Here is a 63,723-nt window from a genome sequence, read left to right on the forward strand (position 1 = left end):
GACCGATTTTGAAACCGCTCACCTCTAATATACATGATTGGGGTAACTTAATTAAGTTTTTGGATATTTTTTTTAAAATTCAGATATAGCACGTCGTACTCTCCAGTGCTCTCCTAGTTTCTGTCAAAACCCTAATTTCGACCGCACGATTAAAAAAAAAGAAAAAAAGAAAAGGTTGATGCTATTTTGACGAAAACTCTCGTGTATCAGGGGGACGGGGCAGGATCTTCGGGGGGGAGATGAGCGGTCGCGATCGGGTGGGGAGGTGGAGGTGGGGTCCGACCGGGTTTGATTGCGCAGGAGATTCGCGGGCCCCGCCGGTTTTATGGGATGTCCCCCCCACCCATCCCGCGACCGTTGCTGGGTTGCCGTCTGAACCGAACCGAACCGCCGGTTGCAATCGAGTGCCTCCACCTTCCCGATTGAACGGTTAGGATCGGGCCGTTGATGGATGGCCCATGGGCCTCGTGCGTCACTTGACGGCCCAATCCCGACGGGCTTCGTTTGTGGATTCCCTGGGCTTTCGATGCTCTCGGAATAGTGGGACCCACGAGACATTCTCGTCTACTCGAGTCAATCATCGCGTGCTTAGAGTTATGAGGTTTGATTATTTTTTATTTTTTATTTTTTTTTTGAACTTTCAATTCTTATGTTTTGGGGCCATATTTTCTCGAACGCCCTCCGACCACGACTCTGATTGGTGAATTAACTCTGCTCGAATTTAATTCTGGCTAGTTTCGCTTACGGTCGATGTTCGTGATTTCTAAACCACCAATCGGAGGTATGGGTTGAGGAATATATTTCCAATTTTATGTTCTTTGGAGATGATAACACTCTGCTTGCGGCGGTGATTCGACTGGGCAAAAGGGCTATATATCTTCCTCCATCGCTGGTTGGAGGGTGCTTTTGATTGGTGGGATGCATATTTTTACGCACCATCCGCACCAAACTTAACTAAATGTAATCGTGAGTGATGTTCATAGTTCGTAACCCAATAATCAAGAGATGTTGGTGGAGGATTTCTCCAAAGTGGAGGATAACGCCTTCCTTGGACAACCTATCCAAAACATGAGATGGACACAACAAATTCATTGTTCTTTGTTTGATCATCATCTTAGATTCTAGCCCAAAGAAATTAAAATAATACGTTCGTCTAACATTAAATTAAGTAGCATTACCTTCACTAACAAAAAGATTTTAATTATTAGATGAAACTACGGCTCACTATTTATAAAACCTAACATGGTGTACCATATAAAGCAAAAAAAGAGAGGAAGAGGCAGCACCAAGGCCCGTTCGTTTAAAAAAAATGTTTTCGCAATTTGTTTTTTGACTCTCTAGTATTTGGACGACGGAAAGTTAATCGATCGATGGAAAACGTTTTCATGAACCGAAAACGACAAGCTTAGATTGGGGGAAAATGACTTCCTCTCCTAATAAGAAAGAATTCACTTTTCCCTAAACCACCAAAAAGAATGAAATTTAAGCATTTTCCTCAAAAATGATTTTCATGGAAAATGTTATCCTTCATCTTGCAATTCTCAGCGAAACAAATGCACCCTAAGCATCTTTTTTCGCTTCTGTCGGCATAAACCCTAACGCAGCGAAAACGATATCGGGCAACAATACAATCGCGACACTAAGGAAAATTTTGTTGCTCAAGAGTGCTTATGTAAACGCTAATATAATGTGTTACCTGAGCGGCGGTCTAAGGCAACCAAGACGCAAATGTTGCATTAGGCGATGTCATTACTCATTAGACGACACAACCAAGGCCGCGTTCGTAGGTATGGTAAGTGACAAATACTATAATTTCATTACCTATAAAAAAGTAACGAAGAAAATATTGATAGAATTGTTTCGAACGAGGCTCAAAGATTCGATTGGTTAATATTAAGGCTCCCGGTTTCCTTCTTTTTTATATTCGTGATTAGAAATTGTAAAATTGGATGAAAAGGAAAATCATTGGCCTAGTGATTAGTCATGCTAGTCATTCAATCTCGTAGTCGACACCTTCTCTATGCTTTAATGGTAAAAGTTTAGACACCACTCTATGGAGCGTTGCCTAAAAATTGTGGCACCAATGCTTAAATTTGTCTGTCTTACATTGACAAAGCGGTAATTGAAGATACTATGCAGCGCTAATTTCAAGTGCTGCTGTTAAAACAAGCGTCGCCTAATGTCGACGAAGGGTTGCCCTGTCTTTAGGCAATTTTCCCGACATGATATGGACATGGTTGAGAAGTAGCTTTCATGCGAGGAATCACAATGAACGAAACATCGTACGTCGCTCTATGTGCGAAAGCAAAGAAGCATATACCTATGTTCAATCTAAGCATATAAAGGAATTAAATGGAATATCCATTGAAATTCCATACTCGAGCTTCTTGTTCTCCCCCCCTCCACTTCGGTTTAAACGCCCCTCCATCCGAAAAGACCACGAAGTCCCACGTCGGCCACTTCAATACACATCCTATATAACAAAGCCAACTCTACATAGACAGGAACCAAAAGCACACCATCCTTCGCAAACCCTAATAGAGAGAGCCATCATCCATGGCGAGCAAGCTCGCGGTGATCCGTGCTCTCGACAATACTCGCACGCAATTGTATCACTTCACGGCGATTGCCATCGCGGGGATGGGGTTCTTCACCGATGCCTACGACCTCTTTTGCATCACCGCCATTACGAAGCTCTTGGGCCGTATCTATTACCCCGGTATAAACGGTGCGCCGGGTAAGCTCCCCCACTATATCACCAACGCGGTCACCGGCGTGGCCCTGGTCGGGACCCTGATGGGCCAGCTCTTCTTCGGGTACCTTGGCGACAAGCTTGGCCGGAAGCGGGTGTACGGTTTAACCCTAATCCTCATGGCCCTCTGCGCCATCTGCTCCGGCCTCTCCTTTGGCTCGTCGACCAAGTCCGTCATCACGACCCTGTGCTTTTTCCGGTTCTGGCTTGGCTTCGGCATCGGCGGGGACTACCCCTTGTCGGCGACTATCATGTCGGAGTACGCGAACAAGAAGACCCGCGGCGCTTTCATAGCGGCGGTCTTTGCCATGCAGGGCGTGGGGATCATCTTCGCGGGCCTCGTCTCCATGACCCTGTCGGGGCTCTTCCTCTGGTGGTTTAGAGGCGATCCGCACGACAAGCCCCCATTTTTCGTCGCTCAGCCCGAGGCAGATTTCCTATGGCGGATCGTGCTCATGATCGGCGCCTTGCCTGCTCTTCTCACCTTTTACTGGCGGATGAAGATGCCTGAGACCGGCCGTTATACGGCCCTCATCGAGGGGAACGCCAAGAAGGCCGCAGTAGACATGGGTCGAGTCCTCGAAATTGAACTTGAAGAGGAACAAGAAAAGGTGGCGCAAATCAAGGCGGCTAACGAATACAAAATATTCTCGAAGACCTTTTGGGAGAAGCACGGTCATCACCTAATAGGCACAATGAGCACTTGGTTCTTACTAGACATCGCCTTCTACAGCCAAAACTTGGCCCAAAAGGACATTTTCCCAGCAATGGGTCTCATAAAAAAGGCCAATACAATGGGTGCTCTTCGTGAAGTCTTCGTGACCTCGCGAGCCATGTTCCTGATCGCGCTGCTAGGCACATTTCCGGGTTACTGGTTCACTGTATTTTACATAGAGAAACTCGGGCGGTTCAAGATCCAGCTCATCGGTTTCTTCATGATGTCCGTCTTCATGCTCGCAATCGGGGTCAAATACAAGGAACTCAGGGACCCGAACCAGCACGAGGGATGGCTGTTCGCTATCTTGTACGGGTTGACCTTCTTCTTCGCAAACTTTGGACCGAACAGCACGACCTTCGTCTTGCCCGCGGAGCTGTTCCCCACCCGGGTGAGGTCCACATGCCATGCGATGAGCGCGGCGGCAGGGAAGGCGGGCGCTCTAGTTGGCGCCTTCGGGGTCCAGACATATACTCTGGACCAGTCGACGAACAAGATCCGCGCCGCGATGATGTTCATGGCGTTCACAAACATGCTAGGGTTTTGCTGCACGTTCTTGGTGACGGAGACCAAAGGGCGGTCCTTGGAGGAGATATCGGGCGAAGACGACGGAGAGGACCAGCCAGAGGAGGGGCATGACTACAAATAAGACGTGCAACAGCACGAGAACGCATGTTGATAAAGGGTTTGGTGTAAGAAGAGATCGATACGCATGAACCAATGCTTGGGAGGACAGCCAATAAAAGTAGCACGTATGTAAAATGGGTCTGGTCTTGTCTTATGCCGTCCTTCATGTACCCACTTCTCTATACATACACGTAATAAGAAACTCGAATGTATGGCCGTTTTGTTTGCTATGAGAGCTCAAGAAAAAGAGTGTTTTTGTCAATTTGCATCGCATCTTATTCTAGTTAGGGTTTCTTGTTTCCTCGTTTTTAACGGGTGTCGCCAGTTTTTTTAATACAAGAATAACTCACGTACGCAAGTAGTGGGCGAATTGACGCATTTGGGTCCGTCGTTGTTTTCCTTTTGGCCACCGCACGGGCTGCATGGCAACTTGTCCTACATTGTAATTGAGATAAACGTGACTCTTGGTCGTTCATGGTGATTTACGATGATCCCACAAAAAGTTGTGCGTCCATTGCTTATTGTATCCGCCCGCCTCCTATATTAGCTGTTATAGACCAGATGTAGTATACGTGCGAGTCCCTCATTTGGTCCGAGGTTCAGGACTATGGTCGGAACTCCTACGGATTTTAAGTTGTGATAGATCCATCACTTGACCAATTTCGATCACGACAGCGTCTGCAATACATCTCGCGAAGAGCTAGCAACGCGATGATCACATGATTTTCAGTCTTGTCTATGTTTTTGACAGTAAAATATGAGTGTAGTAACTCTCGAACTGTTGCCGTATGATTTTGCTTTCCTTTATATGGTTTTCAGAATACGGGCTTATTAGGTCTGTCCAATGGCAACTATTAGCCATCGGGCCTCACATGGCCTATCTTCATTTCTTCAAGCTTAGCTCAAGAAAATGAAAGTCTATATAGTCTTTGGTCCAATACTGCTCTTCTTCGTAAATGAACTGGGCCGCTCCATTAAGTCAATTTCATCTGTCGCCCATCGTCTGACTTCAGATTGGACAGACAATGTCGAAATTACAGGTGTGTAAAAGAAACCGGCCGGAGAAACCACCCAGACCAGACCGGCTAGTTCTGGGCGGTTCCGAGGCACCACTTTCATAAAATTGGAATCAATGAATTTCGGTCCGATTCCCGGCTTCTGGTGTGGAACAGCCTACCAAGACTAGACCGATTTTTTTTTAATTTTCGAATTATTTTATTTCTTAAAAATCTGTAAAAAAAAAACACTAATCTATCTCCCATTTCACAAATGGAGGCTCTTCAAGGCTGGAGCGACTAGATTTACTTATACACGTGAGTAAGATGACAAGAACAAATCAAAACACAACAGTAGTTGCTCATTCCAACTAAATTTTGCCACAAATTTTACACGTAACTCACGTATTCAAGAAACGCATTGATTATCAAGAACATCTTCGACTAATAAAAACAAAACTAAACATTACACCGATTCCATTGGCCTACTCGAGAACCTAACTAGCCCAATCGGTCGATCCGATCCAGTTCCGGGGGCACCGGTCCAGTTTCTAGGCAGGAAACCGAACCGTATAGGAACCGATCACCCCTAGATGAAACCATGAAATTGCACACCCTACACAAGCATGAATAATCAAAGTAAAATTTCTTGGCGAATCAAACTTACACTACATCACTTTTTTTTAATAAAATCTTGCCATAACTTGCACGATACCACCTTATCCACTATATGAAACGTTTGAACAATCCCAAAAGATTGATGTTACTATCATGCCGGAGGACTATGTAAACATATATGTATCGTGTGTATTGTTCGACTACTTTTACCATGCAGTTCAATCTGTCCCAATAAATTATTATGTGAAATAGATTCATTCATCTTCCCAGGCTTCAGTTGTTGTTGGAGTTGGTAGAGCCAACATTGATTCAACGAGCGACTTTTCTGCATGGCGGGACCATGGCCGATGACTCCCTCCAGATGGACAACGAGCACAGCTCACCATAGTTCCACGAAATTTAAGAAAAATATTCTGTATTCCCTAAACAAATTGCTTAATGTTTGTTTTACACAGATTATCGAATTGAATATATATATCCTATTATTCAATATTTTGGCTTAGAATCTCTCTTTGTTTTCTCCTCGCATGCATTACCCTCTTCAAGGTCATCTTTTTTCGAGCTTTGCTAGTATAACAGTTTTTGGCCTACTGTTAGAATAACAACATGTTGTAAGCCATAAATTTTTGAAGAAGTAGACCTTGCAGCAAGTTTTAATTAGTTGTTATTTATTTTTTGTGGCTTAAAAGAGGCTGTTATATTCATAGTAAATTCAGGACGATCACATAAGCATTTTCTCTTTTTTTCCTTTAATCACATCTTTCTATGTTATAATTCCTCGAGCTGATTTAGGGCCGACTTTGAGAAAATCTCGGAAACGAATTTTGGCACTTTCAAACTCCTTTTTGATCGAAAAATTATATTACGGCCAAACCATTCTAAAGCTCTTGAAATCCAAATCCCGTCTTTTTCACTCGAAAGCTTAGAGTTGCTCGGGGCAAAACCTTCGACACTCAGCTCTTCGCAAATTGCAAAATCCAGTTTATCATGCAGTATCATTGACGAGTTTAAAGATTAATAAAAGTCTTCTGGATTAACGAAGAGGATTAATGATTATGGACGACATTGATTTCTAGTAAAATCGAAGTCATCCTTAGGACACTTCTACGTCGTATCCAATCAATGAAGAAGCCCCAGTCTTTTAAAAAAGGTCAAAAAAAGAAAGAAAAAAAGAAAAGCGGGGTGCGAAAAAAGAAGCCGCCTCTCCCAAGAGCACCGTGGGCCCCCATCACCTGCAGCGTCGGTGCGCCCAAGGATGATGGACTCGCGGGCCCCCGAGCGGGGCCCACCCGCCATCATCCGTCGTCCATCGTTGTCAACGTGGAAGGTGGAGCTCCGATTGGGCGGGGTGCACCATACGCTCCCTCACGTGCTGCCCCACCTGATCGGGCCCCACCCACCCGCCCGGAGCCCAAGAAGAAAAAGGTCTTCGCATCATGCGGGAGGGCGTTGATTAGTCTTCCCCCGCCCAAAGGCCGATCCTGTGGGCCCCTCCCGGGATTCGACGGCTACCGTCTTCTTCTGGACGACGGCCCGCCGTTTGATTAGTCAACGCTCGACCGAAGTCGCTTTCGGGCTATATTAAAACATTGTTAACAATGATCGCCATTGATTAAGCATGATTTATGTGGAGCATAATACGCCTGATCTTGGGTTTGGATCCTGGGTCCCGTGACGATCTTTCCGTCCTAGCTCGATAACAAAATTGAATTTGAGTTGTCTAATTCTAGGAATCAATTGCGCGGCCACTGCTAAATGATTAATTTGGCCTAACTTTTTTTAAGAAATTTACCCAAAATATATTATAGCAAGAATCGGTTAACGGGTATTTTCCTACCGTGCCGGTTCTTTTTTTAAAAAAGAAAATCTCCGGAATTGCTTTTCATTCGCCCAAAAAGAAGGTGAGAATCGACCTTGCTGGCCCTAGCCTCTTTCCGGTCACTGGACCGGCCAAGGGAAGAAAGAAAGGAAAAAAATAAATAATTAAAAGAGAAAGAGAAAGGAAAAAAAATAAAAATAAAAAATAAAAAATTCGAAAAAAAAAAAAAAAATATTTAAAAAATTATCACGTCAACGTCGACTGGACGGCTAGCCAAAATTAGCCGGATGGATTGAACTGGCATAAATGTAAAAGGTTTAGGACTGAATTGATCAAAAAAAAATTTAAGACTGAATTATCACAACTGTAATAGGTTTAAAACTGTATTGGTAATTTTCCGCACAAATATATATAGAGATATATTTACATAAAGTTCGTGACACCTCATCGACATTTCGTCAAAAACCTAGCGGCAGAGCTTCCTAGCTTCTCGTTGCACTTGGCTCCGTCCCATGACGATTAGAGTAGTTATCGATTGCCATTGTTTCATTAGTTCCTTACCATAGTTGGAAGAAACGAACTTCAATCATCAATCAATGTACATAATGACTGCCCATGAGGAGAAGGTCGCTCGTTCCTCCTTTACGTTGAAAAAGAGGGAATTGGAGGGCTATTCCACCATAGCTAGCATTCACACATCGAGCTAGAGAGATCTAAATCGATCGACAGACTGCTGCGCAATCAATGGGTTGTCTTCCATAACACCATCAAAGTGGAAGATAACACTAGACCGAAACTGGTAAAAGCCACCGACATGGCATGGCAACATTATGGGGGGCCTCTCCCTTGTATCATCATCATCATTATTGTCCTCCTTTTGCTTTGCCGTGTCACCCAACATAGGCCGAGTTATGCACACCCCCTTTGGAATTATGATTGCTCTTGAAGGACCATTGGGTAAGAACGACATAACAGCAGCCACATCCTATAACTTAAGGAAGCCCTAAACAAAGTCGTGCTAAAGAATTCATCTTGGGTTTTGAAGTATCATGGTTGCTTATCAACACACAAATTAAATACATAAGATATATATGATTCAATTGACCCCATCAAGAATTGTGAGCAGATTTCGAAATGACAGGAGATGGCGAGTCCATACATAATATCATTATGCTATCTCTTTTCCCAAGTTTGCACGAATGTTGTCGCCTCCCATGACACGCTCGCCCATGTGTAGTGCAGTTTTGGTTTTTCTATTGTGCACCCATGTATCATGCCTTGATGTGGTAGATGATCAACCTAAAATCAGATTTGACATGTTGATTAGTATGAGTTAAGGTGTTAATCGCATTTTAGATTAGTGTGCCACGACAAGGTCATCTGGATCTATACAAGGCTTGGAACTAATTGTTAATTGCGTGACATAAAGGCGAATGAACTTTGTGTGCAGTGCATTTTAAGTTAGCTCAATCTTGGGTGATTAGCACATGGATGTAAGTACATGAGATATTTCCCGGCTTCATAGGTTTGACACTTGCTATGCAAATTATTCATTGCAAAGCATTGTAAATCACCGCCTTGCCAAATCACCACGTTAAATCAAAAACCAACTCAAGTCTTTTCACCCCCATATCAATTTACATCTTCAATTTTCAGAACCCGCAATTTGCACTTCCAGACAAAATCTAAAATTTAAAAGACTCATTTGCCCCTATTCCAATGGAAAACCACAAGAAAACACTACCCAGCACCACCTAACTAATCCAAGCTCCAGTGTACCCAAATCCAAAATTTAGCCACCATATTCGCGGCCACCCACCACCTAACAACGGGGGTGGAGGGCATTGTGCAAGGATGAGCCACTGGAGATGACGACTGGAACTAAGGAAGCACCCCGCAATGGCGGCTGAGTTGGGCGGCTGCGGCTGAGATAGTGGGGGGGAGAGAGAGGAGGAGGAGGAGGAGGAAAGAGGAAGAGATTTTAGAGTTAGGGTTTTCTCACAGGGAAGGGAGTGATGAGGGCAATTTGGGAAGGAAAATGACAGTTTGGTACGCAAGTGGAAAGTTAAAATCTAATAATAAAGCACAAGATACAAAATGCAGTTTTTCAAAAGTTAGGATGCAAATTAATACAAGGTATAAAAGTGAAGATGATAATTGATATTTTCCCATAAAAAATTATTGGTTACATAAAAAAAATATACAATCATCACTACATTGTACGACAAAAAGACATTAGTTTCGTGGTACATGACTGATGACTACATAAAGTTTGGTTTAATAATCACTATGAAAACCCTTGCTTCTGTTGATACTCCTCATTTGTATACCCTAAGCCCGAGCTCACGGGGGACCTTATTCAAACCTTCGAAAGAATGGTGCTTAAACACGTTCGAGCATTCGCACCCGGACGCGTTGAAACTTCATGCATGGACAGACTCGACGAAACCATAACGGGACTTCCCAAATAATCCCGAGACGAAATAAAAACACCAAGAAATCGTCGAGAAACCAAACTTCCCTTAAATGGTGGGGGACCAAGGACATCGAAAAACTGAAAAAAAGGAAGTAAAAAAAGGGGGGGAAAGCTGCTTCAAAGCGTAAAGAAAAAGGCGAATAAAAATAGCAGAACAACGAGAGACCAGTGTTGTCGTTGATCATTAAATTTGCATTGCCCCAAGAGGGTGAGCCCCAGTTTGCAGAAAATGCAAGAGGGCTCACATTTTGAGTCGTTTTCTGCAGATTTTCTTCTTCCCGATTTAACCTACTCTAAAAGCCTGCAGAACCTAGATAGGCCTCTTATGGCCGCATATACATAGCTTCAACTGAAGTTTGGCGTCTCCTTCATCCCTACAAAGCTGCGACATCTCACCGGCAAACTAAGTTTTTTAGGGCTCTATGCTTTCCGGGCGCTCGACGACTCGTGTGCAGGAGGCGCCTGTTGTAAATTCAATGACCTGCGCAACTTGCAAACTGACTATAGATACACTGTGCGCAGCTCATATAATTTGCAGGATTTGATAAGATAGATTACGGTACTTTTATCATGGCTAGGTAAAAACTAGTTTCACTAGGATCTAGCAGGTGTAATTCATTTGTTTTTAAGTCTCAGAAAAAAGTTAGGATGGAAATGAATAACGGTCACGCTCGTTGATGAAAAGGTTAAGATAAAATGAGTTATATAGTGAGATATCGTTAATACACCGATATTCCTACACATAACAAAAGGCCCGAGCAACATATTAGGAGCTTAGATATCTAATGTTCTTAAATGATAAAAAGATAGATAAATTTTTATTATGTCTAATGTCAGTGGACAAAGCTGTTTCCGCATGCCATATCAAAAGATCCGATGTCGCTCAATAATTGAATTATGTTTAAAGAATGGTCAAATTGCAAAGTGAACAGAAAAAATATGCAAAAAACAGGATGGTTTAAGTGAGTACTTGAATGTGAATATTCATTCTTCTCCGTTCCCGATTGGCACAGTAAAAGCAATTTGATCAAACAAGGCTAGCTACATCAATATAAATGATTTAGCATTGATCAGTCAGTATGAAACTTTTGCAATGAATCTCTGTGTATGTGTGCCTATACAGACGTACATACATACGTACATAGATACAAACTCGTTTGAGTGAAGCAGTTCTTTCTTATTGGAAGCTTGGAGAGACAAAGAGTGTCTGTGTCCCATGGCCTCAACGTGGTATGCGACCACAAATTTTGTGCGCTCATATCCTCCAACATGCAGACTACTAAACAAAGCTTTGCTTCGCATTCCCTACTCGCGACACACGAGACTACAATCCATGCGGCGTCCCTGTTTCGTCTTCTTCATTTTAAAGCCATTCATGTCTGTCTATGTATCCGCCAAAAAAAGGGTTTGATAAGTCCTATGGATGTAGCAGATACAAAAGGTCGTTTGAGGTCTGAGAGCGACACATGATGGGATTTGCTGTTTCAACGATCTGATCTCTCACGACTTGCTCTTATTGTCTGGGATACATGCATGTGACCTCGGAAACTTATTACGTGCCCTTTCACTCGCCAGAGAAGGGATGTAATCGGCCATTAGCAACTTGCAGTGTCGACCAGCTGTGCGCTGCGGCTCTTGGCCTTTATTCTCCGGTTCTGTGCAAGAGAAGTGAAGCAGGACAGATGATCCGTTTCCACTTTTTCATAAATGCGATTAATAAAAGATTTTTATAAGAAACACCACGGCTCGGCAAGTGTGAAATACATTTGACACAAATAATAATCGAATGAAAGATTTCATCTACTAATAGGATGAATAGGGTTATCACATTTAACCGAAAGTGTGTTTTGGGTTTGTGTATTATCGGTGTAGCCATATTGGAAAATGTTCTATAGCTCATACAATATGGGAAAATTATTCAAAAAATCATAAACCTATTGTACTTCGGGAAAATTGTCAAATCAGTCCTAAATCTATTGTACGGCAGCCAATTTAGTCCTAAACCTTTTAAGTTTGCCAATTTAGTCCTAAACCTTTTAAATTCTTGCCAATTGAGTCCTTTCGGCCAATTTTGGCCGACCGTCCGATCAACGCTGACGTGGCAATTTTTAATTATTTTTTTTATAATTTTTTAATCTTTTTTTCTTTTTCTTCTTTTTTTTCTAGTTTCTCCCCTCTGGCCGGTCCGGCGACCGGCGGCCGACCAGAGGGGAGGGCCGGCGAGGCCTCTGGCGAAGCTCGCCCCACCGGCCCCTGGCTGGGCGAGGCGAGGTCGAGCCTCGCCGTCGCCTGGGTCGCGACGGCGAGGCGAGGTCGAGCCTCGCCGGATCCGGGCGAGGCTCAACCTCGCCGTCGCGACCCGGGCGACGGCGAGGTCGAGACCTCGCCTTTGCGACCCGGGCGACGGCGAGGCTCGGCGAGGCGAGGTCGAGCCTCGTTGTCGCCCGGGTCGCGACGGCGAGGCTCGATGAGGCGAGGTCGAGCCTCGCCGTCGCGATGGCGACGGCGAGGCTCAACCTCGCCGAGCCGAGCCGAGCCCTCGCCGTCGCGACCCAGCGACGGCGAGGCTCGACCTCGCCGAGCCGAGCCTCACCCGGCCCGGGCCGGAGAAGGCCTCGCCGGTGGCCGGCGGGGCGAGCTTCGCCAGAGGCCTCGCCGGCCCTCCCCTCTGGCCGGCCGCCGGTGGCCGGACCAGCCAAAGGGGAGAAACCAGAAAAAAAAAAAAAGAAGAAAAAGATTAAAAAAGATTAAAAAATTGAAAAAAAATAATTAAAAATTACCACGTCAGCTTTGACCGGACGGCCGGCGCCGGCCGACGGCCACGTCAGCGCTGGCTGGCCAAAATTGGCCGGAATGACCCAATTGGCAAGAATTTAAAAGGTTTAGGACTGAATTGACAAACTTAAAAGGTTTAGGACTGAATTGGCTGCCGTACAATAGGTTTAGGACTGATTTGACAATTTTCCCATTGTACTTCTATCAATTCAGTCTTAAACATTTTAATTATGCTAATTGAATTCTAAACATTTTCACATTTTGCCAATTGAGTCAATTCGGCCATTTTGGGCTAAAAATTGCTGATGTGAACACCGGTTGTCTTACGTGGCACAACCGGCGCTGACAAACAATTTTTAATAGTATTTTTTGAAATTTTTATTAATTTTTTGTTTTTCCCTTTTTTTTTCCTTCTTTACTTTTTTCTATTTTTCATTTTCGCTTCTTTTCTTTTCTTTTTTATTTTACCCTCTACCGGTCTCGCTGGCCTGGCAAGGGCGGCCCTCGCCTGAGGCCAGCTCGACAGCCATTGACAAGGCTCGGCGACGGCCAGCGGAGGGAAAATGGGAAAAAAGGAAAACGAAAAGGAAAAAGAAAAAAGTAAAGAAGGAAAAGAGAAGAACAGAAAAAATAAAAATAAAAAATTCGAAAAAAAATAAAATATTATTAAAAATGTACACGTCAGAGCCGGTTGTGTCACGTAGGACGTTCGGTGTCAACGTTAGCAATTTTCAATCAATAATTGACAAAACGTGAAAAGGTTTTGGATTCAATCAGCACGATTAAAGAATTATGACTGAATTGACAAAAGTGCAATAAGTATAGGGTTTTTTGGACAACTTTCCAAAACACCTGATTAAAAGATGTATACAATGCGATAGCACCCTTTTTCCAATCGCATAGTGTTAATAGATGACTAATGCGAATGTCACGAGGTTCCTCGAGCGCGATTTGGGCAGGTGATGATCACGTGGAGACTAAATGAAAAGTGCGATGTTTAGTATGCCTTACATGTTCGTTCACTCGACCAAGATCAACATGCGATGGAAAAAGATGACAAGGGGTCCGACCAAGTGAAGATGTACTAGTCCAAATGCAAGTGCTCGGTTTGAAATTTATCCTTTTGATTATACACGTGGAGCGCAAACACGGAGAGAAAGTGGAGGTTCATCAAATTTGCAAGAAAATAGGAGTGGTTGCCGAAGAAAGTGCATTTAGTGGGATTTAGCAGCAATAACCGCGACACTTCTGGCTAAGATCGCGGGCTAATTTTCTTTGAAAAAAACCCCTCAACCTTAATTAACTTTCATTCTAGTCTCAAATCTGCCTACGCATTCAAAAATCGTTACTGATTTCTTCAAAACTAATTTCCTCAAAATTATCTACATCAAGTGGCTACCGCTAATATACATTTATATATATATATATATATATTAATCCTTTTTATTAGGAAAATGATGAGCCAACAGACCGTTAATCTTCAAAAACAAACGGTGGCTTCTCCACCCAATTTCCTTGAAAAAATTGAAATTGGCAAGTATCACTTGGTGGGATTTTCCCAAATCCCTCTCCCACTATAGTGAGATTCCTTAAATATGGAGAAAGAAAAAACAGTCTAAGGAAATATGAAATTCTAGAGCAAATCAAATACGAAATATTAATAATTACAAGTAGCAAAATATCATCACTAGCAAAAAAGAAAAACTTTGTTAATGTCATTAGAGAGATCCATTAAATTTCAAGGATATTTACTTTACCTTTTCAATTATTCATTTTTTTATGAATGGCTATCAATTGTTTATGAATCATTATTTTTTAAATTCAAATTATTTTTTTCCTAAAAAAACGGAATTTGTTTCCTTAAATATACACTCTAATTAGATATAATAAAACAAAACATTTTTATAGCGATAAAGATGACCACCAGCGAAGTCTTTCTCTGATTTTACACTCTCACCGATTGCCCTTTCCATGCAAAACGAAAACGTGGCTCCTGTTGCACCGTTTTATGAAAGTAACGGAACGGTTATGCTAGCAAACTCCTTTTCTATTACACTTGGAAGAGCACGCTGAATAGTATAGCATATGCTGGTTCAATGTTCCCCTTACATGACAAGGTCTTGTTACACTTTAGCTATAGTATGACTATCCGTCCTCTTTGTCTAAAACAACCCCACCCCCCGCCAAAAAAAAAAAAATGGTGGTCTGGTGAGCATACTTGTAGTATACTTTTTAATAAGACATATCTTTAGACTTCCAAAGAAACTTGAAAAGGCGCTTTGACCAACTTTAGGAAGAACAAGGGAAAAATTATGCGATACTAACTCAATCTTGAACTTCTTGATTTTGTCAGTTTAGTCCTAAATCTTTACGCGAATTTCCAGTGCAATCCTTCCGGCCAATTTTCGCCGAAAACCACTGACATGGCGACGTGCTACATAGGATAGCCGGTGATGACTGGACCGCCACGTCGGCGGGTTTCCGATGAAAATTGATCGGAATGACTACATTGAAAAGTTCATGACTGAATTGGCTCTAGTGCAATAAATTTACCGCTGATGGGACAATTTCCTCGAGGAAAAAACCGTGAGTGGACACTACGCAGCTCCAAATTTCACAACCGTTATCTTATCACACAAATTGAGAGATAATTCACGAATCAAATCCAAAAGCACTAAACAAAAAATATAAATAAATAAACGAATGAATATGGATGATGGCTCTTTGTGGCATCCATTATTGGATAGATGGTTACTTGTCATCGGTCGTGGTGGGAGATTTTTCCACGGATCGAGACGGTTTAGCATCAGTGGATTGGAGGAAGGGGGGTGATTGAAAAGAATTGAAAGCATGATGTTCATGTTTCGCAAGCAAACACCGATGGAGGCGGCTTCCTTTGTTCCTACTCGTTTCGTAAGTGGCGGGTCAACCGGTGATGCAACCGATCGATGACGTGCTGCTGCTTGGCCCCCCGATCGATCACGGCCGTCGCTTTTCCTTTTTTTTTATTCGTTCGTGATTATCGCGGCCACAGTAACACTAATGTTGATAATGTTAGCATTACCCTATTTGTTATTGTTGGTGCTGTTGTTCCCGTTGACCATGCTGCTCGGCTACTAGGGACACCCAAATAAAATATGGCCGAAAGGTATGTGTTGACCAGTTCGAAAGAGGCGTTTGACTCTGCGAAACAGCGATCATATTAAGCAAGATATCGATGCCGAGTAAATTGTGATCGGTATAGGTCCAATGCACGTGGCGAAGTAGTTAGCATGACTACCAAATTTGTTACCAAAAAACCGATACCGGACCGTGGGAGACAAGTCCAAAAATGTAGAACTTGTTGAGCATGTGGGGAATAAGTCTTGGAGCATGGAAGTAAGATCCTAAAAGCTCATAACTATAGGAAGAACTAATTGTGAGGAAAGAAGAAGAACATGCACACTTCTTCTCAAGGTTTTACTTACTTTGTGTGAGTTTTTGTTCCCGTGTATTGTATTTTGCAAACCCGCGTTCTTGTGCACTTATTCTGAGGTTGTGCTGTCGGTGTTCAATTTCGAGACACTCGTAAGTTTAGTTCATGTGCCTTTCTAGGCTGTAAATCATCTAATCAATAACACAAGGATTACGCACGTCACACATTCGTCATACATATATACATACATACATACATACATACATATTATGGCGTATTGCTTGCTTTCGAATTTAGGTAGCTCATCAAACCACAGGGAGGGACGAGAATACACGTTGACCCTACAAGAGATACATACATACACAGTTCGGCAAGAAAACGTGGCACGAATAAACAAATACACAGGATGAGCAAAGCTGGAAAGCAAGCATGGGGCCGCATGCTTTAGCGTATTCGCCATGCCGTATTTGCGTCCAGCAAAGACACCAATACGCACAGTGTCGCGTTCGGCGCGCAGTCACGTGGTCAACCTTGCTGCATTTACTAGTCAACACTCTTTGTCCCCAATAAACCTTAAAAATATATCAACGCACTTCAACCGTTCGATATCTTCTCTCCGGCCGGCCTTGTCCTTAGATCTTAGTATCAAGAGCAACAACGACGCCAGCCCTTTGAATCACGGGACCATCCAAATTCGATGAATCTTGGGCTGTTTTAGTTTCTCATCTTTGTCGTTTTCCGGGCTTAATTCCCTAAAAACCCTTCCACTTTAGGTTCAATCCCAACTTTTTCTTGTCCAAACAAAAAAAATCACAAACTTTCACTGTTGTCTCGAATCCGCCTCCACGTCCCAAAACTCGACACGGGTCTCTTCAAAATTATCTACATCACAGCCCGTTGGAGATTCGTTATCAGAACCTCCGTCTTCACCGGCATCCTCACCTTCGCATAGAACAATGCAGCCTCCTAATGTTGATGATTTTGAAGAAACGAGGATCGAATTTTTGACGAGGGGCAGATTTGGAACTACAGTGAAAGCTCGTGATTTTTTTATAAACAAAAGCAAAAGTCCCGGGCAGAACAGAACCAGAAGCTGAGGGATATTTAGGGAATTAGGTCGTTCTTTATACAGGTGAAACGGGAGGGCTTTTAATTCTTCTATGATTAGTCGTCGAAAATTAAAGTGATTGCGGCTCGGAAGCAACTGTCATTCCTCTAATCCCCACTTAATTCGTGTCTCAATCACAACTGCACGCTCATCGGCGACCATTTCCAAGTGTCATTCTTCCAAATGCGCCAAAATTGACTAAACCTCCCACAAAGCTGACCCATCTGCAATTTGCCGCACCAAATGCCCACGACCCAAACAGCAAATTAGCCTCCCTAATCACCTGCTAAACTCCAATTACGTGGCCGGGAGGGGTGCGCGCGTGTGCGCACAAAATCATCCCCCTTTTCCCACATCCCCGTCGCCTCCATCATCTCCTCTTTCCCCCCCTCAATTCAAGCCCCTAAGATAATAAAAACAAAAGCCGGAAAAGAAACTTCCTGTCTGACTTCAGACACCATCATGGGGTCGCTTTCAGTTGGCACAATTCAAACTTCTGGTTGGAGTAATAGTCAAGCAAGAAGCAGTGGCCGGTCTACCCACAGTCTCTCCCACGAGCTCTAATTATAATTTTATCTGCACAAATTCTATAATCAATCCGACCGCAGGGGAAAAAAAAGCGGGGGGCCCTTTTTAAAAAAAAAAAACATTCTTGACCCTCTCCCGGATGCTTGCTTTAGACATAAAGGGCATCGGTTTAATCATATACTTGAATGGCCAACGAAAGTGAGACTCTTTAACAACTCCATGCAAGATAAAAGCCCCCTCTGTCCAGTGGTCATCTCCAAGGACAGAAAAGTGGTACCGGTTTCGATTCATCGGCATGTCGCATTTTGCTGGCAAGAGATGGACCCTGGAAATATTTGGTAGGTTGAATTTCGTTCGGAGACCAATCATCACAATGCCCTTTAATTGCATCTGCAAGAACAAGTTGAAAGTAAGGATTTTTAGGGGCGTTATTAGTAAGTTCTTGATGATGGGAGACTTCAAATCGCCTCAATCATCATCATCATCACTACCTTGACATCTCCTAATTTCAGCTATGCAACCGTCTGGATTCTGGACTTTGTGATATGTAGTTAAAACTCTACTGACAAAAAGGTATTGCTTTTAGATCTTGTGAGCGGAAGATCTGAGAGAAATTCAAGAGATGCTAGGGCGAGAGGAGATGGGGAAGGATGGGTATGGTCAAAGGAGGAAGAACTTGTGAAAGACACTGAGAAATGAGAATTGGGGGGGGCAGATATGAGTGTGGAGAATGAATCCTAGGCAGAGATGTTTCATTTGACTTGCCCAACACCAAGTGGGCGGAGACGACAATGTGATGTTCCCATCCAATCCGGCAAGAATAGATGTTCTCTTTTTGAAAATTCTTTGGGCAAAAAGAAAAAAAGATAATCGAAAACAACAATATCAATAGTCCCATTATTTGTACCGGAAGCTCGGCCAACTGGTTAGGGATTTGCCTAGCGTTCGATCCCGCTCAAGCCCGGTCGAGAACTAGGCAGTCGTGTTCGGGTTCCGATCGCCCCCCTGAGGGAGTACTAATGTGGACGGGTCTTGAGATTGGAGGGCAAAAGTTTGAAATCGAATCGAGTGGCCAGAGGGAGGCCTTGGAGAGAGGGCGACCAAAGTCAATAATGTTGCACGACAATGAATTCCGTCCTGTGGCTTGTGGGCACAACCACATTTCTGATTCCGTCGACTTTTTTTTCAAGTTGGCGGCACCAGAGTCTTCCGTAACAGCGCCACCCACGGACGGCGAAAGGGTGTGGGCCAAAACTAAAAGATTTGCTGTCATCCACCCCTCCACTCCACCAAAGAGATGATTACTTTCTTTTGCCTGCTGAAATATAGTAGAGCGTCCCACTTGACCCGCCTATGGCGGGTGGAATCGAGCTCGGGTTTTTTCGATCGGCTTTGACGCCGAGCTCGAGAACGGGCAATGCTTGATTGAGTAATGGACACGAGCACAACCTAGCATTTTACGGGCTCGGCTTAACTCGAACTAGGGGTGAGCAAGACGGATCGACGGAATCGAGAACCCTCGGGACCAGATCGAACTGGCCGGTTTGGTCCGGTCCTCGAAAGTGTCGATCCGGTTTTCAATTCCTAAAAGTGGAACTGGTATCCGGGCTGACCGAACTGACTATATATAATATATATATATTTTTTAATTTCTTCAATTAAGTAAAGTAAAGTGAAATCCTAAGTGAATTTCAATCCTCCTCCCTTGATACTTTCTAAAAGTTATATCATCTTTAATAGTAGCACAAACAAATTTAACTCGTCTGGAAGCTATTCTCTACTAGAAAGAAGTACTACAAAATTACAAAATTGAACACAAATTACAATAATTATTGTAAATTATGTACAATAAGTGATCCGGTTTCATTAGACCGGAACTGAAATTGGACTGGGAACCGATCATTCCTAACTCGAGCGACCGATTGAGAGGGGAAACAGCAAGTGTGGACTCTACGAAGGAAGAGGAGAAAATGAGAGGGGCCTTTCGAGAAAACGGGACGCCGTTTCATACGGAGTCGCACCGACTGGGACCCGATCAAAAAGCTCGGCTACGACCGCTAATCGCGCCTCTGAAGAAAAAAAGGTCGGGGGAGGAATGCCACCGTGTGCGATTGAACGTGGACACGAAATGGGACTTCCTCATTCGCCACGTAGATAATTACGCCGAATAAAATAAATGGATTAAAATAAAACGGAACGCGCCACGTGGGAAAGGAGGACACCAACGAAAGTAATTTGCGTCGCTTCTGTCTGCCCATTGCTCCGTCGGCGTCAACGGTTGGACACACTTTTCTTTTTTTTTTTTTGGGTCGAAAGTTGGGCACACTTAACAAGGCCAACATACACTTATGATTTTTTTATTATTATTCTCGGGGAAAATAGTACACAATCAAAATCTCGGCAAATACCAAGAAAAAAAAAAAAACCAGCTCAGATGTCTCTCTCTCTCTCTCCTCCGTTAACTTTGACGGAGGTTTTCAAAAACAAATAAATAATTAAACACTGATTTACTGCTGCTAAATACTAAAACGAACTCGCCGGGGATTTCCTCGCCGCCGGTGCAAAATCTGCCAGAATCCGGCAAGTCAACGGCGGCTATGCTCACTCCAGAACAAACACTGTTCAATCTCTCTCTCTCTCTCTTTCACACTCTCGCACACTCAAAGTACGGCGAGAGGGTCCGACGAGAACCAGTCGCCGATCTCTCCGAAGTAGTCGTCGACCTGGCATATGTCCATCGGCAGCGACCCGAAGTCGTCCGACGACGTCGTGTCGAGGAACACGTCGCTCAGGTCCTCGCTCAGGCTCAGCATGCTGTTCTCCGGGAGAGCCGCGGTGTGCGTGTCCTCGAACAGCGACGACTCCATCGGAGAGTCGAAGTTGTTGTAGAAGTCGTCGAGGAACGGCAAGTCCAGCCGCAAGTACTCGCTCGAATCGGCCAAGCTCGTCTCGCCCTCACACTCCAGATAGTCGAGGGCTTCATCGGCCGGATCCTGAGCCGGCGGTCCGGCCGGGTCCTGACTGAACTCAGCCTCAGCGCTGTTGTTGGAGCGAGTCCGGAAGTGGAGGACGGAAGTCGGGGACGAGAGGTTGTGAGACTCCTCTCCGGAGTCGTAGCTGGAGACGGAGGAGGCCGCCAGGATCTCGTTCTCCGGCGAGGGGTCCTTGCTCAGCGACGGTGTGGAGAAGTTGGTCAAGGCGCCGGGGCCACGGAGCTTGAGCGCGGCGTTGTCGTAGACCATGGCGGCCTCCTCCGCCGTGTCGTAGGTGCCCAGCCACAGCCGCACGCGGCGCGTGGGGTCACGAATCTCCGCAGCCCACTTCCCCCACGGCCGCTGCCGCACGCCGCGGAACTTCTTCCCGCCCGCTGCCGCCGACGAGACCTTCAGCGAGGGCCGCGTCCTCAGATCAGCCGGGGCCGGTTCGCCGCCGGAGCAGCTCTTCCTGCGGCCGCCACCGCTCGAGCCCACGCCGTTCCTGGAGGCAGCTTCGAATTTGATCTCGCTGACGTAGCGCTTCACGCGCTGGCAGCGGAGGAACGACTCGGCGTCCCCCTCGTCCTCGTCGTCGCTGGACGAGTCCGTGGCGTACGGGTCGGTCACCGATATCCGTACGGTCCGGGGTGGATTGGGGACGTCGTTCTTGGGGTGCTTGGAGAGGAGTTTCCTGGTGAGGCTTCGGTGCTCGGTGTACTTGATGGGGCATAGGATGCTCTGGTCCATTTTCGGTTATTGATTCTCTCTCTGTGCTCGCATCAAACTAAGCAAAACCCAAAAAAGGAGAGATCAAGAAGAACGAATATCGGCAAGTTTCGGAATAAAGAGAGCCCAAAGAGATGATGGGTGGTCGAAAAAACGTAGAGAGAGAGCAGTGAAACGGAAGCTCTCAAGAACCTCGAGGAATATAACGAGAGAGAGACACAGCTAAACCTGGCAAAGGATCTCTCTCCCTCTCGCTGAGGTTTCTGAACAGATGGAGAAAACGAAACGAGGGAAAGGAGGGGGCGAGAAAGAGACCCTTTTATTACGGGGCGAGAGAAGCGTTCCTGTGCGTGGAAAGTTCGCAAAGGAGGAGGTCTCGAGATTTTCCGAGATAGCGGCAGATACTATTCCTATTGCATATATTATAACAATAATAGGGCAAAACGAGGCAAGAGCGTCTTGCGCAGATGACTTTGACGCACCACTTGACGGGGGGAAAAAAAAGGGAAAGAACCCCTCAAAACCACACCTTTGTTCTTCTTCTCGGTCGGCAAAACTCTCCGCGAGACGGAAAGAGCTTCCGGGAGCGACACGCGCGCGACACAACAGTAAGTACCAGGAGGAGGAAGAAGAAGAAGAAGATGATGACGATGAAGACGACGATGATGACTCAGAGGGACAAGAGTTTGTAATTCGTGATGGCTTTAAACGGTGGGAGACTGGAAAATGCACTGAAATCGCTGTTATATAGCAATCCCAACAGCCGAAACAAGGCGACACCCCCCCCTCTCCCCGCCCCATCATTTAATTTATTTTATTAACGAGTTTCTTTTTTCGCCATGATAAATTAATACGGGTGCGACCTTCCTCGGATTTTTTCGCGCAAGTTTGGTGAGAAAATTAGGGGCGAGTCACGTCCGGGGGGTCCGGTCCGGCCCAACCGCCCGGGTCTCGGCAACGACCCTGATCGATCCCGAGTCCTCCCCCGCCGCATCCCGGCGATCCCTCCCGATCGCGACGCGTGGCAGCCCCACCCCCGCGTGGGGCCCGCGGGGGGGCGAACGGGTCGCCAATGGGAGCGATTCAAATGGGCGGTGAGTCAGCAATCCCCGGGGGACTGCTGTCTCGGACACCGTGATGGCAGTCACGTGAGGCCCAAGATACCCGGCCCTGTCCACTCCCACTCCTCCCAAAAAAAAAAAAAAACATGAGTCGGTCAAATCGTTTTTGGTTAGTGCCACGTCACTGCTTTGACCGCCACAGGGACTCAGTGAGCAGTTTCACTCCCCTTAATTACTCTTTTTCTTCTTCCCCATTTCAGACCCTTTGATCATGGCCAAATACGGTCTCGGCGCGAGGTCAAACCGGTAAAATTCCATTGAGTTTAAACACTCCAGCTTGAGCTGGCGAGCGTGGGGTTAAAATTTCACCGGTTAAAAGCAACCGTCGAGCGGACGTGATTTTTTTTTTTTTCCAATTTCCTTTTTCGCGATTAAATACTCTGTTGATTGAAAATTAAACCCTTTTTTTTCATTTTTGGATTTTTTTTTTTACTTTGTTACAGCTCGGGAGTAACATGGGGAGCAACCTAGAACTTGCCGCCAATATAACAATTCGGCGTTGTACTTCCTCTGGTTTGTTTCTGCTCCAGTGGGTTGTAACACCGAGATATACGAATATCACTCGCCGATTACCGCCCCCTGCCTCCCACGCGCCGTAAAATCGGAACCCCGGATTGGTAAAAATTTGTATTATTTTCACTCCGTTCGTGCCTCCTTGTTAAGGACACAATGATGTATCGGGATGTTGTGTGGCGCTGAAAACCCCAAAAACCGTTTTTGCTCCGAGTTAAAAAACAAAAATTAGTAATTTTTTTCATTATGGACGTACTTTGGTGGATTAAAGAGTGATTAAGATGCTAATGGAGACATGATTCCTACCAGTAACACGTGATTAGCGACCACAAAAGTGTACAAAAAAAGGTGCGATGGGCAGGCCAAGGCGATGGAGGGTAGCGGTAACGCCAGTTAATTATGTGACAATATGCTTATGTCTTGTAGTTTTGTGGGATTTGGCTCGTGCATATCATTCGTCCCACGGATTAAGACTTGTCCATAAAGGTTTTCACTTTTTAACCCAAGTTATGCTAATCATTTCGCACCATAAAGTCGGTGGTGGGGGATTGATCAGCAGTTAGCTAGTGCAGAGAGGTGAATGATCACGAAAGTTACCACTCTATTGGGGAAATTTGATTGCCGATGAAAATAGAGCAGTTATTTGTAGTTTCTTTGATATTTTGATGCGTGATGATAATCACTTGTCATGCCCTTAAGATATTTTTTGCTCCCAACTATTGTCGTTGTCGGGTTTAGACCAAATATATCTCAAGGATATAAACCAAAGTCACGGAGAAACGAGTTTGGCAATTACTCGATTTCACCCTTGGAATTTCACCTTGAATATGTTGTCAAACTTGTGTGCAAAAAGAGAGAAGGAGAGAATAACGAAGAAAAAGTTGTTGTTACAAACAATTACGATGAAACATGTATGATTCAGTTACAAACAACCAATCGACTCATCTTTTGATAATAGGTACATTAGCTCAGCATCACCACTTTTCATGATCAACCATCACTTATCTTCATATCAACAATCATTTCTTCGACAAAAAGAAAAACAATCACTTCTTTTCATATGCAACAATCACCTCTTTTAATATCCAATAACTACTTATTTTCGTGAGAACAAACGAGTTCAATAACCTCTTCATTGATTTTCAAATTCTGGACCCGTTGCTGCCTGAGTGAGAGATCTCTCAAAACCATTAGACTCGAGAAATGCCGATACAAGTTAATGTCAAAAGTAAAGCGTTGAAGGGGCGGTTGCCTTGATAACAAATGTTCGCCGAATCGGAGAAATGAAAAGTACCTAGAGATTCTCATGGCCCTCAGGTAAGGTCTAATTCTTTGCCCATGCCGGCCCCTGAACAAGCTACACGCTATGTCATTCTCTTCAACCAACGAGCCTAGGCAGAGCGCAATCGAAGTAGGCCGAGCTTTGCCGCTAAATGCATGCTGGCCCCGACTTTCTCATTTGGCCTATTTGGCGGGACCGACAATGTCACGATCAAGTATACTGTCGAGTATCGAGTGCTAAAATCTCAGTGAAAGGTACAGCCGTGTCTTAATCGAAGTTGATTGACAAGCGTATTCTAAGACCCTCGCGTAGGCAATACAAATTCCTCACGCAAACGTCAGACCTGAATTGCTTGATTGTACTTATTCCTTTTGCAAAAGAAAAAAAAAGAGTACAGATTAAAGATTTAATCGCGACAATTAAAAAGACATTTGGCTAAACCGCGAGGCCTAAACAAGGTTGTCAAACTTTTGGCGAGCAAGTCCACGAACTTGGACATGGGCAGTTGAAATTTCTTGGCCTTAACCCTTTTTTTCCCTTTTGAACGTATCCAACGTGTTCGACTCACATCGGGAGGTCACATTGATTCACATGCCTACCATTCATCCATCCACGCAAGATCTTCACAATGAGATGTTGCCAATCAAGTGGCCGAAAGCGAAGGCCATACCATATATGACTATTTACTATTCTTCCTCCTTGTTTCCACATCGCTTTTGGCGAAGAGCGCGTCGCCTGCCCATTTCTCCCACCCCCGTTCGCAGTTTTTCAGCTCCATTTATTTATATTTTCCCTCTGTCCATTTATAGTTATGTATATCACCGAAGAAAAGAAATAGAAAAAAGGGAAAAAGAAGTAATAATAATAATAATAATTAATGGAGGGAAAAATTGAGATAATTGGAATCGCCCACCGACTCGCGAAAGCCAGCCAAGCCGTGTCCCGCGGTACACGGCGTCGCCCCTAAGTGGGACGTCGCAGAGGCGGCCTTGTGGGCCCGACGGGGCTGAGCGTGGGTGCGGTCGCGCCCCACCATTGCTCTGCTGCACCAGCGCCAATCACCTTGCGATCTCCAGTCGCCCGGGGCGGGGGCTCGGTCCCCGATCGATCGCGACCCGAGAGTACCGACGGCTAGCGGTCAACGACAATGTCGTGGCTCTTCCGTACGCTTGTTGAATTCGCCCGAATCATGCGACCCACCCGACCGACGTGATTTTAATAATTTCTTTCCTCTCGTGAAGGGTTTGAAAAAGTACCTCACTCGCCGTTAGGGACGAGCGGTTCCCGATCCGATCCGATCCAATTCAAGAATAAAAAATCGGACCGGGAAGATTGGTTCCCAGTTTCTAAAATAGGGGACCGAACCAGCTAATTTTGGGATCGTGGACCGAACCAAACCGGATCATCCGGTTCGGTCTGATTGCAATGAGACCAATCACTTATTGATAAAGGTAAGATGGAATTAAGGAAATTAGATTAGGTTTTCTATTTTTTTCAAAAATTTTAAAAAGTAAATAAATTATATATATGAAAAAATTAGAAAAATATATATTTATCGATCCGGTCCGGTCCGGTTCTCACCCTAGAACCGGGAACCTGACCGCCCGAAAATCGGTTCCACTTTTAGGAACCGGAAACCGGACCGATATTCCCGAGAACCGGACCAAATCGGTCGGTCCGGTCCGATCCAGGTTTGGACGGTCCATCTTGCTCACCCCTACCCGCCACATCCTCAATACTTTCTCCATCGAAAATTACCCAACTCTAATAAGTACTTTACTGGGTAATTATTTTACGGTCGATCGAATTACGATTGCGGGTTTGTCGACCCATAACCTTCGCAATCCTTGTAGATGATATTTACGTCTCAAATCGAACGTTCTTGACGAGGGAGACTTACGGTAATTGCCCTAGTGGGTACTTGCACTAGTGCCCGTTCCCATCTTTTTCCTCCATGAAAACAAAACAAGCGAGTGTCTTTTCGAGAAACGTGGTATTTCAGTAATCATATTTTGAACATTAATTTAACATTCCATGCCAATTTCTGCCCATCGTGTAAGGCCTAAACAGAAGAAAATGAAAAAGGATGGAAATTAAGAAATTGGAACGTCGACCAGAAGCTTTTGTTATGGCCGCTCCTTGTAGCAAGAGGCATATTTTTCGGGCATTGCTCAAAATTTAGTCATGGTTGCCAAATTCCATGGATTGGAACGTACAGTTGGGAGATCTCCGTTATTCCCTAAAAATAATGGTAACAGAGATTGTCGTGCTTGAATCCCTCAAAGAAAACCTCATATAAAAAGCGAAAGTTACATGTGACGAAACATCTTTAACGGTGAATAACACGACATGACGAAGTTGTCGGAATTCTCGAGGCAACGAAGCATGCCCGATTCGCTAATTTGGTCAGTTCTTGATGTCTGATTATATAAGATCATGGTATAGCTAGGGCTGCATGTTTTAGTTTTACTTCATCCTTTGACTCGGTTGTTGGTATCGACCAACATGCATAATGCGACGCGAGGTCTCCAAAGCCCGTGGAAGCAACACATAAAATATATTTATAAGCAGCAAAAGATTGGATTTTTCCTTGGATTACACTCCTGTCCGGTATATTGAGCACAGGGCAGATAAAATTTTGGAAATTCATAACTTACGAAGCAAACCCATGAAGAGAATTTGATCTCCACGTCAATTAACTGAGCCGATGAAGAGTACAATGTAAGGAAACACTGGAAATTACACATGACATGTGTATGTCTGACTGGTCAATGTCAATTCCCTTTTCTTGGACATTTGCTTCAAAAGCGTTAGCAGGATGATTGACAAGTGGGAATGGTTCAGCTCTAATTCGTTCATGTTACTGCTCCGCAGCAAAATAATACGCGAACGCGAAAGTCGAAGCGAGAGAAAGTTCGAGGGATCGACGGCATCCCATGAATGCGTTAATTCTCTATCGGGATTCATGTCCAGATAAATGGAGTTGAATACATTGAGAGTATCGTTACAGTGAAAATGCCGATTACTACGTGCCGGACATGGATGGAACGTGAAGAAGTCCTAATGATTTGCTCAATGGGTCTTTCCATGGACATGGGATTCATGTAAAAAAGAGTCGAAATGGATCACGTCAACTCAACCCAAGAAGGAAGATCGCTTTTGTCGCGCACCGAGAAACGAAGAAGAAGGAGAACAAAAACCAATGCAATTATAGTACGCCCAGCAGAAGCTGAGCTGATTCAATTCATCTTGGAGCCAATCTCGGACTCTGCCCCCATCGAGCCAAGCGAAGCCACGAACAGGAACGACAGACGGACTACCAAAAAAACAAACGCTGCACCAAGTCCGACGTGATCACAACTTGGGCCTGCGCGTCCGAATACCAAAAGAGCGTTTCTTGTCTCTTGTTCACCGCTTCGGGTCGTGACCACGCCAAGATCAAGGACGAGATTCAGTTCAGCGGTGGCGGTGCACGAACACCGAGCCACGACGAGATCCTCGCTCGTCGGGCAATCATCCGGTCAATCATACGAGAACATCTTTTCTCTCCCAGTGGGTGCCAAATCCTAGGAGCCCTTCCCCTTTGGATTCGAGAAGGGGGCAAATCCGGGGTAGCAGCAACAGCTCGCGCTCGCCCGACTGTTAAGATGCGTCCAAATTTCCCAAACCGAGGACGAGCCCCCGGGGGGGGGGGGGGGGACAAGTCAAGTAGCCACACCCAACTCGGCAATAATGGAGCGCAATAATGAAGCTCGAACTATGGAATTATTAGAAGTGGAGGAGTCCCCTCTCCTTGGGGCCTGCGAATGGCCAAATCCAACACGACATTGGAGCTGCATTTTTTTCTTCTTCTCCTCTCTTTCGGTTGCTGCGGCAGTGGAGGAGTCACCTCTCTCTCTCTCCTTGGGGCCTGCGGTTGTTTTTCTACATGGGACGAACGAGCTGAAGCTCGAACTTTGATGGCGTGGCGGACTTATCGAAGCGGGCGTAATTAGGCCCCAAAAACAATTTAATCCCCCCCCCGCGACGTGTCCGTACACCGAAGATTAATTGTTTTTTCGGCGAGGCTGGGGCTGGGCTGTCACCTGCCGCTGTCACCACCAGCGTCTTTTTGAAGTGAGGGATTTCTCTCTCTCTAGCTCGCTCGCACGCGTACACATGCACCCACGCGCGTACGTTGATGCCCATCGTCATTGCGTCTGCCAAAGCCCCCACACGACTTGTGCCCAGATTTTTTACACTAACATGCATCGGCCCTTTCTGCACAGGTTAGTGACATGTCACTGAATTTTTCTATGTGCCATCATCAGCCGATTTAGAAGGTTGTAATTTGAAGGGATCGTCATTCCACGAATGGATTTTCAGGGGCAGACATGATTTTGTGGGTATAATTAATAGCGAACAAAAATCAGAAAAAACTATTTCCGGTGGTGCCTGTAGACTCAACAGCAGCGCGGGTGACCGTATGAACCTTGTCGAACGGCCGGTCACCGGCGGAAGCCATGGCCTCCGTTCATCAGCGGACGAGGGAGGGCAAAGTGTAACCTTGAACATGCGAACTCGAGGACTCTGGGGAAACACACAATATCCCACAATGTCTTTAAATTTTGTAAAAGAACACTACAAGTACCATAACTTGTGTACGGCGCTCACTTTGGTGCCATAAGTTTTTTTTGGATCACTTCAGTGCTAAAATTTTTGAAAAACGATCACTTAAGTGCTAAAATTTTTGAAAAACGATCACTTAAGTGCCAACTCCGGTGCCGTATACAACTTTTCGCCAGAAATCCGACGTGACATTTTTTTTATTAATTTCTGAAGCTGACATGGCTCGCCGGAGATTGGCACTTAAGTGATCGTTTTTCAAAAATTTTAGCACTTAAATGATCGTTTTTCAAAAATTTTAGCACTTAAGTTATCGTTTTTCAAAAATTTTAGCACTGAAGTTATCCAAAAAAAACTTATGACACTTAAGTGATTGTTTTTCCTCCGACTTGGCACCAAAGTGATCTCCGTACACAACTTATGACACTTATAGTGTCCTTTTGCCCTTTAAATTCAGCGTCTTCTCGACCTTTGGGAAAACACCGTGACGATATCTTCCCTTCTCTACATTTCTCCTTTCCAAGACCTCCTTCTCTCAGGGCTATGAACCTAAAAATATTCGTAAACAACTACTCAAATCTAACGAAGCAACTTCTCACGCCGGGCTCCGAGGCCATCCCCGGACGCGCCGATACGATCGGCATCGACGTGCGGTTGCTATCATGCGCTGCCACATCCGGATGCGCGCTCGGTAGCTAGAGACGAGTCGCGAACTATCAACGGGAAGTCGAAAACGTCGCGATATTTGGACTGATTCAAGAGAGAGGGAGTCCTCGTGAATCAGTAGGGAGGAGTCAAAGAGACCCCGAAGTCATGCCCGATTGACTCTGGTTGTCTGCTCATTCACGTTCTTGCTCCATTTCAATGGACAAAAACTACTATATAGTCCTAGTAGACATATACTTAATTAAACGTCACTGAGATTATGTTGGGTTTGAATCTCAATAAACGCACCTGGTTTTGAGGGGTCCTGTCCATGCATGCATGCCGTCTCCCACTCGTGGACACCTACCCGAATTTAATAAAACAAATTGCCATATACTTTAATAACTTGTTCTTGAATTAGAAAAATGTTGGGACTGAGATCTTGAAAAGAGATGGAGGATTCAACCGCTCGTAAAATACTCAAGACATACGTGCAACAATTCGCTTCCTGGGTTAGCTCTTTAGCTGGCGAGAATTCAGTCAACTTGACTTCAGTACCGTTAAGTTGGTGAATCAATCCAGTAATAAACATAATGAACGAGAAAATATTTAGGGAAAATTTCAATTTGATATCCAAAGTGGGGCCATTTTCTCAAAAAAAGTCCAAAGTGTCAAATAAGAGCCTAAAGTACCTAATCAGTCTCAAATAGGGGCCTAAAGTGCTCAATTAGTCTCAAATAAGGGCCTGGGTTCGCCGGCCGGTCAAATGCTCACCGGCCGGTGAGCACGTTACTATTCCGGCGATCGAAACAGGGCATTTTCGTCTTTTACTTTTTTTTTTCTCTCTTTTCCTTTTCCTTTTCCTCTTCTTCTTTTTTTTTTTTTTCTGGTTTCCCTCCGCCGGCTATAGCCGGCCACTACAAAAAAACATGTTTTTTCCGACGAAATTTCCAACGAAAAATTTGGAAAAATTCGTTGGAAAACGAATTTCCAACGAATTTTCCAACGAAAAAAAATTCGTTGGTAATAAGTCGTCGGAAATTTTTCCAACGAAAAATTTCAATTTTCGTTGGAAATTTGCGATAAATTTTTTTTCGTTGGAAAATTCGTTGGAAAACTCGTGGCTAAATTCGTTGGAAACGAATTTTTTTTTCCGACGAATTTTTTTCGTTGGAAATTACAAATTTTTTTTTGGTCGAGTTAAAAATCGTGGAAATTTTTTTTCCATCGAAAAAGAATTTTTTTTTGGTCAAAATTTTTTTTTTTGATCGAAAAATAGCCTTCGCCACCGGCGAGGGCCAGCCTCGTCGCCGGCGAGGGCCCGCCTCGTCGCCGGCGAGGGCCGAGCTCGCCCAGATCTGGGCGAGCCTGAGCTCGCCGGCCATGGCGAGCTAGGCCCTCGCCATGGCCGGCGAGGGCTAGCCTTGTCGTCGGCGAGGGCAAGCCTCATCGTCGGCGAGGGCCGAGCTCGCCCAGATCTGGGCGAGCTCGAGCTCGCCGGCCATGGCGAGCTCGGCCCTCGCCATGGCCGAAGATGAAGAAGAAGCAGCAGCAGCAGCAGGGGCGGGAGCAGGCTTCGGGGCCGCCGCCCGTCAAGTCCGTCGTCGTCTCCTAGCCTCGCCGGCCATGGTGAGGGCCGAGCTCGGCCCTCACGGGCGACGAGGCTTGGTGGCGTCAGGGGCGTCGGGGCCGTCGGGGGCGTCGGAGGCTTGGTGTCCATGGCGCCGGAGCCGGAGGAGGAGGGGGGGCGGCGGGGGAGGCGGAGGGGGAGACGGAGGGAGAAGGTGAAGGCGAAGGAGAGAGAGAGAGAGAGAGAGAGTGAATGTGGAAATTGAAAGTTGTGGGAATAACGAGCGCGAAAATAAGGAACAAGTAGGGTTTTCGTTGCAAAATTCGTGGGAAATTTCCCACGAATTTTGCAACGAAAATTGTACACACTAAAATAATTGCCCGGAAAATTGAAATTCGTTGGAAAATTTGTTGGAAATTTTCGTGGCAAAAATCCAGTTTTTTTGTAGTGGGCGCCAGCAAAGGTGGCCACCCTTGCTGGCATCGGGCAACGCCCGCCCGACGCCGATGAGGTTCGCCCTCGCCTGGGCTGGGCGCGCGAAGGTTGACCCTCACCCGCCCGATGTCGGCGAGGGTTGGGCGACGCCGGCCCTCGACGAATCTGGCGAGGGTCGCCCTCGCCCACCCAGCCCAGGGAAGGGCGGCCCTCGCAGGGGCCGCCGGCATTGGGCGGCGTCCGCCTGAGGCCGGCCACCTCTGCCGGCGCCGGCTATGGCCGGCGGAGGGAAACTAGAAAAAAAAGAATAAGAGGAAAAGGAAAAGGAAAAGAGAAAAAAAAAAAGAGTAAAAGACAAAAATGCCCCTGTTCCAATCGCCGTATAGTAATGTGCTCGCCGGCCGATCAGCATTTGACCGGCTGGCGAACCCAGGCCCTTATTTAAGACTAATTGAGCACTTCGGGCCTCTATTTGAGACTGATTGGGCATTTCAGATCCTTATTTGACACTTTGTCCACTTTGGATCCTTTTTTGAGAAAATGGCCCCACTTTGGGTACCAAATTGAAATTTTCCCAAATATTTATGTATAATAGTAAGTATGAAGAATCTACTTATGAATTCGTGGATCAATTATCGTTATTCGAATTTTTCTTGTATCCATGGCCAGGGAATGCATGAAGTCGATACGTGAACGGTCTCTCTCTCTCTCTTTTTTTTATAATGAATATGCGGCGAATTAGGGTCGTTGCTACAATTAAGACGTATGCCGCGTGTCGATGGAGGAGGCCACTTGTTTATCTATTGCTGATGGACTAAGTACCTAACTTTGTTCTTTGTGGTCCACATGAGCAGTAACAGACACGTGAATATGTGATTGTTACATGCAATAGCACGGTGAAGTGAACGGACATCGATCTAACTTTTTCGCTTTTGTTATCCCACAGGGTTCTATTTGACACTAATTTTAAAAGGATTTGGCCCGGCTATTTGTATAAAGGGATAAGTATACTGGAAGTCCTAAAACTTGTCGCGAAAATGTAATTGAGTCTTAAAATTTTCAAAAAATGCAATCAAGTATTAAAACTCATCACGAAAATATAATCAGGTCCTAAAATTTTGAAAAAGTGCAATAAACGGAAGGTTTTGATTGGACCACTTTGATAAGTTTAAGGGCTTGATTGTACTTTTACGATAAATTTTAGGACTTTCAATGTACTTGTCCCTTGTATAAAGGAGAACAATATTATGCTCATTCCGATAGACGGAGGAAAATATATTAAAAGAAAAAATCGAGGGACCATTTCGGGTGTCAAATTGAGTCTCGAATGAAGAATTTATGGACTTTGTTGAGATGATGGGCCCAGTTCTATTGGGCCCATCTTCAACACGGATCATGAAAAGACCAGGCCATTTTCGATCGGGCCATGGTATGTCCTTGACAAAATTTTGTAGTTTTGGCAGCCCTACGCGAAAATATAATGGCAGGAGAGATAAGGGCATAATTATTTGAGGCGAAAGAATTTTTCGCGAATTAATTTTCGGAAATTTCACGCATTTGGTTTGCTAAAAATGATCAGTTGTCGGAAAACCATTTACGATTAAATAAAATATGCATGCTTTAAGTTAGGAAAATGAATTTTCTGATATAAAAAGAGGAAAATATTTTCCTGAAAAACGATTTCTCGGAAAACAATTTCCCTTGTGATGAAATTTTCTCTTAAACGAGCACATCCTAAGATTGTAATCAAAGGGAGTATAAGATCTTTCAGTTCGTGTGTTTTGTTTTGATTGGGCAAAGATGTGAGAATGCAAAAAACAAATGATATTAAATTGTATGTCACCACCTTTAAAAAAAAATGCATTCAAAAGAAAAGGGAAAATTTCAAATCAGTACTCAAAGTGGGGTAATTTTCTCAAAAAGGGGCCCAAAGTGGACACAGTGTCAAATAAAGGCCTGAAGTGCCCAATCAGTCTCAAATAGGAGTCTGAAGTGCCTAATTAATCTCAAGTAAGGGCCTGAATTCGCCGGCCGGTCCAATGCTCACCGACCGGCAAACACATCACTGTTACGACGACCGAAATAAAGGTAATTTCATCTTTTACTTATTTATTTTTTTTTGTTTCTTTTTTTTTTTGTTTTCCTTTTCTTCTTCTTCTATTTTTTCCTCTTTTCCCTTCGCCGGCCATAGTCAGGGTCGGCGGACCACCCTCGCTCTCCCAGCCCAGGCGAAGGCAGCCCTCGCCCGACGCCGGTGAGGGCAGCCTCCGCCCGAGGTCGGCAACCTCCGCCGGCCCCGGTTATGGCCGGCGGAGGGAAAAGAGGAAAAAAAGAAGAAGAAGAAAAGGAAAAGGAAAAGAAAAATACAAAAAAAGAAACAAAAAAAATTTAAAAAGTAAAAGACAAATTTGCCTTTATTCCGGTCGCCAGAACAATGACATGCTTGCTGGCCGTTGAGCATTTGATCGGCCGGCGAACTCAGGCCCTTAAGATTGATTGGGCACTTCAAGCCTTTATTTGGCATTATATCCATTTTGAACCCTTTTTTGAGAAAATTACCCCACTTTAGGTACTAATTTAAAATTTTCCCAAAAGAAAATAATCGAAACCCTGAGAAAAATAATCTTTTCCACGTGTCTTATACACCAAGAGAGGAATGTGCCCACTCTCTCTTTCTCTCTTTGTCTATTAGCACTCGAGTGTGTCGGGCAGCTTTTGCGCATCTCGACAAGTTCACCCTTCTTAAGCTATCTTAAGCATTTCTCTTTTTAATTATGACAAACTGCTCGCCCCTTCGACAACATTTTTAACTCTAATCCTAGAAATAGAACGAGTGAAATTTTTTTAATTCCAATCACATCGCATATATAAATATGCATAAATGTGTATATTTTTTTTCTACAAAAAGCAAAAATAAGTTGTGAAAGTTGCTTCGAAAGTAAAATTCTTCTAATAGAATTGTCCCGTCGTATTATATCAATTGGGGTCTCGTGCCTTATCAAATAAGTAAGGGTTAATACAATGAAAAATTCAAAACTGGTACATCTGTGATAATTTTACCAAAAATAATTTTTTTTACCACAAAAAGCTTCAAACTTGTACACCTATGACAAATTTACCAAAAACTAATATTTTGACTACTAAAAATTCTAAACTGATATATTTGTAACAAATTTACCCTTCGTTATTTTCCGTTAAATTGAATTAATACTACAAAAAATCACAAACTGGTACACCTGTGACAAATGGAGGGTAAAACATAAAATCGGTACATTAGTTAACCGCCGCGTGTTACTTAACAAAGCAATTTGACAGTAAAATTTAACGGAAATAAACTGAGGGTAAATTTATCGCAAATATACCGGTTTGTGATTTTTTGTGGCAAAAAAATGATTTGAGATAAAATTGTTACAGATGTACCAGTTTGGAGCTTTTCGTTATATTAACCCAATAAGTAAATAAAGGAAATTTTAATTTTACTCCTTTTCTCGAAAAATCAAAACGTGAGTTGTAATCGAAAAACTGTTGCCAGCTCAGCGTTTGGTGGAGAGACAAAAGAGCGCCAGCTCAGCGAACGTGCGCCAGAGCTCTAACCGAAGCCACCGGGGGCAATCGTTTTGCTTCTCAGGTGATGGTCCGACATTTCACCCGCCGAACCCGAACTCACTGAGTCGGAGCGCTCTTCAACTCGCTCCCCCCGCCCGTACTCCGATGGCTAACCGGTACAAATCGGAGCGGCGAGTCCAGATCGACGAGCCCCTGCTTCCCAAATTCGACGCCGCCGGGGACGATTCTCCGGGATCGCGAGGGATCGACGGCGGCGACGACGGCGACGGCGAAGGAGAGCACAGCATGAGGTTCAAGCCCTCGGCCAACAACGTGACCGAGGATCAGGAGCCGTTCATGGGGTTCAAGGTCCGGCGGAAGGCCTCGCTGCACAGGGACTACAAGGGAGACTACCTGGGCGTGCCGTCGCACCCTTTTCTGATGAAGATTTTGCAGAAACAAGGTCAGCTTCGCGCCGCCGCGATTGTGCCCGATGTCTGGTGCTGTTTTGATTGTTTGTGTCCTCTTCATTTTGTGTTGATCGGCCGTTTGCTGGATAGCTTTTAGATTCGTGGATTAGGAGTTTTGGTGCGTGATTGAGTTTGGAGGTGAATCGATGAGGTCGATGTTGTTGAATTGCTTGTGGCTTGCTGAAAGTCAGACGGTTGATGTCCTTTGTCTATATGGTCTGGCGTGTTGTGCTGCTCTCGGGATGTCGGTAGTAAGGTTGGATAGGCGAGCCTGTGCATCAATCGTTGTTGTTCAATGATCGAATTTTTCTGGCAAAACAAGGGAGAGGTGACTCTTGGAGGAGCATGTCGAATGAGAAATCAAGTGCTTGAGAGAGCAACAATAGCTGTGTTCAATGTTCATGCAAATTTACAAAACTGTAGTCTGAAATGGCAAGGTTTCTTATTGAAATATGTTCGACCTTGACCGAAGTCTTGTGATGGAAAGGTCTGAAAAGGGTCCATGCGATTATTCACAGCACATCACCTATTCCTTTAGTTGATTAGTAATGGCATTCGTAATAATTGCTACTCTAGCAAGCATACGTTGTGTTGGGAACCATAAAAAGAAAACAAAGACGAGAAATCATTTTAATGTTCTTCTCTGGACTGAAAAAGAAGACGTACTTTCAAGAAGTATCTTGTAGCAATCACTTGAGTCTGTAAAAACTCGAGCCCCTGTTCTTCCCAATGCTCAGTAACTTCCTTTGATGTTAAATTTCAAAGATCTACTGCACGTCATGAAATTATTGCCTTTTCTGCGCAACCCTGAATAGCTCTTTCTCATTCTTCGTTTTCCTATCCAAAACAGGAATGTTAACTACATATAGACCCAATATTTTAAGAAACTTGCTCTTTCCTTATTATTCTCTCGTTTGGGCTAGAAATCAAGACATACTTCAACATCTAGCAATGTAACATGAAAATCACAATAATGATGCTACCATGTACCATTTATCTGTTTACTTCGCCCTTTGTTGTTAGTGTGCCTCATCATTTTTTGTTATGATGAACGATAAGCTGAGTAAACAGGCTTATAAGTACCTTTTCTTATTTAACTTCCAAGAAGATACTAAACTAGGCTGCTTGCTTGACATTATTAGGGTAGAGCTTAGCTGATCCATGGTGTTTCATATGTTTTCATCCTCTGGGACTGGGAGGGCCAATGGACAGTTTGCTTTTGAGATGATTTTATGGTGTTCACAGATTTCCCAGTTCATTTCTTTGTTAATCTCCTCTTTTTCCAGGTGATAAGCAAGTGCTATTTGCTGATAAAATTTTGAAGTTCACTGGCTCGGGGAAAATGAAACGACGTATTCTTTTGATCACCGACTTTGCCTTATATATAGTTGACCCTGAGACTGATGCCCTTAAACGGCGGATAGCCCTGGCAGCTGTGGAGAAGATGTGCTTGAGTGAACTAAGTGATAACTTCTTTGCGGTTATAGTTCCTACAGAATATGATTTACTCATGGCTAGTACGCGGAAAACCGAAATTGTTACTGTGTTAGTTGAAGCCACGAAGAGTGCATCTGACTATGAACTTGAAGTGAATTTTTCCAATAGGTCAGCTTTACCCTCTCTCTCTCTCTCTCTCTCTCTCTCTCTCTGTCTGTCTGTCTCTCTCTCTCTCTCTCGTTATACTGGACGGAGAATTTTTATTTGAATACTAGCTGTTTGTTGCACCGCTCCAACAAAGACTTATATTGGACAGTCATTTAGCCTTTGGGACATGGCATGCCTTAAGTCCTGATGGTTCAGCTGTATTCTTGCTATGCTTTTAAGTACTGGCTGTTTTATCCCATTCAATCTGAATAGATAAAAGAATCAGCTCAACACATTTTGCAATTTTGAATGGTTCTAAGGTTCATGTCCCCTGTTTCAGCTACTTAGGCCTCAGCCATTAATTCATAATGTACTTCTGTTTCTGTAAATTTTTCATAGGGTAAACAGTCCTTTACGTTTCGATGTAATTGGGTTAGGATATAACAAAGAGTTCTAGTGGAGGTAGAATGTTGGATGGTCTTTCTACTTTTAATATGCATCTGAATGTAAAGTATGCGGAAGCAAAGGAACTGCTGGCTGAGTGGGTGATAATTTTGATAGCAGTTTGGGATGAGCTCAACATGGGGTATTTAATTTTGTTCAGGTTTGAGTACAATGCAGCGGCCGAACTGGTGAAAGAAGTCCAATTTGAGGAAGTTGAAGGTCCGTGGTTAAGTTATTCAGAACTTTGCTGGTCTCAGTGTCTATAGCTTTTCTTTTATCTGTACTGTTTTTTGCCCACTCAAAAGTTCTGGCATGTGATTTTCAGGTGGTGTTAAGACGAAAATCACAAGGAAGTAGACTGCAACTGATTCTTCGCACCATTTACCAGCATCTCGCAAATGATCGAAATTCTTTGGGCCTACGCAACAGTTTGTACATCACCACACTGTCTGAGTATGATTTTGGTTTGATGCGTGTGGTGCTTTCACTGGAGAGCGGGAAATGGGTAGATAAACAATGTTGTTTTCCAATTGTAAACCAGCAAATGATCCATATATACATGTAACTCTGTCGATTAGTTGAGGATGTCGGAAGGACAGTGAGGCATTGTACAATACACATGTTTGAGGTCTTAGGTTTTTGCGGAAGTGGGTCTCAAGTGGGAAACGACTAGGGTCCTTAAGGCCCTGAGTTCTTATCTTCTACTTGTGTTAGTTCTACTCTCCAACATTGCGTTTTTAGGACTAGAGTGATTTGAAATGGAGGGGATTGGTTGTTTACAACTCTCCCCAAAATCGACAAAATTCTTAGTAACCGCCCTGAACTGCAAGTGCGATACCTTTGGCCCGACCAACAGGATCCTATAGACACGCGATGTTTTGTTCGGGGGAGGAGGCATATCTTGAAGTCGGAAAACGTAACTGACTTTTTCTCTAAAAGTTTCTCGAGTTTTTGAAGAGCTTGTGGCATACTCATCTTCAATGATTGTTGTATGGTGGTTTCAGAAAGTCTTTGATAGGTTGCCTCCCAATCCACGGCAAAGAACGAAACGTTAACCATCTCTAGCCAATATGGCAGCTCTCAGACGGCAGTGATTTAGCTTAATCCTAGTGGACTCATAACTTCAACAAATGGATGTCCAAGTAGCCATACATGTTCTCATTGAAGATTCGAGCAACTACCGCGTACACCTGACAAACCCCAAGTGCGATCGAGTCCGATTGCACGGGAACCATGTTAAAACAGATGAATACAATTGTGAGGATCAGATCCTATTTCACAGAATAAACTACTGTGCAAATGAAGCATGTAATGGAATGACACAAAAACCGGAAACAAAAGCTACGACGACAACCTGTGGAAAAAGCTAATAAATGTCATTGTGGGGCAGCAGCAGGAGTTCCTGCTTGAGATTGTGAAGCTGAGGAAGAATCTGCTTGGGACTGCACAGCCGAAGAGACCACAATTTGAGATTGTTGCAGCATAGAAGATTGTCCCATTTCAGCTGCCGCGGACGTCACGGCAGGTGAAGCAGACCCCTCCGATCTAATCTCAGAGGACGTCCGGTTTGCGTAACTTCCTCGCCGTATGTCCTCCAGCAGCTTTACTACCTCCGGCATCTTGGGTCTCTGCTCGGTCCTCTGGACCACACAGGCCATACCCACCTTCAACATCTCCACCATCTCTTCCTCTATGTTGGGATACCTCAAAAGCTGCATGTCAAAAACTTCGGCAGTCCACTCCTCCCGAACCACAGATTGCACCCACCGAACCAAGTGGATCGACTCATTGCCGCTGGTCGAATGGAGCGGTGATTTCCCCGTGAGGAGCTCGAGCAACAGGACCCCGAAACTATAGACATCAGATGCTTGGAACGCCTTCCTTGTGTCTATTACTTCGGGAGCTCGGTAGCCTGCAGCCCTTGTGGATGTAGGTGGGATGGGGTTTATTATTGTTGCTAGACCGATGTCCGAAATACAACCGAACCCTTGCTCGTTGAAGAAAACATTCGACGCCTTCAAGTTTCCATGGATAAATTTCCCGCTGTTTTGCATGTGGATATACGCGAGACCTCTGGCTGTGCCGATTGCAATCTGCATTCTGCTGTCCCAGTCCAAAATGATTCTCTTTTCCCCTCCCCTGCCTGCATAACGATTCGATACAGTGGTAAATGATGGGACATAAGAACTAACCTCTCTAAGCACCTCAAAATATTATGTAGACAGGATTGCCGATTCAGTTGCCATTACAAGAACTCATTTTAGGATATTTGAGATTTAACAAGTAAGCATCTTGTATTGGTCTAAAGACGATATTGCAGATTATGACCAACATAATCCACCAATACCAAGTGTTAAAGTTAATCTTTGCACTTGAGAACAACCCCATTTTCCTTCAAATAAGAACGTTGAAAACAAACACTTACTATATATGTCATGCACTTGATATGCGAGCAATGTTTTAGCAAAAACTATACGGAATCTATCACAGATTGGAGAAATTTCTACAACGGAGTGATAGCAGTAAACAAGAAATGGCAATATTCAAGGACAAGAAAAGTAGTGATGAGATTACCATGTAATACAGAGGACACGCTCCCTTGACTGTAGTGATCATATATCAGCAGCTTCTCGTCCTTTGAACAGTAATAACCCCTGAGAGGAGCGACGTTCTCGTGCCTCATTTGCCCGACCGCCTCCATCTGCTGCTCGAACTCCCTTCGAGCCACATTAACATCCTTCAATCTCTTGACTACCACGGTAGTCGCATCCTCTAAAGCTGCCTTATACGTTGTCCCAAACATGCCCTTCCCGAGCACCTCAGCAGATGCCCTTAACAAGTCTTCCAGGTCAAATGCATAATTACAACCCTCGGAAAACACAATCTTGTTATCCTTCTCTTGGTTCTCAGAGGCAGCCCCTTTCTTTTTCAACGATCCTTCTTTCTTCTGGGACTTTTTGGAGGACGTCTCCTTGTCTTTCTCAGGGTTAGAGTGGCAAAGAATGATTAAAAGAGCAGATACTACGAAACCGAGCACGCAACCACCGAGTATAATACCTAGTAAAGCTGACTCACTAAGTTTAGAGGATTTTTTTGTTGGCTGAGGATTGGGTGGCTCGACCGGGGAAATTGAAGGAGGAGCAATTTCTGATGAAAGATTGTTTCCCACAAATGCCCCACTTGGAAACCTTTGAAGTGACCGAGGCACCATTCCAGTGAGATGATTGTTGGCTAAATTTAGCTCTTGCAAACTAGGAATGTCGAGGTCAGGAATTTCACCTGAAAGCAAATTATTGGCTAGATTCAAAGCTGAAAGATGCGTCAGATTGGACATAGAAGACGGGATACTCCCACTGAATCCATTATTCGATAAATCAAGTATCGCTAGGTTCTTCCAAGGAGAAAAATCCTGTGGCAGCAGACCTGAGAAGCTGTTGAACTGGAGATACAGAGATGTCAGGTTTCTGAGATTCGAAAAATCAGAAGGGAAAGGACCTGAGATATTGTTTAGTCTAAGACAAAGAATCTGAATTGCAGATAGGCGACTCAAAGTGTTGGGAGGTATCGGACCCCGGAATCCAATTCCAGGCAATCGAAGGGAAATCACCCTTGAAGAATCAGCGTTACATGCCACTCCAGTCCATGATTGGCAAACAGAGGAGTCCTTGTTCCAATTGAGAGTGTGTGCATGAGGAATATTTTGAAGAAAATCCAGTAGAGCTTGCTTGTCTTCGACCAAATCAGCAACAACACGACCAAGAATTGCTTCTAAAAGGAGAATTCCCACAAGTGCGAACAATTGCCGACCCATGATCCCCCTCTGAAGCTGAAGTAAGACTTTCAGAAACTAATTTACAAACTCGAACCTTTCCTGTCAAGTTTGGATCACATCCTCGTAAATTTTCAGCATATACGAATTGCAATCACAAACACAAAGCCAGAAGTGAATGACCTGTGATCAAATAGCAGAAGTGGTACTTTTTTCTCCAGAATTTTCTTTTTCAAGCAATGCATAATTGATCATCTAGAAATACTATTGCAGTCATTGACTTCTAAGACCAAAAAACTTAGGTTCCATAGAAAGTTAGAAAAACCAAAAGCGTGTAGAATCTGACTTCTTTGTCCAGTCATCAGTTTGAATCTTCTTCTGGATGCCAAGAATAAAGTCACAAATGAAAACTGCACTTCAATTGACATGAAGAAAAGCTAGACCTGAACTGATACCTTGCTTTGGGTTTATCAAATTCTGCAGCTATGGCTTAAAGTAAAGCCTTCATCCTGACATACTTTGTATCAGTATTATCAATAACAGAAAGCACAGTTCCTTGTATGCCACCACACTGTGAAATGGGGTTGCCTAATATAGCTTATCCAATCCAACAGTGGAAAAACAAGAATTGGAAAACATCATCTTCACATCAGAACAGGAACCGAAAACTAAGAATTGCCAGAACAACAAGCAGAGACAAACAAGCAAAAATGAACTCAACCCAGAAACAAGTCAACAGGGATTTTGCGGAAAAGCAAGAGCTTCAGAAGAATTAACTCATTCACTGAATCATCCAATCAAATTTCCATACCTAACGCAAGGCTCTTCTCTCTCTCTCTCCCTCTCCCTCCCCTGTCTGTCTGTAATTTTTTGTTTTTTGGCAAGGAGCAGAGAGAGAGAGAGGAGAATAAGAGGAAGAAGAAGAAGCAACCGAAGAGTGAGCTGTTTGCTCCCTCCAAAAGCAGCACCACATGCGAGCTCGAGCCCAAGTGATTATAAAAGAGGCTCAACCCCATATAATACGCATATCTTCATGCGCACGAATAGGGAGCTGCATGTGGAGACAAGGAGAAGAAGCCGGAGTTGGAGGGGGAAGAGGAAAATGATGCATCTGCTTTTGGGTTCGTGCGATTGGGCGCTTCCTGCGAGTTGAAAGGGATTAACTTATTGCTCAAGAGGGGCCTCGCAGCATCCATTTGAATATAAAAAAAGAAGGAAGCGATCTTGATTGTTGGGGTTGTGTTCAACTCTGCTGATCCCAATGGCCTTCTCAGAGGGTGTCCCAGCAGACTCAACTACTGCTCTCAAATCTGGAAGTTGACTATAAATTTATAAGGAAATCATTTGGCAAAGATCATACGGTGGTGTGGGCGGCGAAGCCATCGTCATGGGATTTTTATTTTAAGCACATCGATGAACGAATCTACCATCATCAGCGATTGAGACTTTTGAAATGCTCTGGTGGGAATCGTGGGATAAACAAATGCGGATTGAAGATGTCAAATCTCTATACGGGGGGCGCTTGAATTCAAACCAGTGTTCCTCTTGGAGATTTAGTAGGTAAGGTTAGTTGTGGCTTTGATACATTGTTGGGGGTCATGGGCCATGGCTTGAATTATAGTTGTCCCGCCTCCACCCTGATGTGGTTGGCCGCCGTTCATGCGACCCGATTTTGACAGCTGGATCTTCGATTTCGCTTTGGGTGCGCACGCTGTCCCAATTCGAATCGAGGCTAGGAGTGATCCCGTTGAGGCTTTGTTTCGCCGCGATAAATTGCTATCGTTGACTTTTTGGGTATGAGATTAGATAGCGCTGGATTTCAAATCCCGAGTATTTGCAAAACTTAATTAAGTAACAAAAATCGTGCGGTATGAAGTGACGCCTGCCGTCGTTGACAATGACTTTTGAGATACAAAAAACAATTAACTTGTGCAAATAAACTCTTACCTGGGTAATAAACACCGATTCCGATTGAACATTGTTTTTCTCGAAGTACTCAATCACGCATGCATCGCGTTAGGATCTTCACCACTTTTACTTGCCATTCTCTGCGAGATCCAATGAAATTGGGTTGTCTATGTTGAGGAAAACTCCTAATAAATTTTGAAGCTGACAAAACTCTCTATGTTTATCTTGTGAATCTGACATACATTCCATTCCAGATTAATATATTCTGGAAGTTTAGAAGGAAATATCAGAACTAAAAGTTCAGACTCAGATATAAGATCTTCAGACTTTACTATAAAAGTCATTCAGACTCTTATTATGAAATACTCAGATTCTACTGAAGATCTACGCTGACTCAAGTTCTGAATTAGAAATTCTTCAGACGCAATAATTATGCAGACGCAGACGGTGAAGTTTTTCAGACGCAGAAGCAAAACTCATTCAGAAGGTATCACAACAGCTAGTGATCTGGCATGGATTTCACAAAATGAAGGTTTTGATTGATTCAATCTCAATCTAATTGATTGACAATCAAACATTATGACAAGTATGCATTACAACGAATAAAGCTCTACTTATGGAAATTAAGATTCTGATTATATGGGCGACCAGAATCAGCGGAATTCAGATTTTGTCATCCAACGGCTACTCAATCCATTTTATACAAATTTGTCCAAGATGAAGATTGGAAGATGATCCTCTGAAGACTGTCCAACGGCTAGTTTGCTAGTGGAGGAGTATAAAAGGAGATCTACGAGGAGCAGAAGAAAGTACAAAATCAAGAATCAACAAGTCCAAAGTCTGAGCATACTCCGATCGTTTCTCTTGTCTTTCTTGAGCCAAACATTAATATCTTGAGGAACACTTTGTAAGAGTGATTGTGTGAGATAGAGAGTCATATCATACACAAGAGTGCTGTCACTCAGATTCTGTAATTTTCTTGATTACATAGTGAAATCCAGCCAGTAGGCTGTCAGCGTGGGAGAGTAGACGTAGGCTTGCTATAAGCCGAACCACTATAAACTTGTGTGCGCTTTTTCTATCCCTTATCTCTTACTTTACATACCGTACATCAAGAGCAAGTCTATATATAAAGCATTTTGAATCGAATTTTATTCAGACTCAACTGTGATCAATCATTTCCGCTTAAATTGATAAAAATTGTTTAAGATCACCTATTCACCCCCCTCTAGGTGATCCTTGCTAGCTACATCAGTCTACAATTTGAACCATTATTTAAATAAAAAGAAAAGATGGGATGAAATTTAATTCACCGGCCATGGAACCTTCAAACTCAACATCGACGGCTCGTGGGTGGGAGGAGCATCGGACAAATCTATGGCTGGCGTTTATCGATTCAAGTGGAGCTTTGGTCGAGGGTTTTACCAATTCACTCTATCCAGCTTCAGCTTTGATTGCCGAAACCCCGGCTGTCGGAGGAGCTTGCCATACTTGCTAGAGAAGTCAGACCAGTTCCTACCATCAACCTATCAACCGTCAATTCCAAGCCAATGCCATATAAGGAATTGAGAGTGTATAAATTGATAGTTATCGATTCATTAAGGATTGATTTCTTTTCCCAAACTATTGTTGAGTATTGTGCGACTTTTTATTGGGTTAATTATAAACATCAGTGCCTGGTTTCCTAAAAGCCGTAGCTTCATATGGAGTGTCTGCCAGGACATGCTTCCCACTCGTGAAAACCTCTACAAGAGAAAGATCATACCCGACCCCATGTGCACCTTATGCTCACAAGCCCCTATTCCTCCTCATGGCTAATGGAGGTGCTTGGCTCAAATCGGGACTCACCTTCGAGAGAAGTAGTCACCGTAGTACTATGGTGGTATAGAAAGCAAGAAACGCCCGAATCTTCCGAGGCTGCATACCTGACCTGACCGGGGTTGCCGAGACAGCCCTTGCCCAACACAAGAACTATGTGAGGTGGAACCCGTGTTCGGAAAAACGGAACAAGACCAGAATTAGCTTACCTGAACAATGATGAATAAAACTATAATTGCATCCCATTTTAAAAAAATAATGATAGTGCAAGATCTTCAGTTCTCGACTCGACTGCTTCATATCAATAAAAATTAATATAATTTCAGGGATATATTTATATAATATAAATAAATCCCACCATACCGTAACACTTTAAAAGGATGGGAATGAAAAGCTCTAGCGGACGACCATAAGGAAATTATGTATTTACTGATAAATAAAATAATTGATGAAGGAGTTTCAACAAAATCAGAGTGGCGCAGCGGAAGCGTGGTGGGCCCATAACCCACAGGTCCCAGGATCGAAACCTGGCTCTGATATGTGTAGCACGAGAGAGCAGCTTCCCCAAGCCACCCCTTTTTTTGTTTTCTTTTTGGGGTCGATACTTTTTTTCTTTTGTCGCGAACTAATTTCTTCGGCCTCTCCAAACGACGCCGTTGGCCCCCCGGAAGAAAGGGTTCCGATCGGTCCGCCGCCAACGAAGTAGCGCAGCGCGTCGATCCGCGCGATATATCGCCCTCGACAAAAAGGATTTTGGGGGAAAGAAAAAGAGTCGCATCGCGGCGAGCCCAGGCACGTGATGATAAAATCTTCTTCCCCCCAATTCTCGTTAAATAACAAGGAGAAAGGAAAATGAAAAAGTTCGCGCGGACGGAAGCAAAACTAGCACAAGAACAGCGACGACGAAGAAGAAGAAAACCCTAACCCCCCCCCCCCAAAATATCGCGATAAAATACAAAGACCCGGAATCCCCGCCTCTCCCCATCCATTTTATCCGTCTTCTCCGACGAGCGCTCGAGAAACTGGCCCCCCCTCAAATCTCTCTGTAAGCCTCCCCCTCTCTTTCAATTTCTCGCTTTGCGTCTTTCCCCCCCCCCCCGCCCCCTTTCTTTCCAATTTTTCGCTGCCCTTTCCGTTCCCCCCCCCCGCGTTCCCTTTTTTCCCCCCTCTCCTCCGAGCTCCCCCTTCGATCGTTTCCCCCCGCGCGCGTGCCCGCTCGTTCGGCGAGAGGAGGGGGAAGCCTTCGGTATCGTTTCTGCATCTTCCCTGTCCGTTCGAGCTCGGGGACCCGCGAGGCGGGGAGGAGGCTCGATCGACGAGCTCCTCGGGGAAGCGCTGCCCCGTTTACCTATAAGCTGATCGGGGAACGGGACCTTCGTTTGAGGAGGGAGGGGAGGGGAGGGGAGTGAGCGATCGGTCCGGGAGAAAATGTAGGGCGTCGTCCTGGTGATTTTATGTCCCGTGCGGATACGCAGAAACGCACTGAGCTCTGCTCTGGTCTTGGCTTTCTCGAGGATTTTTTTCCCTTCTTCTTTTTTTCTTCTTTTCTTGTTTTGGTTTCTTATCAGGTTCTAATTCTTCGCGGATTTTGCGTATGTTCCTTTTGTTTCCTTTTTTCTGGCTAAAAGCTGGTCGCTCGATGCGGAACGCGTTTTATGCATTTGAATTTCGATGCGTCATGTTCGCCGTGGACTCGAAATTGCATTGTTGTTCCTCGAGGTGCGGTGCTCGCCAGTTGACGGATCATCGGTCTGCTCTGGTCACTGCGATTGCTGCGCCACCGGAAAAATCGCTGCTAATTTACTCGTACATTTCGTCTAAGGTTATGCAAATAGCGCCATTTCTTATGAGCTGCTCGTTGTAATGTCTCACCATTTCTCACCTCTTATCCAGGTTGAAGCACTGGCCAAAGGAAGAAGTTATCTGCATCGCAAGTAAGTTCGATTTTATCGATCTTCCAATGCTGGTTATGCTGCTGCTTAGCTCTTCATTGTTAATTTATCTATGTAGACCTACCGTTGTACGGGGAAAACTATTTTTTTGTTTTTTTTTTTTTCTCGATGTGTTTGATGACCGGGAATAAGTTCGATGAGATTATTTCGCGTTCATTTGCTGACAGTGGTGCGAGAGAAAGATGTTTGCTGGGAATATGCTGAGAAATTGGATGGAAACAAGGTAAGGTGCAAATTTTGCCTCAGAGTCTTGAACGGGGGCATTAGTAGGTTAAAACACCATCTTTCTCGACTTCCGAGTAAAGGCGTGAACCCGTGTTGCAAAGTAAGGGATGATGTCAGTGATAGAGTGAGGGCGATAATAGCTACGAAAGAGGAGGTCAAGGAACCGTCTAACTCTAAAAAGCCAAAGTTGGCAGTACCGGAAACTAAGCCTCCGGGAAGTATATCGGCGAATAAAGTTTTTACATCCACGGATGCTTCACCTCCGATGACGAAGGTCTTCTCTCCTGTCTCACCTATGGGATCTTCGTGTTTAAGCAACCAAGAAAATGCCGAGAGAAGTGTTGCTCTGTTCTTCTTTGAAAATAAGCTGGACTTCGTCGTTGCTCGATCTTCATCGTATCAGTTAATGATTGATGCTGTTGGTAAATGCGGTTCTGGATTCATCCCACCATCTGCAGACACGTTGAGAACGACATGGCTGGGAAAGATCAAGTCTGAAGTAAGTCTGCAGTCCAAAGATACTGAGAAAGAGTGGTCAACCACGGGTTGCACTATCATTGCAGATACATGGACTGACAATAAGTCAAGAGCATTTATCAACTTTTTAGTTTCATCACCGTCTAGAACCTTTTTCCACAAATCTATCGATGCATCCTCGTACTTTAAGAACGTCAAATGCCTCGCGGACTTGTTTGATTCTGTGATCCAAGATTTTGGCCCAGAAAATGTCGTGCAAATAATCATGGACAGTAGTTTAAATTACACTGGCGTGGCCAACCACATCCTCCAGAACTATGGGACAATTTTTGTATCGCCCTGTGCTTCTCAATGTATGAATTTGATCCTGGAGGAATTTTCCAGGGTAGATTGGGTGAACAGATGTATCTCACAAGCACAGACCATCTCAAAGTTCATCTACAACAACGCGATGATGCTAGATCTCATGAAGAGGTTCACAGGGGGACAGGAACTTATTAGGACGGGTATCACAAAGTCCATATCAAACTTCCTTTCACTGCAATCTATACTGAAGCAAAAGTCAAAACTGAAGCATATGTTCAACAGTCCTGAGTATTCGATGAACTCGTCATACTCAAATAAACCCCAAAGCATCTCTTGTATTGCCATAGTTGAGGATAATGAGTTCTGGAGAGCTGTGGAAGAGAGTGTTGCCATTTCCGAGCCATTCCTTCGAGTACTGAGAGAAGTTTCTGGGGGAAAACCAGCTGTGGGTTCAATATACGAGCTAATGACTAGGGCCAAGGAATCTATCCGGACATACTATATCATGGACGAGAGTAAGTGCAAAGTGTTTCTAGATATAGTTGATAGAAAATGGAGGGATCAGCTACATTCACCTCTGCATTCTGCTGCTGCATTTTTAAACCCTAGCATCCAATACAATCCAGAAATCAAATTTCTTGGATCTATAAAGGAAGACTTCTTTAAGGTTCTAGAGAAGTTGCTTCCAGCGCCTGACATGAGACGTGATATCACCAATCAGATCTTTACCTTCACAAGGGCGAAAGGAATGTTTGGCTGTAGCTTAGCCATGGAGGCAAGAGAGACAGTTGCACCTGGTAAGTAAATTTTTTCCCCATCAGACAGTACATCTCTGTGCATTTAAGTGACTGAGAGAGACATTATGTCGAGATATGTTTATTCTACTCGGCCATGGGTCCTGTATATGTCGTCCCTGAAGATGATGACACGTCATGTTCTGCATTTTCTGAGAAACTCAAGCCCATTATTCTTCAAAAGAATGTCTTGAAGTGATCCCTACATTACTTACTAGGAAGCTGTTATATCGTAATATAGTTCTGTATTGTCAAACCTATGCACTAGCATGTACACTGCTTTTATAGTAGTACAGATCTCTCCAAATATGCTTGCTGCTACATATTACTGACCCAGTCCTGAGAGATTGCCAGGGCAGCCTCTTTCTGACTACAGTATCCACCGGACCACCCTCACAAGAAATTTCAAGCAACCGAGTGTTCTGCAAGATGCGGAAATCTGATGCAATTGATAAAAGAATCATTCAGGAATCGATGTTCCACATTTGGCAGCTTGTTCATTTTGTTTCTTAACATTAAATTGGCATGCTATTTCCCTTTGTGCTTTCTCCTGGGTTTTGCGTTAATCAGTGGTGTAGTGACTTTTGCCTTCTTTATGGATATGGAATCCATCCAACACCGACAAATACGAGACTCAACATTACTGGCTTGATTTGCAGGACTTTGGTGGGAACAATATGGAGACTCTGCACCAGCACTGCAGCGAGTCGCCATAAGAATACTGAGCCAGGTCTGCAGCACTTTCACATTCGAGAGGAACTGGAGCGCGTTCCAGCAGATCCACTCAGAGAAGCGCAACAAGATCGACAAGGAAACGATGAACGACCTCATCTACATCAACTCCAATCTCAAATTAGCGAGGCAGATGAGATCTCCGGAGGCTGACCCGATTCAATTCGACGACATCGACATGACTTCGGAGTGGGTAGAAGAGAGCGAGAACCCGAGCCCGACCCAGTGGCTCGATCGGCTGAGCTCCGCTCTGGATGGAAACGACCTGAACACTAGACAGTTCAACGCGTCGATCTTTAGTACAAACGACACTATATTCGGATTGTGATATTGTAGCATTGCTGTCCTAAGTTTATTACACGTAATGTAATGTAATGTTCGTATGGTAGCTCTAGCTCTGTATCTTGTTGTAGATGAAGGAAATTAGTCGCTTCTGTACGTGTTTGGCGCCAGTACTCATAAACTCAAGCCAAAAAGGAAGATTATGTTATCCATTCTCACTCCTATTCCTCCTGAAAAATAGTCAAAAATTAAAAAATCTAAACGACAATTCAAATTTTTCCAGGAACAGGAAAATAAAATAAAAAATTATAGAATCAGCAAATCTCGGATGAACGAAGCGTTAATTGGAAATGTTTTCTTTCTTTTGTTATAATTACCATCACGAGAATCGGGTCACATTCGGGTCGGGCCTAGTTCGGATGACCGGCCCACATTTGCGGTCCTGGGCCGGGCCCGAGCTTCCGCGTTTGCCTTGTATTTTAGCTCCTTCCATCACACTTTCTCAGAAACTCCTCCGTTTCTTCCTCTCCTCCTCCCTCTCGCGCCAAGTCGTCGCCGCCGCCCTCGACGCCACCGTCGCCGCCGTTGGGAAGTCCGGTCTCCGATGTACCCGAAGATTGGGAGCCACCACGGCAACCCCGCCGTAGTCCCCGCGGCGGGCCGTTCTTCCTCGTTTCACCACCCCGCCCCTCCCCCTTCCTCTTCCTCTTCCTGTAAGTCTTCTTTTTTTGAGCTGCTTCTGAGGTGAAATTGAGGTCTTGGAGTTTGACGCTTGTCGATTCGCTTTTGATTGATGCTAAGATTCAATCCATCATGTTGATATGATCGTTTCCTTCTTCTTCTTTTGAAATGGTGGTGATGTTGCAGCAGGATTGGGCATCAGGGTTGCTGTGAAACCGGAGTATCGGATAACGCCTCCGGTAAGATCGGTTGAATGAGAATTGTTTTGTAGCTCATTCCGGCGGCTTCACGCGCAAACGATAGTGGTTTTGATGAATCACTTTAGGCTTGTGCATGTGGTGTTTCTGACCTTATGTCTAGGGCTGGATTAATGAATCCGATTCAATTCGGTATCTGTAACTCTTTGAATTTGTGTTTTTCTGCTATCTACCTTTAGGCTTGTGCATGTGGTGTTTCTGATCTTATGTCTAGGGCTGGATCAATGAATCCGATTCAATTCGGTATCTGTAACTCTTTGAATTTAGAGTTTGTGTTTTTCTGCTATCTATCTCGTGTGATTTTCGCTTTCTGGCTTTTGACCAGCTAGTATCTTTTGTCATTGTCTTGATCAGGGCTTCTAGCTACATATGATTTCATCGACGAATCATTTCTAATTATGTAAATTTCTGTATCTTTAGAAATGTATCGGATTCAATCACTTTTGAGGCTAGCTTTAGAACGAATCACACGATGCCTTTTACCTTTAGAACGAATCATATGATACTTCAATATGTCTCCACAGGGACTAAGTTTCACTGCAACTATAGTGAAAAATAATGATCAAGAGGACTGCACTTGAACAATCTTTCAGTACACACTTCTCTCTCGTCCCTATCTCCCATTTTTTGCTGATTAATTACATTTATGTAACTCAATCATGTATCATTTGCTAAGTTATAGAGTCGGGGAAGAATTAACTCGCATTTTATAGGAGAGACATGACTAGTTTATACCTTTCCTGTTGCCCGACAGTTCTTGCATATTCCGGAGTTTCATAATTCACAGAAATTATGCAATGTGTTGCTGATGCAACTTTAATCATTCAAATTGTAGCCTCAATTGTTACCACAAATGGGAGATATACCACGAAGCAAGTTTCAGTTTGACTTCGATTTTGAGAGGAAAGTTCTAGCCGAATTAGAGAAGGAAAGCCCTGATTGGAGCAGGCTTGGGCTAGAAAATCTTCCATCAAGGAGTTCAGAGGCACTGCCTACATCAGTATGTTGCTCATTCCCGGAGTCCGCTCCTCTTTTCAGCTTTATTGACTGTCAATTTGGATGTATCCGATTAAATGCTCAGAGTGGTGCATGCTTAGGGTGACATTGCATTCTATAAAATTGATTTTTTAGCCTTTACGGAAGAAATGAAATGATTAGGGGTAAAATTAGTCTCCATTGCAAAATAATTAGATAAACAATTTGTGACTTTGTGCCACAAGATCAAGAGGTGCATGTCCATACAGAAAGTTGTGCCGCTCTGTCACGGTCACGATAGTTCATAACAAGTTATACGTTGCATGGAGAACTGAGAGGTTGTTGAGTCTATTAAACCTGAAATCCCTATAAATAAACCATGTTTAGGCTCCATTTGTCTGATTCTGTCCTTTTCTTTACTTTCTATTTCCCCATATCTGCTGCTGGCTGTGACCAAAATAATTGATTTTTGGTTCCTAATTCCAGTCCTGTCTGCAGGTTTAGAATTTTGATTAGCCTTACAGGTGAAATTACTCTACATACTTGTTGCCTATACCATGTGATACTTTGTTGTCCATGTAAATGAGTGAAACATTGGATGTAACATAAGAAGTGTCATCAAGCAGTCAGTTTTTTAACTCCTGATCAATTAGAAATGATGTGGACGTGCTTGTGTGGACAGAGTCCTGCAGGGGATCCCATAATCAACAAGTACATCTCATCTGGATTAAGCCGAGAAGCTGTTCCTCTTGCAGTGGCAAACTACGGGGATAATCCAACCAAGGTATGTCTGAGCTTTTATTTGTGTTAATTGACCCTCATGGAACTTCTTACAGTAGCATCCATGTAGAAGCATCTCCTTCTTTTCTTTATTGCGTGCATGTAGTCATGGCCACGGTTCGGAACCGGCCGGTTCCGGTTCCGGTTATCTTTTTATTTTTTTTATTTTTTATTTTGCCCGTTGCCAAGGCAGCCTGCAAAGGCTGCCCTGGCAACGGGCCGCAGCAGGGCCTGCAGACGTGCAGGCCCTGCTGCAGGTTTTCTGTTTTTTAATTTTTTAATTTTTTTAATTTTTTTTGGAACCGGGCCAGTAGGCCACGGGCCGGTTCCAGTTCTGAACCACGGGCCTGGTCAACGGGCCGGGCCCGGGTTTGACCGGGCCGAAACCGGCCCGTGGCCATGACTACGTGCATGTCCTTGATTCCCTAGAGCACCGGTATGTTTCCACCAGTGGGTGCAATCCCTTTTGACCTCTTTTTTTATTTTTGCCGTTACCTGTTGAACACTTTGTAATGAAGGAGTGACCAAGTATTAGATGAATTTAGACCTTCCAGAACCTGAAGCATCAGTCGTATGGCCTTGCTGTCCAGGCTAATGCAGTCTAGTTTGATTGTAGCAGTTGTCGGTGGTTATTATTGGTAAAATTTAAGTAATTGAGGTATACTTTGTAGTCACCCTCTCCTTGCATTGACAAAAAGGATGTGTTTACCATAAACTTGATTGGGACTGCATGGTCAGATTCCTTTTGCGTTCTAGTTCTTCCTTACAAATTCAACGGTCCATGGCAGTCGATGAATGATAATTTGAGCAATAATCTGTTGTCACCCTCTCCTTGCATTGGCAAAAGGGATGTGTTTACCACAACTTGTTTGGGACTGCGTGGTCAGATTCCTCGTGTGTTCAAGTTCTTTCTTACAAATTCAACGGCTCATGGCAGTCAATGAATGATCCTTCCTGTAAGAAAAAACTATGAAACAATTGGATTTGATTTTAATGAAAGTATGGGACCACATGTGATGTTTTAACATCTCCAAACATGCCCATGTCTACCTGGGGAAAATTTTATGTTGGTTGATGTCTAACTGCATTGATATCTTGACCACGTTGCAACAATCACTTTTTTCCATTGCACAATCTACTGTATACTGCTGTCCGTTTGCCATTCAAGGAGGTGCTTCTTTCTCAAGTATAGGGCGATGGTCTGCTTTTACTGGCCTTTAAATGGAACCTCTCTCCTTTGTCAGTTTGAAATGAACCGTCTCTTATTTCTCTCAACCAGGTTAGGGAATTTGTCAATGGTTATACTCGCCTGCGCGAGATGGGGTTTTCTTCAAGCAGTATCTCCGAGGCCTTGGTCAAGAACAACAACAATATGGATGAAGCATTGGCTTACTTTCTAAATAGTTCTTCATGAGGACTCAATAGTGGATAGCTTTATGTAATATAATCTGTAATCCGGGGAGACACTTTCTCTGGGAATAGTTGTGTGACTTTTGTTTGGCTGCAAGTTTGTTCATGTAAATGCTGTCCCGTACATAAAGGACAACGAACATTCTTTTCTATGACGAATGGCAATGTGACATTTCTTCCGGGATCGAAAGCAAGTTAGTTTCACGACTTTGTAATTTACTTAAAAACTACTAAGCTTTCTAAAGTAGATGAGTGTGGATGACTAGTCTTTGATCTTATCGTGATCTAAGTTTTGTCAAACGCATCAAATATTAGATTGAACTGAGGATAATATCATACAAAACAGAATTTCAGAAGTTCTCGCACATCATTTTATCAACATTTCTGTTCCCTTTCTGGAATTTTTTTGGCGCAACACTGGCACGTTTACACGACTCCTTTTGCATAGTAAGCGTACGTACTTAAAGAACCAATTGGTCGGGCCAGAAACTCAGCCCTTCCTTAAGCCCAAATAAGCTTCAAGAGGTCTTCTTCTTCCTCCTATTTCTGAAGCCTTCGTGTGATTCAAGAAGAGAGGGAGAAAACAATTCATGGAGCAATCAAGAGAAAGAAGAGAGAGAAATCGTGGTGGTTAGTCGGAAAACGTCGATTGATGCCAGAATACTCCTTTTGAATGTGATTGGTATGGGGAAAATTACTAAAACAATCCTAAATCTATTGCAATTGTGCCAATTCAGTCCTAAACCTTTTTTTTGTACCAATTTAGTCTTAAACATTTTTGCATTTGTGTCAATTCAGTCCATCCGACCAATTTTGGCCGGCCGGTGCTAACGTGGATGCCGGCCGGCGCCAGGTGTCCGGCCTACATTGACGAGGCAAAAAAATTATTCGAATTTTTTTTAAATTTTTAAATTTAAATTTCTTTTCTTTTCTTTCTTTTTTTTTCCTCCTTCATCTTCTTCAACCTCTAGCCAATCGCTGGACAGGTCGGGCGAGGGTAGTCCTTGCAGACTGGTTTGGTAATTTCCCTATTGGTAAGTGTTATTTGTTGTCTTTCCCTCTTGCTAGTTAGTTTTTGTTCTAGGAGTCGAAATTGTTGCCCTAAATATGTTGGCTTCGGCAATGACACACCGGCGGAGATTGAGCTGTTCAATAATGATAATTAGTCCCCCACATTCCTAGAAACTAGTATAATTTTACGAAATTGCGATTTGTACCTCCTATTTGAGAGATATTGATTTATTTGAAATCCTCAGGAAATGTTGTATAGGAACTCGACCAACACCATTCCATGTGCAATTTCATCTGTTGCGGATTAGATTTTGGGCCGGCAAAGTTTAGAGGGTCTTTTCAGTACTTTGAAAGAGCTTTCTTTTGAAAAATTCGGTAGAGAGATGTGGCGTGACCAAATTCGTAGCGCAAGTGCAAGTGGCTGTTTGTTGCGCGAGTAATTGTTCGTTGCGTGAGTGGCTATTGTTGAGGCCTTTTGTTAATCCGTAGTAAACATTTTGACACCTAATTAGCGTTGCCTAGTCAAGTCTTAGTTAATGTGATTTTTTGAGTATGAGCTTAGCTGGTTATATATATTTGAGATGAATACAGATTTAGATGAATTATGAGACGTATATATTCTTTTTATGAATTATAAAAATTCTACTACTGCTATTAATTTGTCGGTTTATCATATATATACTTGCTTTCTTAGCTTTTCCAAGTATGGTAGAAATATTATAAGGATTGTCAGTTTGGAAAGCAGATTTAGAAACTGGTTTAGGTTTTTGGAAATTATTCAAATATTTCATTTTTGTTTCAGGATCAGTAATTTGATCAATTGTTTGCAAAAGAATTTCTTCTTCTTTTGTCAAAACATTTATTTCAAAACTGGTGGCTTCTTCATCTTCACTTTCTGAAGATGATGATGAAGAGGTTTCCAAATCACAAACTTGTAATTCTTTTTCAAAATCAGATTCATCAGAAGAACTGCTATCAGCTTCAGCCATTAATTGATTGAGCTGGTTAATAGTTTCTTCATCTAAATCTAACTCATTGACCCTTTTATTGATTTTGCAAAATCAGGAAGTGTGGCCTTTCTTACCACAATTATAGCAAGTGATGTTTTTAAAATTCCTTTTGGGTTTTTTGGATTTATCAAAACTATCATTTTCTTTCTTTTTAGAAAGCTTTTTATCAAATTTCTTCTTATAAGGTTTCTTGTAAAATTTCTTTTGGTCTTTTTGTTTAGAAAGACATTTTCCTGAACATTTGGATTTTTCAAAAGATTCAAAAGATGGATCATATTGGGCACAAAAATCTCCTAGCCCTTTTTTAGAAAGTTTTTGTTCTTTCTTGATTTGTTTTTGGAGACGTATATTGGTGCATAAATGTGTTCCTATTTTATAAACATAAGAGGTTACTTCTCCATAAGAAAGATGGTCATATGGAATTTGATTTCCATAGTCTTCTCTTATCTTACCACGAACTTGTTCTCCTATGAGTTTTGGTAAACCGGCAAGAAATTTTTCTTTCCAAAAAGACTGGTTGCAGTCTATCCTTTGGAAGACTCTTTGCAAAAATATTTCTTTATATTCTCGGAATTCTCCTAAAGATCTACATTTCATATTGGATAAAAGATCTTGGTTTTTATCAAGAATATGAGAAGAATCTCCTAGAAAATGTTGGGATATAGAAAATATCAAAGTATTAACAGCATCTTGGATGGATTGATCATCTTCGTCAAGAATATTTTGACCAAAAAGATCGAGTTTATAAGCATTTAAAATTTGAGACCTTTGCTCTTCATTCAGGTAGTTATCCCACCATCCTTTGAGCTGGCCAGTAAATCCGGCTACTAAAAAATAGGCGACAGAATGATCAGAAGTTTCTGGAATGGTTTTATAGGTATTAGCAAGCATAACCATCCGAGTCAAAATATTTATAAGGTTTTGCTCAGAAACACCATTTATATTCCACTCATAGATAGCATCAGAAGAATATTTGTTTTGGACTTTAGAAAAGGTTTCTTCTGTGAGGATACAAGAGGGAGTCGCACGGGAATAATATAACTTCTGGGGATCTTTCCAAGTGATGCGATTTATTTCAGGGATTGACTCAGTATCAGATTTATCCAAAAGATTGATCTGATTGGAAGGTTCAATACGATCAGGAGTGTCTTTGACACTCAGATTTTGTATTAAAGGAGTATCCAAGATCATAGGATTTTTAGGAATAAAAATTGCTTTTCCTTTAAGGAGTTTTTTCCTATCTTCTAGTGCTTTAGCAAATTCAAGACTAGGATTTTTTGGAATTTCAAAATTTTTAAAGAGTGGGGGTTTTAGATCTCTTTTTGAAGTGGATATTGAAAAAGATGGAAAACTATTTTGGACAGAAATTTCTATTCGATCTAATTGTTTTCCAATAGTATGTAAATGTTGATTTGAAAAATTATTTTGTTCAACAATTTTTTTGATTCCTATGCCATCTATTTCAGAGGCAGTTTTGAAAGGAGAAGCTATTATTTCAGTTTCTCGATGTTCAATTTTGATTTTTCTAAGAGGAGGATGATTAGACTTGATGACATGACCATCGTCTAATTTCCACTTATAAAATTGATCCAAAACAAAATTTTGTTTTTCTTCTAGAAATTTGTTTTCAAACCAATCAAAGAAGAATACTTGGATTTCATGTTGGTACATGTAATCATAATACTCTTTTTTGATATTAAGTGTTTGTTTTTGAAAATTCGCAAAAAACCATTCTTTGATTTGCTTATTTTCAAAAGAATTGAATTCCTTATTCAAAAGTACCTTATCAGGTTCAAAAACTAATTCCAAAACATTGATTTCAGGATCTTCCATTTCGGAAGGAGTTGGATCAGGGAAATCAGGAATATGCTGATAAACTGGTCTGGAAATTCCTGACCTGCTATCTATACCACTGATGTTTGGAAGAGGAGGAGCACTTGCAGTTGCTTCCTCAGGACTATTCAAAGGGATATTAGGAATAGTATCTACTGACCTTCGAGAAGAAGTGGAATGCTAAGAAGGAATTGATCTAATGTCACGAGACCTCCTAGGAATATCGACAGATCTTCTGGAAAATTGAATAGTTACTCTTCCTTCAGGATGTTGAATAATGTTGGTAGGATCAGAGTTTTGAACGATTTGTTGGGGAATTCGGTTTTCTAATTCCCATTGATCAGGAAGGGTTATTTGATTCCAAGGAATGGTCCTAGGAATGATAACATTTGCTTTAGAAATGTCGTCTGTAAAAGAAGGGTTTCCCTATTGGAATTCAATTTAAAAGCTTTGCTACCAAAAGCAGAATTCATTACTTTGTAATAAACTCTGTAGATGAGAGCTATGGGAATAGAACCTTCAGCTATAGAATAATTATCGGTCTTTATTTGGAGGGTGAGAGATTTTAAAATATTTTTGTCTTTAAGAGAAACAGTAAGACCGGGATGACTATCAAAATGAATTGGTCCACTGCAAAAACTTGTTTCTACGGCTCCAAGAATGGATTCCTCGTATTTTAAAAGTCTCGCATCTCTCAAAACAAGAAGCAAGGAAGTATCTAATCCTTCTTTGGTAAGAGGTTTTGCACCAACCTGTACCAAGCCTATATGCATATAATTCCATTTCTGAGAATGTTTCTATATTGAATCTTTATTCAAAAGTTGTATTGAAGCAAAAGAATTAGAAAGTGGTACATCTCTTTCTTCAGTAACAATGACATAGTCATTATTCCCAAAGAGTTTAAACTTTGAATGCTCATAAATTTTATCAAGTTTGACTTTTGGGATGAACCAATTTTCAATTGATTTATTGAAATCTTCTATATTAATCTCTTCTCTATTTATTGATCCTTGATCTGAGGACATTTGTGATAAAGAACTAGAAGAAGACTCGGATCTTCTTAATAAGTTCATTGCAAAAGACTACTTTCTTCTTTTCAATTGATTTCGACGATGCTTACCAACGGACTTACTACCCCACTGGGCTTTACTGCCTGGAACACATCCAGAAATCACAAGAAAAGATCTCCACGAAGGAAATCATCTTTACTGCGAATGAATTTATATAGAATATCTTTATCTATCCCTTGGCTCTGATACCATTAAAAAGGAAATTCTTGCTATTTGCCACAGTACTACCCGTGAACTATTTTCTACAGGAACCCAACCTGCCTATATAATCTGACCTCATTTCTTTGAAAAAGGCAGAACTCTCTTCGGAACAACTTTTCTCTCAGAATCCCAAACCTCTCCAGTTTCTCCAGATCTCTCCAAACCTTCTTCGAGGAAATAAGAGATCATACATCTCATAACCTTTTCATAACCTTTCCACAACCAGTAAGTTCCATTACTTCCTAAATCACATTATATTCCAGATCTTACTCATGATCTGAGAATACAAAAGTTTTTATAAACTTTGCACTTGTACTTCAATATTTGCATTTTTAGTTTCAATCTTTGAATACTGTTGTTGTAATCTTTCCATACTATTTATATAACAGTTATCCTCTTTTAATTTCTTCCATACATTTACGTTTACATACCCCACAAAACGGCAGGTCGAACCGACTGTGGATGGTTTGTACTCTACTTTAAAGCAATTCTCTGCATTTGTTATATATCATTACTTCTTCTTACCATTTTGCCCTTTTCATTCTTGCATAACAATACCACCTACATGGTTGATTTAGAAGTTCTAGCAATTCTTCTTCTCATTCTATATATTACTTACGGTTTCTTTATTATTTATAATGCTCGCACTTTTATTTAATTTTATTTATTTAATAGTTTTATGTATAGAAATCTGCACTTTTATATTAGAATATATTTTCTCTGTTACTAGATCTAGAGATATATCTGAAATCATTTATCTATTTTCTCAATATATTAGATATTTTGAATACTTAGAACGAAAATTAAAAATTACATACGTCTTTGTTATTCTTTTCTTTTTATTACAAATTCCTAGATCCAGTTCTTAGATTTCATCTTCTATATAATATTTTCTTCATTTATAATCCCCATATCCTAGGCCATTAATGGTATATATATAACAAGTTGGTGTTGATTTGTGTTTGAGACGGTAATCTTTGCATGGGGAGACATCTGAATCATTCTCCTATTTTTGTTGGAGTCGGGATGTGATATTTGACGAGCCCAAGCAGCTAGCCAATGGCGACTCCCCCCCCCCCCTTTTTTTTTTGGTCAAATCGAGCCTCCCCTTTTAGACGGTGATATAAGGCGATCAACATAATAAATATGAGACCGAACGCAATGCAGAGATTTTCAAGTCTCGAAGTGAAAGCATTCAGAGCAAGCCGAGCGCACGAACCGTCCGTTTTGGGTCCCGGCAGTATTGGATCAAGCTGCTGTCCATATAAATAAGTGAATTAAGTGCTCGTCTGATGTGCCAGATTCGACGCTTAACGACGTAATTCTCAGCGTATCATTGTCGGGACCTTCAGCTCACGATGTTTGGCAGATTCTCAATCTCACGTGACACGACGTCACTCTCAGAAATGGCAGAGGGGAGGAGGGAAGGGAACGCACGAGTCATCTGTGTTGGGCCGCGGTCGGAGTTTCCAACATTAACGGTCCACATCAGACGAGACGTTTTGTCTCGGAATGCATGTGTTTATATGTCTCTTTCCACATTATCTCTCAACCACCCACTTTTGGAATTGAGGTCTAGATTGAAGCATCACCATCCGCCTCTTTTGTCGCGTCGTGGTTGGACTGGTGTATCTTGGTCCGCGCTTCATTTTTCTTTGTCCCCGCATTTTACCCTGTCGTGGACAGGTTCTCGCCTCCTTTTCTTCCGTTCACTTCGTTCTCCGCAGCATGCATTTTCCATCAAAGCTGCTCTGCTCGAACCTCTCTTGGTTGCTACGAATGGAGAAGGCACATCGCATCTTCTGCCGATGAAGTCGGAAAGTAACGCGATGAATCGTGAGCCTAATTTGCTCCGCGTCGAAATGGGACATTTTTTGTTTAATTGTTTTGATAGTTTCATTACATGTTTTAAAAGGTTACAAACAGGCGACAACCATCCACGGATGGCAATTGTCTTTCTGAGATCGCCAGATGTGACTGACACAATCAGCGTTTTCTGATGGCCGACGTGAATGGTTTGCGTGTTTAGATGCACAAGTCATAGTTGGGTAGAAGTCCAGTTGCTCACTCAAACATGTGGCTGGCGTTAGAAACTGCAATGACTCCAAAACAAAAAGAAAGAAAGAAAAGAAAATTCCCCCAGTTAAGCCACCCCCAAGTGATTCAACCCCAGCATCTAGCTATCGGAGATTATTTTTTTATAGTTTGTAAAATTGTATTTCACTTCCTAAATTGTGAAAGCACTACCCTCAAACCCAAAACTTTTTTTTTTTGGGTAATCCAAGTCACGGTGTGAAGATCCGGCTACTTAGAAACTCATGAAACATTATGTGAGGGGCATGAGTTGATTAAGTTCGAACCTTTCGCTTGAGCGAGAGTAGAAATCTAGCAAAATTTAGGTCCAGTTTGTTTCGCGGTAAATAAATAATTTGAATAATATTTTCCTGAAAACACTCATTTGTATCGTTTAAAAAAATGAATGAATAAATGAAAAATATTTTCATCGTCCACGATAATGTTTAGACTAAATTATTGACGATAATGAAAATATTTTTTATTTATCGTTATTTTAAGTGATACAAATCATCGTTCTTTGAGAATATTTTTAAATTAATTCAATTTTCGTTAAACAAATCTTCCATTCGTCCCTCGTTGCAGTGTAATGGGGAAGAAGAAAGTCGAGAGCGACGGGCTCGAGAGTCCACTAGGGACGGCCTATGATGGCCCCATGTGGTATGCAGCTTTTTGTTTGTTTCTAATGATTGGCACTCGAGGACATGTTTGTAATAGTTGGAAATACTTGCTCAGAGATTCCATAGAATTACTTCTTTTTTTGGATAAAAAAATGTTCGACCTAACTTTAATATCGAAATTTTCTTGCTCAGAGTACTATAGAATTACTTGGAAACTTACATCTTTGATCCAATTCGACGCATGTGGACTCGATTCTAATCATGTGTTTACGGCTTGACTTAGATTGGGAAGAAAAGTTCGACCTAACTTTAACATCAAAATTTTCATTGACGTGTTAATTTTGAACTTGGTCAAAAAGTTTTTTTTCTTTTCTTTTTCGCTAAGGGCCGTTCTCAAGCTAGTCAATTTGGCCTTTCGATGTGGTGGGCATGGAGATCTTGACTCGTGCAAGCGATTGTTTAGCTACCACGCTCATAATTAGTAAGGTGCTAGGGAAATCATTTTTTCGAAAAGTTTAACTTATTAGGAAACGTATTCTCAACAACGCGAGTTTTAATAATTCTCTTCGCCTGTAAGATGATATCCTTACGCACAACATGACATAGAATTAATCACATCAATGGGATAGTCATAAAAAAGGAAAACAGGCAAAAATAACAAAAAGGAGAAATATTGAGAGGCTGTTTGGCAAGATTCAAACTTGTAATCCGTGCTATGATACCACATTTAAATAATCGTATTCCTTTGGATTGTTAGGAAACGAATTAGCAATGTACTTGTAGCACATCTCTTAACAGCCAGAATGGAATCATTGTTCTAATTTACACTTCGAGTTGTATAATTAATGCGAATTTTTAGGCGTTCCATTATATTGACACTGAACAACGATGGGAGTCGACTGGATCTCGACTGTTAAATGATGCTAGTCTTACTCTTTTTGTAACGCGCCATAACACAGTCTCTCGTGTGCACTTCGTTCTACTTTGAAGGAATGTGTTTGGACATGTTGGCACTATTTCTTTTGAATTTCTTGTTAATTCTTCGTCATGAAATAATGTGAATTATTGTCGCCATAATAGATATTAATTACAATATCCGTTTTTTTCGTATGCTTCTCCTCCATCTCTTTTGTTTCATAGTGGGGGAGAGAAGTACGCAAGAGTAATCTTGGATGTATAAGGAAATCACACAACTTTTACAGAGAGCTTACATACAAAAAAGCTCTATAAAAAAAATAATAACATCAAATTCTATGCTATTACAACAAATTATGGCATAAAAACAAGATTAAGCTAATAGATGGAATTTGACAAACGTGGATGGACGCACAAGCGAAAGTGACGGAATCTGGCTTTGATACCATATTAAAAAGTCCAACCCGAAAGATTGAGTTGATAGGTTGGAGAGACTACATGTATATAAAGAGTATATAAATCCATCGTCAAGTGACGTGGGATGACTCAACATATACGGAAGTTCATAAAATGAAATTTTAAATAACCAGCGCATTTTAAAAATTACCAACATCACTTAAACTTACCAACCATAGTTGAATTTAGCTCATGGTTTTTTAGGATATTCAATTAAAGAGTGGTTTCCATTGGTCGACTATGGCCCCATTTGGTTCGGCTTTGGGGCAATGTTCTTGAGGAAATGCAAGACCTTTGGGCTAAAGGGGTGTTAAAAAATACAAGAATTGTTTGGTAAAGTGTATTTTACAAAAACACATTGGGAAGCGACTTTAACTAAAATGTTGTTTGGTAAAAACTACACATTGTAATTGCTTTTTTTTTT

The 63,723-nt window shown here is 42.8% G+C and overlaps 6 protein-coding genes, 1 long non-coding RNA gene and 1 other non-coding gene across 10 annotated transcripts; 5 read left to right on the forward strand and 3 right to left on the reverse strand.

The window, feature by feature from the left end:
* Positions 1 to 2,465: 2,465 nt before the first annotated feature.
* On the forward strand, positions 2,466 to 4,304 carry LOC115671668 (low affinity inorganic phosphate transporter 4-like). Its single transcript, XM_030593285.2, has one exon. It carries the CDS (start codon positions 2,557 to 2,559, stop codon positions 4,114 to 4,116), a length of 1,560 nt encoding a protein of 519 aa, XP_030449145.1. The 5' UTR covers positions 2,466 to 2,556; the 3' UTR covers positions 4,117 to 4,304.
* Positions 4,305 to 20,144: 15,840 nt separating this feature from the next.
* On the reverse strand, positions 20,145 to 21,805 carry LOC115671381 (ethylene-responsive transcription factor CRF3). The gene has a single exon (XM_030592924.2). The coding sequence runs from the start codon at positions 21,548 to 21,550 to the stop codon at positions 20,489 to 20,491; it is 1,062 nt and encodes a 353-aa protein (XP_030448784.1). The 5' UTR covers positions 21,551 to 21,805; the 3' UTR covers positions 20,145 to 20,488.
* A 13,450-nt stretch (positions 21,806 to 35,255) lies between these two features.
* Positions 35,256 to 38,471, forward strand: LOC115671475 (uncharacterized). The gene is made up of 4 exons (XM_030593046.2): positions 35,256 to 35,709; positions 37,003 to 37,321; positions 37,905 to 37,963; positions 38,070 to 38,471. Exons 1-4 carry the CDS (start codon positions 35,412 to 35,414, stop codon positions 38,099 to 38,101), a joined length of 708 nt encoding a protein of 235 aa, XP_030448906.1. The 5' UTR covers positions 35,256 to 35,411; the 3' UTR covers positions 38,102 to 38,471.
* Positions 38,472 to 38,980: 509 nt separating this feature from the next.
* Positions 38,981 to 43,037, reverse strand: LOC115671474 (probable inactive receptor kinase At4g23740). Of its 2 annotated transcripts, none has more exons than XM_056302772.1 (3): positions 42,445 to 43,037; positions 40,319 to 41,615; positions 38,981 to 39,887 (listed from the first exon to the last, which is right to left on the reverse strand). In XM_056302772.1, the coding sequence occupies exons 2-3, from the start codon at positions 41,553 to 41,555 to the stop codon at positions 39,121 to 39,123; spliced, it is 2,004 nt and encodes a 667-aa protein (XP_056158747.1). In that variant the 5' UTR covers positions 41,556 to 41,615; positions 42,445 to 43,037; the 3' UTR covers positions 38,981 to 39,120. The 2 variants fall into 2 exon arrangements, with proteins under 2 accessions (XP_056158747.1, XP_030448905.1); XM_030593045.2 differs by having other exon boundaries at positions 42,325 to 43,037.
* A 2,669-nt stretch (positions 43,038 to 45,706) lies between these two features.
* TRNAM-CAU (transfer RNA methionine (anticodon CAU)) lies at positions 45,707 to 45,778 on the forward strand. The gene has a single exon. It is a non-coding gene; the product is annotated as a tRNA-Met (tRNA).
* A 363-nt stretch (positions 45,779 to 46,141) lies between these two features.
* Positions 46,142 to 50,225, forward strand: LOC115671558 (uncharacterized). Of its 2 annotated transcripts, XM_056302780.1 has the most exons (5): positions 46,142 to 46,186; positions 46,223 to 46,284; positions 47,133 to 47,173; positions 47,359 to 48,996; positions 49,653 to 50,225. In XM_056302780.1, coding segments are annotated over exons 3-5 (2,040 nt in total). In that variant the 5' UTR covers positions 46,142 to 46,186; positions 46,223 to 46,284; positions 47,133 to 47,172; the 3' UTR covers positions 50,054 to 50,225. The 2 variants fall into 2 exon arrangements, with proteins under 2 accessions (XP_056158755.1, XP_056158754.1); XM_056302779.1 differs by lacking the exons at positions 46,142 to 46,186; positions 46,223 to 46,284 and adding an exon at positions 46,841 to 47,061.
* Positions 50,226 to 50,519: 294 nt separating this feature from the next.
* Positions 50,520 to 54,300, forward strand: LOC115671679 (uncharacterized). Its single transcript, XM_030593300.2, has 5 exons — positions 50,520 to 50,720; positions 50,875 to 50,927; positions 51,781 to 51,945; positions 52,603 to 52,704; positions 53,980 to 54,300. Exons 1-5 carry the CDS (start codon positions 50,612 to 50,614, stop codon positions 54,112 to 54,114), a joined length of 564 nt encoding a protein of 187 aa, XP_030449160.1. The 5' UTR covers positions 50,520 to 50,611; the 3' UTR covers positions 54,115 to 54,300.
* LOC130134896 (uncharacterized) lies at positions 51,253 to 51,569 on the reverse strand. The gene is made up of 2 exons (XR_008814423.1): positions 51,429 to 51,569; positions 51,253 to 51,398 (listed from the first exon to the last, which is right to left on the reverse strand). It is a non-coding gene; the product is annotated as an uncharacterized LOC130134896 (long non-coding RNA).
* Positions 54,301 to 63,723: the final 9,423 nt, after the last annotated feature.

Source organism: Syzygium oleosum, unplaced genomic scaffold (genome assembly GCF_021117445.2).
Source record: "Syzygium oleosum isolate NSW1041296 unplaced genomic scaffold, Sole_v2.1 Sole_v2.25, whole genome shotgun sequence".
Classification (NCBI taxonomy): Eukaryota; Viridiplantae; Streptophyta; class Magnoliopsida; order Myrtales; family Myrtaceae; genus Syzygium; species Syzygium oleosum.

Bases quoted from the DNA above. Each gene is read 5' to 3' on its own strand.
- LOC115671381 (XM_030592924.2), bottom strand. From the start codon at position 21,550: ATGGACCAGAGCATCCTATGCCCCATCAAGTACACCGAGCACCGAAGC.
- LOC115671679 (XM_030593300.2), top strand. From the start codon at position 50,612: ATGTACCCGAAGATTGGGAGCCACCACGGCAACCCCGCCGTAGTCCCC. The intron at 50,721-50,874 runs GTAAGTCTTCTT...GTGATGTTGCAG, and splicing joins CCCTTCCTCTTCCTCTTCCT to CAGGATTGGGCATCAGGGTT. The intron at 52,705-53,979 runs GTATGTCTGAGC...TCTCTCAACCAG, and splicing joins ACGGGGATAATCCAACCAAG to GTTAGGGAATTTGTCAATGG.
- LOC115671558 (XM_056302780.1), top strand. The intron at 48,997-49,652 runs GTAAGTAAATTT...CTTGATTTGCAG, and splicing joins AAGAGAGACAGTTGCACCTG to GACTTTGGTGGGAACAATAT.
- LOC115671475 (XM_030593046.2), top strand. From the start codon at position 35,412: ATGGCTAACCGGTACAAATCGGAGCGGCGAGTCCAGATCGACGAGCCC. The intron at 35,710-37,002 runs GTCAGCTTCGCG...CTCTTTTTCCAG, and splicing joins GAAGATTTTGCAGAAACAAG to GTGATAAGCAAGTGCTATTT. The intron at 37,964-38,069 runs GTCCGTGGTTAA...TGTGATTTTCAG, and splicing joins CCAATTTGAGGAAGTTGAAG to GTGGTGTTAAGACGAAAATC.
- LOC115671668 (XM_030593285.2), top strand. From the start codon at position 2,557: ATGGCGAGCAAGCTCGCGGTGATCCGTGCTCTCGACAATACTCGCACG.
- LOC115671474 (XM_056302772.1), bottom strand. From the start codon at position 41,555: ATGGGTCGGCAATTGTTCGCACTTGTGGGAATTCTCCTTTTAGAAGCA. The intron at 39,888-40,318 runs GTAATCTCATCA...ATCGTTATGCAG, and splicing joins CGTGTCCTCTGTATTACATG to GCAGGGGAGGGGAAAAGAGA.